The sequence below is a fragment of the Miscanthus floridulus genome, chromosome 1 (assembly GCF_019320115.1).
Source record: "Miscanthus floridulus cultivar M001 chromosome 1, ASM1932011v1, whole genome shotgun sequence".
NCBI classification, from domain to species: domain Eukaryota; kingdom Viridiplantae; phylum Streptophyta; class Magnoliopsida; order Poales; family Poaceae; genus Miscanthus; species Miscanthus floridulus.
In genome coordinates, this window is record NC_089580.1 from 185,622,433 (window position 1) to 185,692,334 (window position 69,902).

A 69,902-nucleotide genomic window follows, 5' to 3' on the forward strand; every position below is an offset into this window, starting at 1 on the left:
TTTAGGACAAATAGATATAACTTGTTAATTTGGTCCAAATTGCTTCTGGCTTATCTTATTTCATTCTCACCATTCCTTAATTGTTTAAGAAGGCTTTGTGTGGTGGAGTAGTAATCTTATTATGCCCTATATAAAAATAATTGTGGTTATGTACATTATAAGCTTTGATGTTTTTGTTCGTAAGAACGATTCATGCATCATGATTAATTCACTTGTTACTTCCTTCACCCTGAGTCTAGGTTTGGTAGTGAGTCTAGGTTGAGTTATGTAATCCATCCTGGTTGCTCTTTAGATTTTGATCAGATTGTCTTAATTGGATTAATCTTGCTTCCTACAGTATGGCTCGCACCAATGTAACGCCCCGTAAGTCCGTTGGACCTAAAGGAGTTCCTCATCACCAACTTGCCCCTAGAAATGATGGTGCTAGCAGTAGCAGCTCTAGGCCTAATCCCCAGGTAGAGATACAGAGGCTTTTAGTAGAGTTAGCATGGGCTACTAGAGATAGGGCCTTGGATGCCATCCGGGTGGGCAAGTTAAAGGATCAATTGAAGTGTCGCACCACCGCTCATAAGAACTACGAGCGTATGTTAGTTCGTACGGTGGAAGGGAGAAATAAGGCTTGGCATAGGGAAGATGTAGCTAGAGCTAGAACGCATGAGCTAGAATTTTATATAGAAGATTTAGAAGAACATAATACTACTTTGCATGAAGAAATCCATAGGCTGAGCAACCTCCTGGATCCAAATCATGAACCTCGAGCTGATGCAATGGACCCTGGTGTCGTCATTGCTGATGATGATGAAATTGAAGGGGAAGAAGAAGAAGATCTAGAAGAATTAGTGATGGTTGATGAAAGTGATAATGAAGGCAGAAATGTTTCCAAAATGGATACCGATCACAAGGTTTGATGTGATCGAGGAGAAGAGTAGAGTTGTAAAATAGGAGATCTAGTTAAGTTAAGTAGTCTTGTTTAGGTGCGGGCTTGTGCTTAAATAAATAAACCTAATGTAACGTGTTTGCAGTAAGCTCTTTTAATATCTCAATAAAAGCTTGTGAGTAAAGTTTGGTCTGTTATGAACAGATGCCTCGTACTCGTGCTTCAGATATTCCTGGTCCTTCGCATCACGAGGGTGGTGTTCCTGATCCACCACCAGTTTCGCCAACTTTAGCTGATGCTATAGCAGCACTGGTCCATGTGACCGTAGAAAATGCTCGATTGCTTCAAGAGATAGCTCAGAGTAATCAGAATATGGTGCAAGGAAATCGTGGCCGCAATCATAACAAGCAGGAGGCTACGTATGTTGATTTTATAGATACAAGACCACCAGTGTTCACCAAGGCCGATGAACCACTAGAGGCTGATGATTGGCTTCGGACCATGGAGCAGAAATTTGATCTTATACCATGCACGGAGATGCAGAAACCTATGTTTGCCGCTCGGCAACTTAGAGATGCAGTAGGTGCCTAGTGGGCAAATCTAGTGGCTATGCAACCAGCTGGCATTCCAATAACTTGGGCTGAGTTCCGTACTGCCTTCAGAGCTCATTATATTCCAGAAGGAGTGATGGCCATGAAGCTGGATGAGTTCCTTGCTTTGAAGCAAGGGGATCAAACAGTTATGCAATATGTGGGTAGATTCAATCACCTGTCACAGTATTCATCTGAATATGTCAATACAGATGCCAAGAAAAAGAAAGGGTTCATGAGAGGTCCAAATACCAAATTACAGACAATGATGACTGCATGTGCCAATGTTACTTATCATGAGGCAGTGAATATTGCAATTGCTTCTGAGGAAAAGTATCGGCAGCATAAGGAGATCAAGAAAAAAGAAGAGTGTGCCGTCTGGATCTTTTGGTGGAAATCAAAAGAGGCAAAAGATAATCTATCATCCAGTCAACCATTATCGTCCTCCTTATCGTCCGCCGTAGTTCCAAGCCAAGCAACAGTCAAATATCCATCCTGCTATAACCTACCTGAATTCATAACAGACAAATGCTCCTGGTGGCAATGCTCCAACATCCCAGGGTCACAATTATCCATGTTATAATTGTGGAAGGTCCGGTCATTTTTCCAAGGAATGTCTGTATCCCAAGTAGTCTAATCAAAATTATTAGAAGGCCCCTGCCAATCCACAACATGGTCAAGCACAGAACAAGAACCACAATCAGAATGTTCAGAAGGGCAAAGATGAAAGGAAGACAGGACGGGTGTACTATATTCAAGCTGGGAAAATTCCGAAAGGGGAGCCAGTGATGATGGGTATGTTTCCTGTCGCCGATCATCCTGCTGTTATGCTTTTTGATTCTGGTGCATCTCATTCATTCATCAATAGAACCTTTATCGTAAAGCATGCAATTCCAATTGGGGAAACAAAGGAAAATTTCTTTATACAGTCGCCCGGGAGACGTCTGTGTACTAAGGAAATGGTATACCAGGTACCCATAAACCTGGGTGGGCATATTTTTCCCACTACCATGATTATTCTCAAGGATCAAGATATAGATGTGATCTTGGGAATGAATTGGATGTATCAGCATAAGGCTGTTATAGATGCTTTGAATAGGACATTAAGGGTGAATTTGCCTGATAGTAATTCTCGGCTTCTTATCCAACTTCCTACCTTAAGAAGATCAGTGGAAAGAGTTTGTGCAACTTTTGTCAAGGAGATTAGAGATATCCCAATAGTTTGTGAATTCTCTGATATTTTTCTTGAGGATTTACCCAGTCTACCACCAGATAGAGATGTTCAGTTTAACATAGAGTTAAAGCCTGGAATAGCTCTGATCTCTCGAAGAGCTTATAGGATGTCTCCCAAGGAATTAGCCGAGTTAAAGACTCAGTTGCAAGAATTGATTGAGAAAGGATTTATTCAACCTAGTTCATCACCTTGGGGATGCCCTGCAATTTTTGTGAAAAAAAAAGATGAGACCCTGAGGTTATGTGTTGACTATCGTCCGTTGAATGAAGTGACCATTAAGAATAAGTATCCCTTACCTTGGATAGACTTGCTTTTTGATCAACTGGCTGGAGCCAAAGTTTTCTCCAAGATTGATTTAAGGTCAGGCTATCACCAAATCAAAATTAAGCCTGAAGATATTCCCAAAACGGCATTTACCACAAGATATGGGTTATATGAATACTTGGTAATGTCTTTTGGTTTGACAAATGCCCCAGCTCATTTCATGTATCTAATGAATTCAGTGTTCATGCCTGAGCTAGACAAGTTTGTAGTGGTGTTTATTGACGATATCCTAGTTTATTCCAAGAACAAGAAGGAACACGCGGAACATCTCAGAATTGTCCTGACCTGTTTAAGAGAACATCAATTATATGCCAAATATAGTAAGTGTGACTTCTAGCTTAAGGAAGGACAGTTTCTTGGACATGTCTTATCAGCTAAAAGAGTTGCTATTGATCCGAGCAAAGTTAAGGATGTGCTTGATTGGAAACCGCCAACCACTGTTCATCAGGTTTGGAGTTTTCTAGGAATGGCAGGGTATTACCGTCATTTTATTCCAGATTTCTCTAGAGTATCCAAGTCCATTGCTGGGTTGTTGAAGAACCAAGCCAAGTTTGTCTGGTCATCTGAGTGTGAAGAAGCTTTCCAGACTTTAAAGAGATTGTTAACCACTGCACCAGTATTAGCACAACCAGATATCGAGAAGTCATTTGACGTTTATTGTGATACTTCTGGTATTGGTATTGGATGTGTATTGATGCAAGAAGGTCGAGTCATTGCCTATGCTTCCAGACAACTTAAGCAACATGAAGAGCACTATCCCACTCATGATTTAGAGTTAGCAGTAGTTGTCCATGCTCTAAAGATTTGGCGGCATTACCTGCTTGGTAATACGTGCCATATTTATACAGACCACAAGAGTTTAAAGCATATCTTTACTCAATCAGATTTGAACATGCGACAGAGAAGATGGTTAGAATTGATTAAAGATTATGACTTGGAAGTATATTACCATCCTGGTAAGGCAAATGTAGTTGCAGATGCCCTCAGTCGAAAGAGCCATTACAATTGTTTGACAGTAAGAACAATGGGTTTGACTTTATGTCAAGAGATGGAAAAGTTGAGTATAGAGGTAATTCAACAAGGTAGTTTGACCAATATAACTGTTGAAGCCACTATTCGAGACCAGATTATTGCTGCTCAGAAAGAAAACAAGGGTATAGCCCATATCAAAGAAAGAATCAAGAATGGGAAAGCGGAATGCTTCAAAGTAGATGATGAAGGTGTGTTATGGTTCAAGAATCGCTTAGTGGTACCAAAGGTTCTGGAGTTGCGACGGTCAATTCTTGAAGAAGCACATGCTACTAGGTTATCTATTCATCTAGGAAGTAATAAGATGTACTATAACTTGAAACAGAGGTTTTGGTGGACCAAAATGAAGATAGAAATTGCCCGGTATATAGCAAAATATGATACTTGCAAAAGGTGAAAGCTATACATTTAAGGTCTGCGGGAGAGTTACAGCCATTACCTATTCCAGCTTGGAAGTGGGAGGATATTAGTATGGACTTTATTGTTGGTCTACCCAAGACATCAAAAGGTTTTGATTCAATATGGGTCATTGTAGATCGACTAACTAAGTCAGCACATTTTCTTCGAGTCAAGAGTATATATCCTACTATCCAGTATGCCAAGATGTATTTAGCCAGAATCATGAGTCTACATAGAGTGCCAAAGACCATTGTGTCAGATAGGGGTACACAGTTTGTCTCTAGCTTTTGGAAACAATTGCATTCTTCATTGGGTACCAAACTACTATATAGTACAACTTATCATCCACAAACCGATGGTCAGACTAAAAGGGTCAATCAAGTACTTGAAGATATGTTAAGGTGTGTCCTTAACTATTCCAAGAAGTGGGATGAATATTTGCCTTTGGCTGAATTCTCATACAATAATAGTTATCAAGAGAGCATTAGAATGGCTCTGTTTGAAGCCCTTTATGGTCGTAGATGCAGAATATCACTGAGTTGGTCTGAACCCGGGGAAAGAAGATTCTTTGGAGTTAACCTCGTGAAAGAAACAGAAGACAAGGTTAGGCAAATACAAAGTAATTTGAAGATAGCTTAGTCTAGGCAAAAGAGTTATGCAGATAAACGACATAGGCCTTTAGTGTTTAACAAGGGAGATTTTGTATATCTAAAGGTATCACCAAAGAAGGAAGTTACCCGTTTTGGTATTAAAGGCAAGTTGGCACCTCGATATTTTGGGCCATTTCAAATTTTAGAGAGGTATGGAAAAGTGGCATATCACTTGAAGCTACCCAACATCTTTTAGCTATGCATGATGTGTTCTATGTTTCTCAATTAAATAAGTGTCTCCAAGTGCCTGAGCAGAATATTGAGGTTGAAGGAGTGGAACTTGAACATGATTTGACCTATTCCGAATATCCTATCCGAGTTCTGGATCAGAAAGATAGTGTCACACGAAGGAGGACAATCAAGTTCTACAAGATACAATGGAATCAACATTCCGAAGAAGAAGCTACTTGGGAATCCGAAGATTACTTGTTAGAAAAATTTCCAGAGTTTCTTGTGTCAATATAGAATAATATTAGTCTGCTTTATTGCTAAGAATCATGTTTGTAAAGGGACCTTAGCTGTTTTATGGACAGATTTTGTATGTGTTCGTGCGACACATTTCTTTTTCCATTACCTACCCTATGGCTTTGAATCTCGGGACAAGATTTCTTTTAGGGGGAAGGATTGTAACACCTCGGGTGTTTAATACTAAAATATGCCATGTCATCATATGCCGAATTTTTTACTTTTTAGCCCTTTTTCGAAAGTTTCTCACAAATAGACCCCTGGCGGAAAGAATTCAAAAATGGACCCTAGCTCGGCGCCACCGATGCTGGCGCCGAGCTCGGCGCCAGCGTCCCTGGTGCCGAGCCCCTGGGCTAGGGCAAACTTACATGGAAGGAAGCTCGGCGCCAGTCACTCTGGCGCCGAACTCGGCGCCGTTGACGCTGGCGCCAAGCATGCCAAAATGGATATATAAAATTTTACCCTAGTTTTATCGTGAGATGGATATATAGAATTTTGGCTAAGTCCCTAAATTTATCATGAGATGGACATGCTGAATTTTGTTAAGCCTGAATTTTTACCATGACTTAGAGACTAGAATTACCATGGATATGTAATTTGAATTTTATTGTGACTTGGATATGTTACAATCTGTCTAAATCTGTGATTTTACCATGAGATGGACATATGTATATTTACCACGAGATGGTCTGATTTTTTACCGTGGTTAAGTCCAAACTTGACGAGACTTATTTTGTTGTCATATCCTCAGAGAGTACTCAAACTCGTAGTAAGGTATTAAATTGAGTTGCTATACAAATTTAGAAGATAAAATATCGCAAACATGTCAATTCACTGCTACAAAATAGCACTGTATTCAAACTTGTGGTCACTATTTGGCCATGTTAAAAACTAATTTAGGTTTAGGTCCAAAAATAAAGTTTGTTGTACTCAACTCAAACTACAACTTCTATTAAAGGTCAAACTTTATATTAAAAAAACTATAGTTTTACTGTGGTCAAAACTGCATCATGAAAAAGGGTGTTAACTATTGATCCAACACTTAGAAACAATTTTAGGCTCGTTCATCAACATGAACCCTAGATCATTTTTTATCCTAAGTATTTCTATGTTGTTTTAAGTGCTCAAATATCAAGTCAGTGTAAAACTCTAGAGTTAGCCACATTTCTCAATATCCATTTTTGCATATGTCTGTCCCATAAATTTCAGCATGTCCATCTCATGGTAAATTTAAAGACTAGGGTACGAATTTCAGCATGTCCATCTCATGGTAAATTTCAGCATGTCCCACAAATTTCAGCATGTCCACAAATTTCCGAGCTCGGCGCCAACATCTACGGCGCCGAGCTCGGCGCTAGAGTGACTGGCGCCGAGCTTCCTTCCATGTAAGTTTGCCCCAGCCCAGGGGCTCGGCGCCAGGGACGCTGGCGCCGAGCTCGGCGCCAGCATCGGTGGCGTCGAGCTAGGGTCCATTTTCTGAATTCTTTCCGCCAGGGGTCTATTTGTGAGAAACTTTCGAAAAAAGGGCTAAAAAGTAAAAAATTCGGTATGTGTTGAATTGTATTGTTTGAATCAAGTTCAAAATTTTGTGAAAATTTTGATATGCATACACTAAAACAAGTTTACCTTTATGTGGTATGTGTTGAATTGTATTGTTTGAATCAAGTTCAAAATTTTGTTTGGATTTGAATTTTCAAGAAAAACCCTGATTTTCAGTATTTAAATCCTACCCTAAAAACTCATTTCAAAATCTAAGCATATTTTGGGGTTAAGCCTAAAAGCAAAAGTGTAGAGCTTGTCAAGTTATACAAAGTTTGTTTTTGGAGTTTTCAAAGTTGTTATGAAAAATTTGAAGTAATTTGAAAAGGCGAAGTTCTTTAAATGTCCCCTATTTGAATTCAAATTTGCATTTCAAAATGTAGACTGAATTAGGGGGTGGTTATAAAAGCAAAGTTGTAGAACTTTGAGTTTTGAGCAACTTTTATTTTTGGAGATTTTTGAGTTGTTATACAAATTTGGGAGTAATTTGGCTTTGAAAACGAATGGCAATTTTGTAAATAAGTGGAACAGTGCCATGGCGATCGCCCCACCATCGGCGTGCTTCTCCTGGCTTCCAGTCGCGCATGTGGCCGCCCTTGGCTTTGTGCTGGCGCGGAGAAGGCCACGATGTGTCTTCCTCTTGCTTCTTTGGCCGCCCTATAAAGCTCAGACGTCGTCGCCGTTCTTCCTTCCTCTTTCTCTGTTTTCCCGATGCCACCGCCGCTGCTCTGTCGTGCGTTTACCATTGCCGTAGTGCCTCACCATCACAGCCAAACCTATCCTAGCTTCGTATTCTCCTTGTGAACCCAGTCCTCTAGCCGTTGTCACCTAATTCCGTTGGGAACCCGCTGCGCACGCTTTTCTTCCTCGCGGCCGGCAGCATCACTGGTGATCTCGTTTCACCGCGGCCAGCGCTCTTCGGTGAGTCTTGGCTCTTGCTCAGTGTACCTACAGCTTCATCTTGGTGCCATGGTGCTTAATACCTCATTGCTTGGTCAATTTGTCCATCACAGTCACCGGTTGACCGCCGTCGTCGTTGTTTGCGCCGCCGTGATCACCGTGGACGTCGACCAACATCTCCGTTGATCCTCCGACCTCGCTCTTTGCTCCATCGCGTTCGAGGTGAGCTGCTGGACATTCCTGTGCCATTTATTTAATCGCTACCGGGCTCCTATCGCTGGTGTAGTGTCGCCGAGCCACCGCATCCGCCATGGCCGGAGTCAGGCTTGTATCGTGTTGTAATTAATCTCCGTAGTGCCATAAATCGATGCGCCTAGTCATGGTGAACGTGTTGGTATCTTCGCCGTCGCTGTTGGTCTCACCGTCAGCGAGGAAGCGTCGGTCAGCGCCATCGTCGCCGTAGTCAAACGCGAGAGGATGAAGATGACATGTGGGGTCACCTTGTCAGTGACTCAGTGGTTTGAAAATGGATTTTTCTATTTTACAGATTTGAATGAATAGTAATGTGATTTGTTATTTTTGTGTAGATTTATTTAGAGCTCCAAAAATTATGAAAATTTTTGTGTGACCTCTCTGTGATGTATATTATTTAAGAAAAATATGAAATGTTGATTTGAAGTAATTTTTAAATATGATAAAAATTGCTCAATTAATTAATAAGTGAGTTTCCATTATTTTTCTAGCCTTAATTAATTATCAAAAAATTATGAAAATTATTTTTCCACTTAGTTATCATGTAATGAACATTTTAGAAAAATTTTGAGCTCAATTAGAATAAGTTGATTTATTTCATAATTTTGAATTAAATAATTAATTCATAAAAGCAAATAGTAACCTTTAATGATTTAGGTTTTGTTTGAAATTTTGGATTTAGTGATGACCTTGGATCATTAGTTGGTAATGATCCTTGGCAATTGATGTATGTGTTACGAAAAAGGTTTAGTTCGTTTGACTTGCAACTGTACCGCGAAGGAAAGTTATATTCGAATTGTTAATTTTGCATCCATCATCAAGCATCATGTTTCGTATCCCGCATCATATTAAACATGGCATTGTTACTATGTGTAGTGAACAAAGGTGAACACGTGGTAGTTAATCAAGTTGCAGAGGAGGTTAATCCGTCTGTTGAGGTCGGATCTGATAATTGTGGAACGTCGCAGGAACCTAACTTTTCCGTCAACGAAGGCAAGCCCCGGATGCATTTAAACCTACCTTGTGTTTTACAAGTTTTTATCGCTTTTTCTTTTATATACTGCATTAAGTGATTAGGAGTCAAGTGGAAACCTAATTGGTGCATTACCAACCTTGTTTTTCCATATCTACCTTGTTACTAGTTTTACTTCGTAAATGCCTAGTTATGCTTAGCCATGCTTAGATAGATAAAAGTCGGGTGATTACCTGTCACCCACGAGTTTTAAATGAATCTTTGGTTACGTTCGGTTACTTATGTTATCATGAGATATGAGCATGTGGAGTAATAAATCTAGACCGGGTGGACTCGGTGTGTGAGAGCCACAAGACGTGGAGGTCTTGTGAGCGGCTTCTTTCCGCCTATGTCGATTAAGGTTCATCCGTTGTTGAATTGCATGAGGTGAGACTTTGTAGTACTAACCACATACTCCGGTAAGCCTTAACTAGGCTATTCTATTACGAGAATGGCTACTCGCGCACTGGGAGTGGAGAGATGGCGGGAATAGCGTGTACCTACGTGGCAATGGGCTGGATTGGTGGAGTACTATATTCTCGGGTGGCGCGGACCCGTTCTTGTTTTAGAGGATCTGAGGACAGGTTGGTATATATAGGTCAGGGACCTGCATACGTCGTGTGGTCTGGAATTCCCAGCTGGGTTTATAATCGGTTCGAATCGTCGTTGCTCCTCGGTTATGGAGACTCAACTCACTGTTCATCATCGTAGTTAATAACTGAAACTTGAGTAAGGTTTGAGAAAGAGTTTGATATGAAGTTCATGATCTCATTATAGATCATGGCAGATTCATATGTGGTTCTTATAAAGTTTTATATGTTGAAGTAAAGAATTTTGTTAAAGAGCTTTTACGCAAAAGAACTTTGATTATTGCTAAAGCCATACCTTGAATCCCTGAGCCTACATTCCTGAGTCTTCTCAGTTTTTATTCCGGTTAAGTATTGTTGAGTACTTTTGTACTCAGGGTTCATTGACCCTTGTTGTAGGTGAGCCTCATGAGCAGGTCTATTTTGGACCTTGTTGCATGACTGTTGTTCAGGTCGATGACGATAAATGAATGTGTGATCCTTGGACAGGATGCTTATTTTGTGTGTTATGTTTATGTTAATTATGCCACTCCACTACTTCTATGGTTTGTAATAATTATCGAACTTAGTTTGTAAGGTTTGAAACAACTGGTTTGTAAATTAAGTTATCGTAAGACTTCCGCTATTTTACTCTGATGTGTATATTTGAATAAATGTTGTAATACTGCAATGACTCTGTAATGTGATCCTGCTCGAAAATCGTGGATGATTCGAGGTTCCCCGAGGACACCTGACAGACTTCTTAAGTTACCAGGAACATATGTATAGTTGTCAAAGGTTGTTGGACAGTGACAAGTGCATGTGGGTCCTATAATTTAGGAGGTTCTACCACATGTGCGTGGCCCAAGAGTGGCGGCAACAGACCAGCCCAGCAGGGCATGTGGTAACGGCGCGGGCGGCCCAGGCGCAGCGAGCGTGGCCCAACGCGGGGGCGAGGCGCGAGCGGCCTAGCAACCGGAAGCGGCCGGTCGACGCGTGGCCCAACGCGGATGAGCCCAAGCGCGATGGCAGTTTTGCACAAATGTCCCCACGCTTTCTATCTAATTAGTATGCTACTGTTCATATGAGTCATGAGATTTACGTTGGGAGCCCTGGAAAAGCTTCTATTCCTTTCCTCCGTCCTTCACTCGGTCCAGAGCAGAGGAACGCATGTAGGGGCCTCACCGACGGATGGGTCCGACAGGGGAGGGCACCACTGCGATGATGGGCTGGCCGGCTCCTAGTGTGGGTTCCTCTATGACCCCAAAGGTGTCGCAGTACGGTCAGAGGTGGTGCTAGGCGTCGGGACCACACACAGCGGTGATCGTAGTGCAGAGCAGAGGAGCATCGGGGCAAAGTCGATTCCGGTGGGGTAGCCACCGATGGCGTCGGCCTCACTCGTACCTGACCCCGGCCCAGCAGCGGTGGCTTGTGGCGGCTCGGTGGTGGTGGGCCCAGCGGCGAACAACGGTGAGGAGTGCGGCAAAGGGCGGCTCCTCGGCACCGGCAGACATGGCGTGCCCGCGGCTAGGGTGGTGTTGTGGAGGCAGAGCCCTGTGGCGGCATCGGCAGTAGGGCGGGCTAGCGCGGACGACGACGGGGTTAGCGGTGGACTAGTGTGGCGGTGGTCGAGGCATCATCGTGGTGCAGTAGGCCCAGCGTGGGCTGAGGGGCTCGCGCGCGCATCGCTCCCTTGCGAGGGTGATCGGCGACGGCGGACGGTGGCGGCCGTAGCCCAGTGATGCAGGGCTACAGCACCAGCGTGGCCTGAGGAACTCGCGCGCAGCGCGCACACGTGATGGGGTAGGGCAACGGTGGGCGCGGCCACGGGCGTGTGCTGCAGGGCAGCGACAGCCACAAACAGCAGCAGCAGCCGAACAAGAGGGGACACCGACTAGGGCTTGGTGGGGAATGGCACAACTGAGGGGCTGGGGAGCGGCTGTAGGAAGGGAGGTGCGGTAGCAACACTTCTCCCACTGACTCGGTCACGGCGACGCAGAGGACGAGAGCACGAGAGAGACCAAGAGGATTGAAGGAAAGAGAGCAAGTGAGAGATGGGGAGGAAAAGTGGGAAGGAGACAGCAGCGGCTCTGTCATCTGCTTCATAAACACGGCATGGGCAGGATGGCCTGGCACAACATGGCCGGTAGGGCCAGGCCAGGCAGCGACGCATCCCATCGTCACTACGTCTGGGGCCACGGTTACGTACAGCGCCATTCAAGACGGTGTGACGATGCTGGCCAGAGCAGGCAGTAGCGGCAGGGCCAGCAGCGGTGCAGCAGGCCTCGGCCGCCCGCAGCAGCAAGGCAACGAATGGAGCAGTGCAGTGCATGGCCAGGGCAGTACGTAGCGGCGTCGGTAGCGCGGCCGCAGAGGTGAGAATGGCAACGAGGCCAGCACACAGCAAGACAGCGACGAGGCTAGGTGTGCACACAGGCGTCCATGAGTGCGTTGTGTATGTGGTGTGTTTTACCAAAATATATAAATAATTATGTAATTACAAATATATCATTATGTCTTTATCACTAATATCCATACACACATGCATATATTACTGTATGTTTAAACGTATACTTATCTATAGAGATACACTCGGGAAGAAATAAGTTTGTACACTACTTTAATTAATGGGGAATTTTGCTGCAGGACATCGCTAAAAAGCCTAATATGCTGACGGACACCGCTAAGAGCGAAATTTGCCCAGTACCATTACAAAATCGCGTCCATTTGCTGAAACACACCGCACCGAATATTTTATTCATTTATCAGATTTGCGGAGAGAGAAGGTGGGGAAAATGACTCTTCTGTCCTCATCTTCAACCTTGGGCTGCCCACGGCTTCAAACCTGGGCTCCTTGGCCTGGAACTTCTGCTTGGCATACACGTCCATGTAGTCGCCGAACACGTACTTCGGGTACGCCTCCCCACCGCTGGCCACCGCCACCGGCGAGATGGTGGCCTCGTTGGCCGGGTTGTAGAAGGAGGCGATGGAGCGGCGGTTGCCATCGCGCATGGGCAGCACGTGGTGCCACGCGCTGCGGTAGCGGCCGTTACTGAGCACCTCGATCTGGTCGCCGGTGTTGACGACGATGGCGCCCGTGAGCGGCTGCACGTCGGTCCACTGGCCGTCCTTGAGCACCTCTAGGCCGCCGACCTTGTCGTCCTGGAATAGCAGGATGACGCCGCCGGCGTCGGTGTGCGCGCGCAGGCCCGTGATGAGGTCCGGGCGCGGGCACGGCGGGTAGTGGCTGACCTTGGTGCCGAAGAAGGGCTCATGCCGGCAGTCGTCGGAGAAGGCAGCCTTGATGCTGCCCCTGCCGAGGCCGAGGTTCTCGTCCATGGCCTCCATGACGCGCTCGGCGAGCTTCCGCAGCTCGGTGCGGTACTCGCGCATGGTCTCCTTGAACGCCGGCGGGTCGGACGGCCACTGGCAGCCATCGTGGATGTAGAAGATGTCCTCCCAGTCCAGGTCGTCCACGGGCGCCACCTCCTCGCCGCGCCGCTCCGCGTCGACGAGCGCCTCCAGCGTGCGCCCAAGGTTGAAGACGAGGGCAGAAGAGTCATTTTCCCCACCTTCTCTCTCCGTAAATCTGATAAATGAATAAAATATTCGGTGCAGTGTGTTTCAGCAAATGAACGCGATTTTGTAATGGTACTGGGCAAATTTCGCTCTTGGCGGTGTCCGTCAGTATATTAGGCTTTTTAGCGATGTCCTGCAGCAAAATTCCCCTTAATTAATATAGCAACATACTTATCAAAACATAATACATGAGTGTATATATACCTATATATATCTCTAGCGGTTTACTACTTAGACACTTAGCAACACCTAAGCACAAGAAAAATTTCAACAAAGCTCGAATTTAATTTAGATTCAAAAGCTATATATATAACGTTTTATTTAATAATGTATTTTATTTCATTCTATTTTTAAGTTCTCTTCTACTCTAATCTTGCTCTAATTTATTATTAACAAGTTAAAAATTACACGTTTAGTGCTAAAGGGCTCATGTAACACTGGAGGTGTTACAGGCTCCGCCTCGCCCGACCTCGAGGCCGCGATCTCCGCCTCGCCCGACCTCTGGGGGCGGGCTCCGCCTCACCTGACCCTAAGGCCGCGGGCTCTGCCTCGCCCGACCCTTGGGTTTGTGCTCCGCCTCGCCCGACCCCAAGACCACGGGCTCCGCCACGCCAGACCCCTTGGGTGCGGGCTCCGTCTCACCCAACGGGGACCCATATCGCCATCAACCACTCTAGGTCCAAGCGTATGGGCCTGTGTCAAAACTCTAACACCAAGGAAGAAACCGGCACGCCCCGATGTAACCCGCGGCCACGATGGGCCATACCTGAGGATTCACATCAAGAACAGTGTCGGGCGTACCGGTGCTGTTCTGCCTAACCCTCGTACGAACACTGACAGGCGCGTCAGTTCACCACGACGTCCGCCAGAACGGAATGGAGCGCCATGACTGGTGGATGACGGCTGCGCATGGCGCTAGTGACGGATAGGACCGCGACGTGGAGCCGTCCCTGTTGACATCTACAGGGTTGGCGGGACTCGCATGAAGGAGAAGAAGAACCCGGCGAGCCTGAAGGCCTTCATCTCTCTCGCTCTTCTCCTTTTCCTCCGCTATAACCCGCGCTTTCCCTTAGCCTATAAAGGAAAAGCAGGGCGGCCCATGAAGGGGAGCCCGAACCGATCGACCCATCATGATCCGATACAGATCCACACAAGAGCACGACACGAACGCACAGCTGAGCAGCGATCGAGCTCTCAGCACCCACTCACTCCTTTCACCAGAGACTTGGGATCATTTCCCTCTCTCACCCGTTTGTAACCCCTACTACAAACTTTCGGTGCTAGTAACACGAGCAATAACGTCGAACTGGACGTATGGACTTTCTGTCCGAACCAGTATAAACCTCGTATCCTCTAACACACCATCCGAGCCAGACGCGTAATAATACAAATTTACTCGTCGGTGGTAACTCGAAACACCGACACGGTGTAAGGGGACGGGGAATGGGACATGGTTTGAATCGGTGTAAGGGGACGGGGGAATTGGGGGAAGGGACCTAGCATGAAATGCGAGTTTCAATCGGTGTAAAGGGGACGGGTAAATGGACAGGTGAATAAGTTTTAATCGGTGTAAAGGCGAGTCTCAATCGGTGTAAAGGGGACAGGTGAATAGACAGGTGAATAAGTTTTAATCGGTGTAAAGGGGACAGGTGAATAAGTTTTAATCGGTGTAAAGGGGACAGGTGAATAAGAATTGGGGGAAGGTGTAAAGGGTATGGGTGAATTGGGGAAAGGAATCGAGCGTCGCTGACGTGACGTGACGCTCACGCACAGAGGAGAAAAGGAGAAGGACCGGAAGACTAAGCGTGAGTGATATTAGAATCTGAATGTTTTTTTAGTCTGATGAGGAAATGCATAGGAACCCATGAAAAATGCACGCAATAATATAAAAGCCAAAATTCGGAACTGGAAATAGATAAAAAAAATGCAGGCAGTGCTGTTAAGGCCAAAATTTGACACCGTAAAGATACAGTTATAGAGCAATCTTATCCCATATAAATATGCCAGACCCAGCGGAATCCGCAAGGGCATGCTACAAACGTTAACACATGAAGGGAAAACTGGCCAGATGAAGCAAATCTGGATTTTAGGCACGTTACACATCTTGTCCAAAAACAAAATTTACATAAGCTAGGGTCAACACAATAAAGATTGAAGTCACCTTTCTGCACCATCTCTCACGCCCTCTATTCTGTAGTCTAGTGCTTAGGCTTTACTAACGCTAAGCAGCATGAAGCTAAAGCATCAGATGCATCAAGAATTGGTGGCAGCGTGAACGGGGGCAGAACACCGCCTTTCTCATGCACGTCCGTCACGGCAGTCCCGCCAAGTGTGCGAGCCATTGCAGCCTGCTGCTTATTGAGTCCCTCCATGATGCATGAGAATGCTGCAAAGGTGGCACAGCTTTGAAGCAACGCTTGTGGTGCTCCTGATAAAAGAAAAACAAACATGTAAGAGAATTATTATAAGACAAAATCCCCAAGAACTGAATGAGTTTTAGAATAATGGGACTCCAAATAGTATTTCAAGGCAGTACATGGACAAATACCCACTTCCTCCGGAACTTGAAACAATTGGCCACATACTAACGGTTGAGCGCTAAAATGTAATGCAGTTATAGCCATTGATAATCACTATGCATGGCTAGTGCCAGAAAGCAATGAAACATGCAACTATCAAGCAAAACACATAAAAATGTTTCTAGTGTATCACTAGCCAAGTGCTGGTCGCGATCCCCATCAAACTATGATTTATCAAAACATTTGTTTTCTTTGTAAAAGAAGGGTATCGTTTCTCTCAAAGAAGGTGCTGATGGCAATTTATGAAATTGAGTACCATGTGCAACTGAGCATGTTTATAAACCACTAGTCCAATTCACAATTCATTAGCAAAAATGAATTATCTGATAAAACTTGGGCTAACCACTAGTCAGCGCAAAATAATGCAAGAAAGATTTAGTTTCGCTGACTGTAAAAATAATGCGGGATGAACTCATGAGGCAAGGTTCATGGAAACTTTTTCATTTCATCCTCAGTGTCTAACCCATGAAAAATGCATAGAATCTGAAAACGGTACGGATATTTTCCGACCGTATTCGAAACCGAATCCGTTTAGAGGGGTTGAGATCTGTCCGTATCCGAGTCCGGATATCCAACATCCGATACCGTATCCGTATCCGAATACTCAAATCGCATATTTATGATGTCGATATCCAATCGTATCCTATCCGACATAGTTGACACTATCCGTATTCGAATCCGAATCCGGACAGAAATATGAAAACAAATGTAATATCGGTGATATCCGTCCGTATCCGATCCGTTTTCATCCCTAATGTACACCCAAAATGGAACATTTAAGATTCATCCTCCAAACGGTAGAATTCTAACCAAACATGACACTAGCTATCTCAATTCAAGCAGTTCATATAACACATGAATCCACCCTCACAAAAATTCTATGAATAACTGCTATTCCATCCAAGATGAACACATAAATATATTGACGAGGAGAGTTACACAGTACACGCAGCAACAAGATTACCAGTTACCACACGACCAAGACTGCAAATACTCATCCAAGAGAAATGAGAACAACAGTAAGCAAGAAAGTAAAAGAAAAGCTTCAGTGTAAATACCTGGAAAGCTCAAAGCAACACCAGTACAACAACCAGCTATACCAGCATTGACAACTGCCAACAGAGCATGTCAGTTCATATCCAAGTTCAGATATGTTAACAAATATATGGCCGGCTAACAAGGTATATACATACTGTCATCTTTCCCACGTAGCCTTCGCACCAAACACACGACCAAACTCTGAACTCCAGAGAGAACTGCAAAAGTCTAATCCAAGATATTTTGTGTTATATGAACAGCTGTCCAGAAACTCAGAAAGGCACATCACAATTTCTTCATCAAAGAAATATGTTTGAACAAAAACTATGATAAACGAACCTTGGCAGAGGACCCTGCATTGCTGAATGAGCCCTTAAAACCCTTCTTAGAGAGCAAGCCTTGTCCTAAGGAAGGAATCCAAGGAATTTTATATCAAGGGAACGAGCCACAAGTGTAAAACTTAAAAAAATTAAACCATGTTGATTGCACTCTTCGCAACTAGAGCAATAAGGGGCTCACTGTGCAAATAAAACAATGATCTAAATTTCAAATTAAGTCGTCATGTGATTCGTGTGAGATGCAGCGACAACCGGGAACAGTACTACCGAGGAGGGCTAACATACTAATTTGCTATGCCATGATTTGGGCAAATACTACTATATACTAGTAGGGGAGAAGGGCTTTTCTATCCTTTACGTGCCCTAAGAACCAAAATTCCACAAAGCAGAAAATATCCAGACGGCTCCTGATAATCGAAAAGAGCAGCAGGGCACAAGGTAATCGAAAATCACGGGAGTACCATATCCGAAGACGGATCCGATGAAGGCGCCGCCAGCGAAGTCCCCAGCAGAGCGGAGGACGCATACGACAGGGGTTGCGGCTAGGGGCGGCGGAGTCGCGCCACCACCGACGGGGTTGGAGCCCTCGCCGCCGAGCTCTTCGCCGTCCAACTCGGTGTCGCGCCTCGCCGCCATCTTCTCTGTTTCCTTACCGTGGCTCCCTGCTCCACCCCCCCTGCTGCCTCGTTATCTTGTCCCGTTTCGTTTCGTTCCCATAGCCCCTAGGCGGGCGGCGGCCAGGCCAAGGGTTTGTACCCAAGTTGGGAATTGGGAGTGCTAATGGGGAGGACCGATTCTGACGCGTGGGTCCGGTATGCCCATCCCTCATTAGCTGGGCTTGGTTGGGCTGCTTGACAACTATGAGCCCAAGTGCCAAACCAAACATGTCTGGTGTTTTTTCAGGCTAATATAGGAAAATCGTAGCTCACACCCTAAAAAAACCGTAGCTCGTATAGTAAAAAAAATTATTGTAGCTGAGGATAAAATGTGCACAAACGCTAGTGGCAGTAGCTAGCATTACAAATCGTATCATCATTCATGAATGAGCAACATAATGATATATCCAGTTTGATTTCAACACCATATACTGCCTGCAGATTACTGCAACTTGTTCCATGTTGCCGTAATGCAACTGAATACAACTGTGCAACTGTTTTATTCGATTTTTCATACACCATCAGCCCAAGTAAATTTTGGTCAGATAGTACAGACAAACAGCATCAGCCTCTTGTGCCGTCCGCATGGAATTAGCTTGGGGCATGTCAGACGTCACCAGTCTCCAATGGTTAGAGGAAATCTCAACGGGAGTGAGTCAGCAGGTGCCTCCAGAGTCACCTGAAAGGAATATATGAGTTTTTACTAATTGATGTCTTTTAGATGGATTTAAAGTGACTGTTGGTATTTCGACGGACAAATACTATTGTTTTTTACTTGCTATAAGAATGAGGGCACATCAATGTTGATGAACTGTGACATAATTTAGCAGAAGCTATTCTTTGTAATCTCACAGATTCTTTGTGAAAGTGAGATTAAGTATCGAGTCAAGTCCATACCTCCTTAAACACCGCACTGTATGAAGCATCCTTGAAGCCCTGTGTCCAAACCAAAGAAATATAATTCTGATCAAGCAAACTAGCGACCAAACGAGAATATGACAAAAGAGGGTGCTCACCAACTTTCTGAAGAGCTTAAGGGATGCCGTATTTGATTCACTAATTTTTGCCCTGAATGTGTGAATTCCATATTTCTCTACAGCAAACGCCATCATCAGCAAGATTGCTTCTTGACCAATTCCCTTCCCACGGCTGCAACAAGAAAAAGTAAAAGTTTTAGTTAGCACGATCAGACAGTACCTCCTTCTCATGGCAAAACATCCCCTTTTTATCCTTAGTTCAGCATCTACTTTACTTTCATGTGACATGTAATTATTGCTTCAACTACTTTGTCACTAGATAAAAACAAGATCCTGACAGAAAAAAGGGACCATGAGCCAAGGAGCAAATGGGTAGAGAACAGATTCATGCGATAAGTAGATTTTGTCTGTCTTGCAGTACAGCAGTACACAATCAGTTGCCAAGAGATAGCATAATCGCACTGGATTATCACGTAGTTGAAGGTTAATAAACTATGCTATGCTACTGATGTGGTTAGTGAAGCAACTGACAATGGAAAGTTAAAAGGACTAATAAATTAGCTGCAACAATTTGTTTGATCTCTCAACAAAAATATTCAGGTAACAAATATCCAAGTAAGATGTCCACATTGGATTATTAAAGGGCGTACCCAGTGCAGAGAGCTCCCGCTCTGTGCGGGGTCTGGGGAAGGGTGTTAGTGGCAAGCTTTACCCTCGCCTGTGCAATGCGAGGAGACCGCGACTCGAACCCGGGACCTTCCGGTCACAGGCGGTAAGACTCTACCGCTTGCACCAGGCCCGCCCTTCTCCACATTGGATTATTAAAGCCAAATAAAAATGTGTGCAAACAATGCAAATGCAGAGAAGATGTCAAAGATGATAAAAACAGTGACATGATTAGTTTTTTTTTTTTTTGATAGGACATGATTAGTAATTTAGTATTATAGGGAAGGTACCTCTTATGTTCAGCTATCATGATCTCTATCTCCGCGATCTGCATATCATCAGAGTCATTCATATATATGTTCACATCACCAACCATAGCTGCAATGGATAAGGTAGATATCAATGTTAGCACAAAAACGCAAGTGGCAATCAATGAATCAAAACTAGAGTACTAAATACAAATAAGATTTAGCTGTTGAAATGGGAACTTAACAAACCAAAGCTACAAGAAACTTCGATTTCCAATTGTCATTCTACTAGATTCAGAGTACCCTACTTGGATTGTGTATGTAAGACATAATCTATTGCTGACCTCTTACTCTTTGTTTGCTGCACAACAGATTTGGCAATAGGTCATTCTCTGCTGTCTTAGTTGTGAACACGGGAGGCCTCAAGCATCAAGATGAGCCACCACTCTGCCTCCTCTGAAGGTTATTGTCTATGTCTGCTACTCTGCTGTTGTGTGTTGCCTGTTGCCACCAATTTGTGACACATTTGTGTGGCTGTGCCACTCTGCAGAGGATGCTCGACGGCGTGCGGTTGTTGAGGTAATTCTACCTGAGAATGAAGCTGTCTCAGGAGGGGTTGCCTCAGCGTCGTCAGCTGCTCCAACTGGAGCATCTCTGATAGTTCAAGCGTTAGCTAAATTGCCGCCAGATCTTGCTGCCATGGCTGAAGATAAGAAGAGGAAGGCAAAATCATCAGATCCTGGATGGAAATATGGGTTTTGGCCAGACATAGGGAAGAAAGAGTTCACCCAATGTATTTTCTACAATAAGGTTGTCCCTGCAGGCATTAAAAGGTTCAAGCAACACCTTGCTGGGGGCTATTCTGATGCAGTGAAATGTGGTGAAACACCTGAACTAGTTAGGCGTGAGATGAATGGTTACTTGGTCACAAGGTCAAGGACTCAGGTTCAGGTACCTGCGGACACAGGGGTGGAGAAAGAAACAGAAGAAGAAACATATCAAGGTGGAGGTGGTGCTTCTGCTGCTGCTGAAAATGAACCAAATGCTGGGACAAAGTCAAAGCAAGTTCCAAGTTCTGGGACAAAATCAAAGCAAGCGAAAAAGATAGCTCAAGCATCAATCACGAACTTTGTGGTTTCTGCTCCACCAAAACCTCAAACACAGAAGCATTCCAAGTCAGTGAGTTCTTTGCTTTGCAAGAGTCCAGAAGAAAAGATGTCACAGCCCACTCTTGAGTACTCCACAAAGAGCAAGGAAGCAAAGCAAATTGTAGATGACCATGTGGCTGATTTTTTTTATGAGAATGGAATATCATTGAATGCTATTAACTCAAGAAGCTGGGAGATTATGCTTGAGTTCATTGGGCAATATGGTCCTGGGTATCGCCCACCTTCATACCATGAGATTAGGAATCCACTACTTGATAGGGCAGTGAACAAGACAGAGGAGCTAAGAAAGAAGCATGAGGACGCTTGGAAGGAATATGGCTGCACAATTGTGTCAGATGGATGGACTGACACTAGCCACCGTCATCTCATCAACTTTCTTGCGAATAGCCCAGCTGGAACATTCTTCTTAGGTTCAGTTGACGCTTCAAGTGAGATAGCCAATGCTTCTATGTTAGCAGACTTGTTAGAGAAACAAATTGACAAGGTTGAGAAGGAGTATGTGGTGCAAATTGTCACAGATAATGGATCAAACTACAAGGCTGCTGAAAGAATTCTTATGGAGAGGATCCCAACTTTGTTTTGGACACCATGTGCTGCCCACTGTTTGGATTTGATGATGGAGGACATTGGGAAGATACCTGAGTTCAGCTCTTACATTAATTCGGCTAAGAAGGTGTGTAGGTTTCTCTACAAGCATGGGAGGATTCTGGATCTTATGCGAGAGAAGATTGGTGGTGATCTTGTTCTACTTCCTATCTCACATTAGCAAGCATGCATAAGAACAAATAGGGGCTGAGGAGTTTGTTTGTGAGTGAGGAATGGCATTCCAACAGCTTGTCAAAAAGTGCTAAAGGGCGGCAGGCTGAGAACACAATCCTTTCCATACCATTTTGGACAAAAGTGGAGTACTGTATAAAAGCAACACAACCCCTTCTCATTGCTATGAGGATAGCAGATGGTGATGAAACACCAGCAGCTCCTGAGATAATGGCAGCAATGGATGTTGCAAAGAAGACCATCAAGGAAACTTTGCGAGACAAATCATCATTACTGAATGATGTAATGGAATGCTATGACAAGAGATGGGAGAACCAGATGGAGCAAAAACTATATGGAGCAGCCCTCTTCTTGAATCCTGGAAAGTACTTTGCCATAAAGGAAAAGGATAGGAGACAAGCTACAAAGCTAAGGTGCATGTTTAATGACATTATATGGAAGATGGTGCCTGATGAGAGTGAAGCGAGGAAAATAAGCAAGCAAGCTGATGATTATGACAGGACTGAGGGTGAATGTTTCTCAAAGAGATTAGCAATAGTAGAGAGAAATAGCAAAAATCCTAGTAAGTAATGAGCAGTTCAGCAGTCAACACTTTCTTTTAATTAAGCTATAATTCTCTATGTGATGAGCTACTGATTATATTATTGTTTTGCTTGTAATCTACAACTACAGTTCTATGGTGGGATGCTTTTGGTGGCCCTGCATTCAAGCTACAGAGTTTAGCAAAACGAATTGTAAGCCTCTGCTGTTCAGCGTCCGGTTGTGAGCGCAACTAGAGCGCTTTTGCTCATGTAAGTGCAATTTCTATGGCTGCAGGTGCATACTAATGCATTCTTATATGCTGCAGCCATCTAATGAATTTGCTCCTATTTTCTATGGTTGCAGGTGCATACTAAACCTTAGATAGGAGTGCTTGGAAAACAGTTATTCACGTGCCTGAACCTTGATTACTTCTGCTGGGTTTCAACTCTAGCCTACCCCAACTTGTTTGTGACTTAAAGGCTTTGTTGTTGTTGTTGTTGTTGCAGGTGCATACTAAAAAGAGGAACCGTTTGGAGCACATTAGGTTGAATAAGTTGGTATTTGTTAGCTACAACCGTAAGATGGCATTCAGGTTTCAAAAAATTTGTGAGCTCGGTTCCAAAGGCAAGAAATCCAACCCATTGCTGCTAGAAGAGTTTCAATGGGAAAATGAGTGGGTAGACATCAACTGTGACCCAGTTCATGCTTTGAAAACATTGGTAAGACATCAGATATATATATGCATAGCTATCTTGTTCCACCCGTGACTGTTGTGCTAACTTTTAGATGTACAGTCTAGGTAATGAATCTTATGAGAATTTTTTTCTAATCCCCTGATGTGGAGTTGTACCATTGTTTTTAATATACTGAAAGTAGTAGTCTCAGTGTGAAGTTTGGACTTGGGATGACAGCTCTGGTCTTTGAAACGATTAAACGATCATCTCTAGATACAAAACCACAAATTAATAGATGTACTGGTCTGTCAGCTGTAGCCGACACTTCCTATGGATAAGCTGCAGACACCAATGCAGCAGCCAACGGCTCTGCATAGGTGCAGATCAATGTAGGAGCTCTAATCTTGCTCCATTTTTTCCTACAAGAAGGAATTCTTAATCATTCTGGAAGGAAAAGAAATAAATTTCAAATTAATGGGTGCTGATTCTTGTTGTGCTTCATATGAGACCAGTGGTTAAATTGTGTTTAACTTTTTTGTAATATTTAAAAATATATATGTTATCTTTCATATTCATACTTTTCAACTAACTAATGGTTACCGTATGACTCCTGGATAACTAAATACTCCAAAAGGTACACTACAGGCCATTGTGGGTTAATTCAATAGAAAATAGTGGCTCTCCTGCAGCATTGGGTGACAAGACAAACACTACTAATGGAGGTAAACAAAATAAATCATCCTTTTACTATACACATTTCTAGCAGAACTCTCTACATATTAGACCCTCATCCTTTACCTGATGAATTCAAGATTCAACCACTAAGAAAATGTACAGCCATAATTCAACGGGTTTCTACTGTCCTAAATAAAGTCATGGAAGTATCATGCCCTTGGTGGAAAGATGATTTAATCCACTTTGACCATAGAGTTGCAGATGCTGGCCAATTTGACTTAAAGTGGTAACTACTTTTGCAATGGAACCTCCTCCTTTTATATTTTACTATATATATACAATAGTAACAATTTAATGCTTTCTTAGGAAGTCATCTGGTTATAATGTTCTACTTGCCATGTGTGGGTGGAATGGCAAAAGGATAGGAACACCCATTTCCACTGTGAGTATTCTTCTTTGTACATAATTTCCTTTTTTATCACCTACTTACATTTTAACTAGATATGTGTATAAAAATCTGGTAGGATGCATATGAAGTGAGCAAGCACATCTTGCTACAATTGCTCACATACACGGGGAACCAAAACCAGGCCAACATACCTGAAGGTGTACGAGATTATCTTCGACGTTATATTAGTCTCACAAACAAAAAACAATGAATTGTCGCTTACTTTTCCTCTGTCTTGGTGAAGTCAATAACATTGTACTGGTTTTCTTTATTTCAAATAAATTAGTTTGAATTATTTGTTTTAATGTTAATTATTTGTGATGGAATGAGATTTTACATATATTTTATTTGTGTAGTTGTATGTCATGAGATGTTTTGTAAACCCGTAGCAACATGAATTTAGTTTAATATAATAGTCATTTTGTGCACTTTGAATAGATGATGGACATGAATTTAGTTTAATATAATAGTCATTTTGTGTATTTTCATTGGTCAAACAAGTTCAAATATATATGGATTGAGCAATGTTTATCTGACATATTTGATTGCTTCATTTAGTTTGTAACATCGGAGACTTCTTGCCGATATAAAACATTATTTTAGCCATATCACGGAAAGGTCTATATAGTAGAGTTTGTGAGCCTGCGGTGCCGTGCTCTTAGTGACTGTTAATTTCATAAACTTTGCTTTTTGGATTAAATGTCAGTTTAATGTCTTACAGTATTGTTATCTTATCATACGATCCGTGTATTTTTAGTACAAAAATTTAGTTGTCCCGTAGCAACGCACGGGCACGCTACCTAGTTAGGGGAAGAATTGTAAGACATAATCTGCTGCTGACCTCTCACTCTTTGTTTGCTGCACAACAGATTTGGCAATAGGTCATTCTCTGCTGTCCTAGTTGCTGTAGCAGTAGGGCAATAGGCCACCACTGGTACATTAGTTGGTAGCTAATACATCAGCCATGTCTTGGTAGTGGGCTAAGGTAGGAATTGTACTGCTAGTACTAGGAGTAGTTGGGGCTGTACTCAGCCATGCTCATGTGTACCTTATAGTTGGTATATGAGTTGTATATACTCTACCTCTATGCAATGAAAACAGGCAATTCAGTTGCCACAAACCAAAAGAACAGAGCTCTGGCCAACGCTGGTGCTTGTGCTTGTGCTCACCCCTTCTTTTACCTCTAGCCATAGTGAGTGAGTGAGTGTGCTGATAAGCTTACTGCTTGACTGTGCACGGCAGCGAGGGATCAACAGTGTACCGATATCCATGTCACATGCCATATTGTTGTCGTTGGGATCAAAAGAAATAAAGACTGTCATGTCCATGATAAATAAAAAAAAGGCAGGATCACTAGCATATTGTGTTCGAAAGATTTCAATCTACAGATGAACAATCATCCTAGCAAAATCATATATCAAAACATGCATACATTTTTAGTGAAAAACTCTGTAAATTCATTAGGGTTATGCTCTCTGCCGATTACAGAAGAACAAATGTATATAAGTCAGCACGAATTTAGGTTATATATTACCAAGGCATGATTTTCGTGATCCCTTACAAAATTGACAAAAGTCACAATCAACAGATAGCTAATGGGCAGAACAGAGAAATGAACCTTCAGCATGCGGGTTGCCTGGCACGAACTCTCCCTCTATCAACTCCTTGTCCAAGACTATGAAAGTGTGCTCTGCAAACAAACAAGCAAGCAAAAAGGAATTCGACTGAATCAATCACAACAGCTCAGAACTAAATCGAGGCAAACCGGAAGGATGGGGTGCGGTGCGGAACTTAGGGGGTCGAGGGTCCATGAGCGGTGAACCTCGAACTCCTGCGAGAGGGAGAGGGGCTCCGACGCGGTGGCCTCCAGCAGCGCCGGGTCCTGCATCCAGTCGTGGTACCGCGGCACGTGCTCCCGCATGTACGGCACCATCAGCGCACGCTCCCCAAGCACGTACCAGCTGCCCTTCCCGCCGCTCACATCCTCTGCTTCCATGATGGCGGCCGCCGCCGACGGTGCTGCCTCGGACGCCTCCATTGAATCAGGGATCCAATTCGGCAGTCGACACCTGGAGTGTGAGATATGAGGCGGTTAAAGCCGGCTCAATCCCACACTCGGAGAGAGACGAAGACGGAGAGTCCCCGTGCGGGCGGACGTCGACGGGGCCGCGGCTCCCACGCGGGCAGACGTGACGGGGTCGCGGCTCTTGCGCGGCGGCCGGCGGCTGAGGGAGCGGCGGGGGTGGGCGCCTGGGCAGCCCTGGGAGCAGAGGAGCGGCGTCGGCGAGCGGCGGCCTAGTGCCGAGCGGTAGCGCTGAAGCGGAATAGATGCGTCGGCCCGTCGGGCCTTGTGTTGTTCTCAGTTCTCACCTGAGGTCTTTCGGCCTCCAGGGCCTGTCTCGCCAACTGGAATGTAAATGAGAAATGTCCCGCCCTTCCCTAAAAAAAAAATGAGAAATGTCCCGCCCAATTTGGGTCGCATCTATCCCTGGCCTTTTGGGGAGCCAATCCACCCGCACCATCCTTCCAAACCTAAAGCCCTAAACACACAGACCCCCAAATCTCCCACCCAACTTCTCATCTCTCCGGCCAATCTGCCTGCCCGCCGGCGGTTCCCCGGCAGGCCATCCCAATCCACTGCGGCGAGAAATGCGAGCCTCCAACGGCCGCCGCCTGCACGATCCGAAGCCCCCTTCATTACTTCCCCTCCCCTTAGCCCCGCGCACCACAACGCCGCCCCCCTCCTCGCCGCCGCACGCCATCCCGCCGCTCAACTTCCGCTACCTCAGCACCTGTCCGCGCTGGTCTGCCTGGGTCGCCGGCGCACTCCGCAACTCCGTGTTCACGCCCATCCTCGCCTCGTCCGCCATCTCCGGCGCCGTCGCCGCCTCCACCGCCGCCGTCTCCCCCGACCGCGCGGCCCTCTCCACTCTGCTCTCGCTCTGGGACCCGGGTACCCACGCATTCCGTCTCCCAGCGGACCCCGCCACCTTCACGCCCGAGGATGCGCTCGTCCTTGCTGGTCTGCCCCCCGCCGGCGCGCCGCTGGACCGGCCCCTCACGCCAGAGGAGGATGACCTCCGCGTCCGCCTCGTCGTCGAGAGGGAGAAGATCAAGGAGCTCCACCCCGTCGCCCGTGCCACGCGCCGCGTGTCGGCGGAGGTATGGCTCGAGTGGTTCGACGGCGGTGGCATACGCCCGGGCGAGGACGATGAGCTGCGGCGGCTTGGGTTCCTCGCCTACTGGCTCGCCTTTTTTGTCACGCCAAGGCTGCGGTCGAGGGGTGGCGAGCTGCCGGAGCGCGCCTTGGCACTTGCTGCGAGGCTTAGTCTTGGTGAGCGCATTGCCCTTGGCCAGTCGATGGTGGCAAATCTATATGCGGAAATGGATAAGATTGTTACTTGCGCTGTGGCCAATGGGGTGTCTGGCCGTCTAGATATCTGTGTGCCGCTCTGGATGCTGTAGGTGTGGATGTGGGAGCGCTACAAGAGGCTGTGCCCGCCGGAGCTGAAGGCGCCGCAGTTCCCCGTTTCCAATGTCAGGGTATTGTATTGGAGCCGGAGGAAGAAGACGAGCACATCCGAGGAGGCTCTAAAGATTTTGTGGGACGAAGTATGCTTTGAGTGGAGGCCCTATAGGTACAACTCCCTGAACTGGATGGATCCCAAGTGGTTCAATATGCACACCATTTTAGTGACCTGTCATGGTAAAGATAAGCCAGAGTGGTTGCTGGATTACATTGCTGTTATCAGTCAAACAATGTTGACTGGGTTTCATAGTGATGACACGGACAATTCAGTACTGTACAATCCACAGCTTGTTGCCAGACAGTTTGGTTATGATCAGGCTGCTCCTGTGTCTATTGCCAGGGAAATTGACTTTGTGGAAACTGAGTTGTGGATACCAAGTATCAGTAGATATGGAATGCCTGGTGAAGATTATGTTGCATGGTGCAGCAGTGGGCGGTTCTACAAGCATCAAGATGATGATCAATATGGTTGCTCGGTGTTACGAGATCGTGAAAATGGGGCTACTTCGTCGCAACTGAATGTAAGTGAGAAATGTGATGCAGTGCCAGCACTTGATCAATTTCTTACACAAGTCACTACGAGAGACCAGAGCAATTACATTGTAGAAGAGCAGCTGGGGAAAATGGATAATGGAAGTCATGAGAATGAAACAAAGGTGATTGTCTGTGGCCTTGCTGCTTGTGTTAAGGACAGCAGAACTACTTCAATGAAACGGAAGGAGAAGAAACACAGAGATAAATTTGCTGAAGATGGAGGTAATAATTAGAAGAAAAGCAAAGTAGAAAGTAACACGGAAAGGAGTCCATTGCAATTGGAAGGTCAGAAGTATTCTTCGCTGCAAGAAGATCTAAATTCTGATTCTAATAAATGTGACGAGTTGGCACAAGTTGACAGCGATGATGAATGTATTGTTCTCGAACAGCCCAAGAATAAATGTGAAGTAATAAACCTGGATGATGAGGAGGAACAGAGTGCCCCTAATCCAGAACATCATAACATGCAACTTGTCCTAGAACTGGAAGAGTATGTTCACTCCGGGCTTCTCTCGCAATGGGAGGAAAGCTCGGATGAAGATGATGTAAGTGGAAGCAAGCGAGAAACCCTGAAGAAAAGCAACAATGACCCCTATGCTGAAGCAGCCATGAGGGAGTACCCTCTGTTCTTTGAGTTCATTCCTCAAAAACCACATTACAGAGGCTTCGTGAACTATGATGAAACTTTAGGAGATCTACCTTACAGTGGATTATGGTTTTTGCTAATTGGCTTGGCTAAGGAGGTGCTCAAGACGTCATGTGATACCACTGTTCGCCTAAACGGTTGTTTAGCCCGTTTAAACACCGTGTAAACGCTACACGGTGGTGCGCCGTTTCCGTTTAATCACCCGTTTACCCCGTTTAATTGGCCGTTTAGCCCGTTTAATGGGACGTTTTGCCCGAATAATGGCTAAACGGTTGGTGGCCGACTGTTTACCGTTTAGCGTTTAGGAAAACACTGTGTGATACAGATGCTTCTGAAATTACATATCTGATGAAGAAAGCCCAGCATTTAGAGCAACTGGGTTTCAACATGAATCATCTCATTGCCCGCTTAAAGGAGCCACAAATCAGGCTGAGGAAGCTTCAAGATTCTAGAGCAAGGCTTGAGCATGCTCGTGAGAAAGAGGAGGGCAACGTAGTTGAATCTCTTTCAAGTCATCTGAATAAACTGAAAGGCAACATAAAAACGATGGAGAGGCATCTGGATGGAAAGAAGCAAGCTTTCATTTCAAATGTACATGATAAATTGAATGAAGGAATTAATCTTGTCAGTTTGGAAAAGGAAGTAGAAACTGCTGAAAAATATTGTCAGACAATGAAGGATGAAGTAGCTGCAATGAGAATGAGGTACTCAGATTCTGGAGTTTAGATTGTTCCAGTGTCGACTATCTTCATTTAAGAAGTTACTTTCTTCCTGAGATAGAGCTTGCTTGATATCTGTCTGTATCATCAAGCAGGCTGATCGATAGAATATAACCATCTTACTTTCCAGAGAAGTGTGATACAGTTACTAATCACATTTCGAAAGCTTATATCCCAGTTATATTTGTCTGGTATGTTCTTGTCACTTTAAAACAAACATAGGTGATGAACAGGTAACTACCAGTTGCTAAAAGGTATTAATAAATATAGCACTCAAACAACTCTTTAACAGAAAAATAATCCATTTTGTCCACATCAGATCAGAATCCAAATACTCCCTCTGATTCCAAATTTGGGTCGTTTTAGGATTCTGTCTGCTCAAAATATTTTAACTTGGACTACCAATATATGGAAATTACTTCACAATGCATCGTTGATGTTACCATATTCAATATTCATCATGGAAAAATATTTTCGTGGTATATATTTTCACTATTCAGAATGGTATATTTTAACAAAAAAAACAAGCCAAAGTGTTAATTGGAGATCGTGTCAATGTCTTAACTCCTAAATGACCTACACTGTGAATCAGAGGTAGTATAATCTGTATATACTACAAAACATAGTGGCTCCACTCTCCGGGATCTATTGTCTGTTCCACTCGCCCCCGCGCCCTCCCTCACCTGTTCCTCCTTTCCATCCCAAGATTTGCTCAATTCCACCTGCAAATCCCAGCGCCTGTGACCCTTCTTTCCTCCCTTCCCTCTCTAGATCGCTTCTTTTTTTCCCCTCTCACAGCCACACGCGCGTAACGGTGGCCTCCTCCATCCATGCAGCTGTCGGGACCGTGTTGCCCGTTGCCCACCTGTCCTACCGGCGTCCTCTGTTCAGACGCCACCAGGTACGCCCCCCTGATCCCCATCCTCACCTTCATGCCGTCAGTTTTTTCATGTCCTTACACTAACTGCGGCCTCATGTAGGCTTTCTGCGTGCTCCTGGATAAGCAATTGCAGTTTGGAAGGATAAGGGGATGTCCTACCAAAAAGGAAAAACGCACAGGCAAGGACACTTGTTCAGGCTGAGATCACAAAACTTCAGAAACTTCTCAGGATACTTGTTCAGGCATGCAGAACGTAATTTGCATTCTTCTGTGCAAATATGAAGCATGAACTTGGTACATCTACTGCAAGCAATACTGCAATAGCTCATTTGAACAGCAGACGCAGAGAACAAATGCGGCCCAAAAAGAAACAGAAAGAAAGACAGCACACTGATTTTTGGGTAATGCTAATTGAATCAATATTTTTTAAAAATGTAATCTTGGTGTAACTTTGTTATTAGTTTTGTAAAGTAATTGCAGCAGTTGGTGCTCCATTTTGGTATATCTATCCAATGTACTTGAGTAGAGTGGCTGAGATATGCCTTTGCACTAACCTCTATTTTCCTTTCTTAGTAATTTGACCGTCAGTTTGCAAATCTTTCTCTAAACAGAGTTTGCTGCGTCTGAAATAAACATATGTGCTCTGTTGCAGGAAGGAGGATAAACTTGTTGATTCAGTTTTGTAGCCGGTAATGAATGAGTCAAAAAGCAAATGTACATCCTCCTGATATAGTCATTATCAGGTACCAGTCCCTCCTGGTAAGGCTTGCAATCTTTCGTGGATTATGAACCAAGATCTCCTTTGATGATATCTACTTCCAATTGTTCATACTCTACGTTGTGTGCGTGTTGAATTTCTGATTTTTAATACTTCATATATATATATATATATATATATATGAAGTTTCTTCGTTTCCCTTGCGAAATGATAGAACCTGTTGTATGGTGGATTCATTGCTTCTCACTATATTCTCACAGTATTGCATATCAAAATTTCTTTAAATATGTGCAGGAGTAAATGTCGTATTGTAGCTTTATAATTATATTTGAGCAATCACTTTCAAATGCGAAGGAGAATGCCATATTGTAGCTTTATAAACATATTTGAGCAACCCTTTGTTAAGTTTGTGCTGGTCACTGTTATACCTTTCAATGTAGCTCTGGAGTTGTGCTAGCTTCCCTTCATGGATTAAAATTAAAAATTGAAGTATGTTGATACATTGATCAATGGATTGGCACTTATTAAGTGAACTGTTCAGGAATGCATTGATACATTCAGAATTATCATTTTAAGGTGCTTGGAGTTTGCAACGAATGAATTCTCAAAAAAAAAAGTTTGCAACGAATGACTATGCAGGAAAAAAAAATGTACATCCTCCTATCAAATGAAAATGTATACCCTCGCCGTGTTGTGTAGACTGTCATTCTTCCATCTGCTCCCAGTTATTATCAGGCAACTGGTCCCTCCTGGCAAGGCCGGCAATCTTTCGTGAACCAAGATCTCCTTTGATGATATCTACTTCCAATTGTTAATTGCATTGCATGTTACCGGTTTTCTAATATCTGAAGCTAATTTCTTCTTGGCGAAAGGGCGTTGCCGTTTCCCTTGTGAAATGAATGATAGAACCTGTTGTATGGTGGAATCATTGCTTCTCACTGTATTCATTAACGTTCTCACATTGCATAGGATATGGCCTTCATAAACATAGAACATGTGGCACCTGCGTATCTACTGGTAGTCTATATAAAATACAAACGCTTTTTTCCTGAAAACTTGTACCGAATTTTATACTCCATGCACCCATGTTACTTTCTTCACGAATTCAGCACTTTCCCAACCGAAATCCCACGATCTCCTAGCCGTGCCTTTGAAGCCAACCTTTGAAGCCAACAATTACGAGGACCATCATAGCCACGCATGAACACGAGTCTCAAGCTGGAAACAAAATATTCTCCGAATCCATCGCATCACATCTCATCACCCTCACCACTCCGCTGCGGCCACCAAACCTTCCATTTAACAAGTGCATGCACGCAATCATTGCCGAGTTCTCCACAGCTGATCACTACTACACCCAAATTAAAGGTGTGTCAAGCATCATGTATATATTAATTAAACTGTATATCGATGACTAGCAGCATTGTGCCATTGTCACTGTTCAGATAACCACTACTTCAATTTGCAACAACTATTCATCAGCCTGTTCGTTTGGTCGTATTTGACTTATAAGTCATGGCTTATCAGCCAACGAATAATATTTTTCTCTCACATCAAATTAGCCAACATTACTTTCAGCCATGACTTATAAGTCAAACAAGCTCAAACGACCTCTTTGCCCAGGATGGAGCCAAGCTGGGGTCGGCACCACACATCACAGGACGCGCGCTTGTAGTGTACTATAGCCTTCTTTTTGGAGCCTTTCGTTCCTTGCCTTCAAAGCGAAGAAGCCATCGAAACAAAAGGCGACCAACGGACGCACATCTCACAGCCATCATCACACTCACACCCCGGAACTCCCCACTAAAACCCCACTTACGCGCGCAAACAAAACCACACTAAGCACACACCACTCACCTCACGGCACACTAGCTCGTGCCGTCGTGGGTGTGGTCGTGTGGCCAAGCCTGCTCGCGCCACTCGAGTACTCGACACAGCTGCGCAGCAATGTGGCAGACGCGCTGCTTGCTGCTCGTCGCGGTGGTCGCCGCCGCCGCCCTCCCCGACGGAGCGTGGGCCGCCGCTGCGGGGCGGTGCACAACGTCCACGCCCATCAAGACGTACGACAAGTGCATCGCCCTGCCGACGCAGGGCGCCACGCTGGCGTGGACCTACGACGCGCGGAACGCGACGCTGGACGCGGCGTTCACGAGCTCCTTCATCTCGCCGTCGGGCTGGGTGGCCTGGGGCGTGAACGCGGACGCGCCGGCGATGACGGGGGCGCGCGTGCTCGCCGCCTTCTCCGACCCGTCCACGGGCGCGCTCCTGGCGCTGCCGTTCCTCCTCTCCCCCGACGTGAAGCTGCAGGCGTCGCCACTCGTGTCCCGGCCGCTGGACATCCCGCTGCTGGCGTCCTCCGCGTCGCTCGTCTCACCCGCGCGCACCGTCCGCGACGGCGCCAGGGTGACCGTGGCGGCCACCATCCGGCTGTCGCCGAACCGCACCAGGGTGCACTTCGTGTGGAACCGGGGCCTGTACGTGCAGGGCTACTCCCCGACCATCCACCCCATGGACGCCTCCGACCTGGCGTCGCACGCCACCGTGGACATCCTCACCACGGCCACCGAGGCATCGCCCATCGCCTCCACCGCGCTGCAGTGGCTGCACGGCTCCCTGAACGCGCTCTCGTGGGGGCTCCTCCTCCCCGTCGGCGCGGCGGTGGCGCGGTACCTGCGGCCGTGCGCGTCCACGGGGCCCGCGTGGTTCTACGCGCACGCGGCAATGCAGGCGACGGGGTACACCCTGGGCGCCGCCGGCTTCGCGCTGGGCCTGGTCATGGGCTCCGCGTCGCCCGGCGTCACGTACAAGCTGCACCGCGGGCTGGGCATCGCGGCGGCCACGGCGGGGAGCCTGCAGACGCTGGCCATGTTCTTCCGGCCCAAGACCACCAACCGGTACCGCAAGTACTGGAAGTCGTACCACCACCTGGTCGGGTACGGCTGCGTCGTCGTCGGGGTGGTCAACGTCTTCCAGGGCTTCGAGGTCATGGGGCTCGGCGCCTCCTACTGGAAGCTCGGCTACTGCCTGGCGCTCGCCACGCTGATGGGTGCCTGCGTCGCGCTGGAGGTGAACGCGTGGGTGGTCTTCTGCCGGAGGCAGCAGGAGGAGAAGCTCATGAGGAGGGAGGTGGAGGACGTCGTCGTCAAGGACAGGGCAGCTGCCTTCTAGTGCTTGCCTGGCATTATTGCTACCCTCAGGCGGTCCGACCTCCGCTCCGCTGCCAGGACATGCAGGAGGTTTTGGCCGACGGGGAGCCGGGGCCGGTGGGAGCGACGTCTCGAGGATGCGAGCACGCTCACAGCCACAGTGGGGGTGCATTTACTGGCAAGACAAAGTGGCACGGCGTGCTCTATTTTGAAGGATGATAAGAGTGTGATTTTTTCAGACCTTCTCAATATATATACAGTAGACAAGTAGCACGATTGGCTTCCACCAGTTTACCCAACGAAATATATATGCATGGTAAAGTTGTATGTTGGATTATAGCGCTTCCTGTAGAAAAAAACGTATTTGATCATTTGCGTGTAAACAAGAGGACTCTGCTTTTGCCGGTAATCCGATGATCTCAGAAGTTCCTAGTTCCACGAAGTCAACGTCTTGAATCAAAACGCCGGCCATGAGCCCATGACCACGAGGATGCCTGGTCTGCGTGAGCGCGCACATGATCGGTTAGCACCAGCGGGCCGCTTGCGAGTTCTGTGCACGGATTGGAAGGGTGCTCGAAGCGGCCTGCTCGAGCCACTCGCCCGCCCGGGTTGCCGCGGCGTACATACAGCGTTGAAGGGGGAGCGGGTCGTACGCATCGATGTCCTCATTTCGAGTTTCGGCGATTGATGAGCAAAAAGGTACGTGGCTAACTTTACTGTGCAGGATTCTTGATAACAAATAATTAGTTACATTGAAACCACGTGGTTATCTTGGATCCCCGGTGACACTACGCAACGGTCAGACAACTTGGATATGCTTATTACAACGCACAATATGATTCATGGCATTTTGGTGGGGGGTGGATCATATAGCATTATTATGCATCTGTCAATCAACTTGGACATGCTTAGGGCTCCTTTGGCTCACAGGGTGGGCAACCTAAGGAATGTTTTCTTTCCTAGCCTTTGGTTCATAGTAAAAGCAAAGAAAATGTTCCATAGGATTAGAGTCCTATAACTCCATTCCAGAGGAAACAAAACATGAGGTCAGACTTCATGGAAATTTTCCTGGCGGGAAAGAAAGCGCACGCCCACGCGTGGGTCACGATTTGTACGCGTTCTGTTTTTTGGTTCACGGCTTCTGGTGAGCCACGTGGGCTGTTTTGGGTCTTGCAGAGGCAAACAACAAAAGTCGAAATAAAAAGGGAAGGGTAGCCGAGGCGGTCCTCCGGTTCGCCACCGGGAGTGGCTTCGTCTCCGCCTCGGGCCATATATATAACTTATAGCGATCCTTTAATTGCCATCCAAAAATACCGCTTTCCTTCATTGCCATTCGTTTACGTTCCTGCTTCCCCTGGTTGCCATTCTGTCAAATTTCTGGATCACGGTGTCAAATTCCCTCTCCCCCACTCAATGACATGCGGGCCCACACGATCATCCCCTTCCTCCCACCATCTTCTCACCTTCCCCTCCTTGTGTGGTGGCTATGTGCCCGCCGCAGCGGAGGCTGAGCTCGCCCCGGCGCGCGGCCGTGGCGGCTCAAAGCAACCGGAGTGGAGCTCGTGCTGCGCTCCCTGCCGCGTTCACCGGCGAGGGCAGGGATGGCCCAGCCGGCCAGCCGCAGCCCAGAGCGTGATCTACGCGGGTGAAGGCCGGGCGGCACCGGCGGCGCTGGGAGCTCCTGTGGTCGACGGCGAGGCGCGGCCGCGGATCCGCCTCACCGACTCCTCTTCTCCCCCACGCCCAACACCAGGGAGCCGCCGCCGCTGGTGGGAGTCAGGCAAGTGGCCGGCGCAGGGCGGCGCGAGGCGCGAGGCCACGGGCCCGCGGCGGCCGGTGCGGCGGCTCACGTGGAGACGCGGAGGCGCGCGGAGCCCGGGGCCGCGGCGGCGGCGCACGATTCTTCGGCGCGGGTGGCTGCAGCAGGGCGTGCGGGGACAGCAGGAGTTGGCCACGCGGACGCGGGCTGCAGTCGCCGGATCGCGCGTACAGGCGCAAGATCGCGCAGGCTGGCGCGGAGGCGACGGGCCACGGTGGCCAGCGCGGCGGCACGCAAGGACGCGCAGAGGCGACGCTCGAGGGGAGGTACAAGCTGCAGAAAGGCGACGGCGGGCTCGGCCAGGACGGCACGAGGGGTGGCTGCGCGGTGCTCGCGGCCAGCAGAGGCGGCGCTGGGAGCTCCTGTGGTCGACGGCGAGGCGGCATGCATCTTCCCACGAGCGAGCGTCTACGGACCCACGATGAGGACGCAGACGGTGGTGGCCGCGGCGTCGACGGCGGCGGCCAAGTCCCCTGCAACCGCGGGGTGTCGGACGCGGGTGAGGACACGGGCGGCGGCGGCCGCAACGTCGCCGGCGGTGACTGTGGTGGCTCGGAGCCAGAGTACCTTTTGGCTTTCCACCGGGGAAAGTTCAAGAACCCCTCACAATCACCACGATCGGAGCCAGAGACAATCACCACCCTCCGCTCGACGATCCTCGCTGCTCCAAGCCGTCTAGGTGGCGGCAACTACCAAGAGTAACAAGCGAATCCCGCAGCGAAACATGGACACCAAGTGCCTCTAGATGCAAACACTCAAGCAATACACTTGGATTCTCTCCCAATCTCACAAAGATGATAAATCAATAATGGAGATGAGTGAGAGGGCTTTGACTAAGCTCACAAGGTTGCTATATCAATACAAATGGCCAAGAGAGTGAGCTTGAGTCGGCCATGGAGCTTAAATAGAAGCCCCCACGAAATAGAGTCGTTGTACCCCTTCACTAGGCACAACATGGGGTGACCGGACGCTCCGGTCATATTGACCAGACGCTGGACCTCAGTGTCCGGTCAGGCAATGCGTGCCACGTGTCTCCTCTCTTCAAATATTGATCATCCGATCTCAATGGTCAAGTGACGACCGGACGCAGCAGTTCAAAGTGACCGGACGCTGAACCCTAGCGTTCGGTCCGGTCGTTTCCAGTAAGCATCCAGAGACGACTTTTCACGATCGGACGCGTCCGGTCATACTCGATCGGACACACCCAGCGTCCGGTCACTCCGCGACTCCTCTGTCCACTGCCACATCAGCAGGATCGGATGCACCCTGTCAGCGTTTGGTCACTGAGTGACCCAGCGTCCGGTCAAAGACCGACGCTGCGCGCCCTCTGCTACCACTAACCGGACGCGTCGGTCCAACCGAGACCAGTGTCCGGTCACTTACAGTGACCTCTGTCTTTTCTGTCTAGGACACCAGTGGCACCATCGGACTGTCCACACTCTACGGGCGGACACTCCGCCGGTGAAGTTCCTAACCCTTGCTCAAATGTGCCAACCACCAAGTGTATCACCTTTTGCACATGTGTTAGCATATTTTCAAAAACATTTTCAAGGGTGTTAGCACTCCACTAGATCCTAAATGCATATGCAATGAGTTAGAGCATCTAGTGGCACTTTGATAACCGTATTCCGATACGAGTTTCACCTCTCTTAATAGTACAGCTATCGAACCTAAATGTGATCACACTCTCTAAGTGTCTTGATCACCAAAACAAAATAGCTCCTACTATTTATAACTTTGCCTCGAGCCTTTTGTTTTTCTCTTTCTTCTTTTCAAGTCCAAGCACTTGATCATCACCATGGCATCACCATCATCACATCATGATCTTCATTTGCTTCACCACTTGGAATGTGCTACCTATCTCATGATCACTTGATAAACTAGGTTAGCACTTAGGGTTTCATCAATTCATCAAAACCAAACTAGAGCTTTCAGGGTGTAGCGTGGTCAACTAAACACAGGGCTTGGGACATGACATCCACTCAGGCTTTTATAATCACTCCCAACTACCCGAGGCTAACTTTCTTTACTACTCTTCTTTTTCTTCCCTTCCTTGCCCACAATACGCACTAACCTTCGTATGAACTGAGATCGTAACGTACATGCTTCCTCCAAAACCACCTCCTCTTGTTCAACTTGCGAGAACACTATTTCACCAACCCGTTGTGGATTTCCCGTTTGAACACCTGAACATTTCAAGGAGAATATTTATAGCAAAAGTGGTATGACGGTGTAACTTGGCAATGGTACTTGGTTAACAACCTCGATACCAGCACGTGCCGAGCAGCATCACATGTGGTAGCTGTTCCACAGAGAGCCCTCGGTTTCGTCGTGGCACCATAAGCTATTAACCAGACAACTATTACCAATTTACATGCCATGAAGGCGGTGGCGTCATAGACCACAGAATAAGGGGAGTATTGCAAGGAAAGATTCAAACAACAAGGGTTCCCTTCACAACAAGGGGCAAGGAATGCAAATCCAACGACGGATTTGTTTTAAAGAGATTCAAGCGTTCTACTAGGACATCCACAATTAGTCGATACAACATCCAATGTTCTCCAATCACGACTGGTTTGCTGATATCTGAATGGCAACTTCTCTTGTATCCCGCTTAATATCGCCTTAAAAACTTTAAGCACGTCTAACAGGACTTAAAGTAGACGGACACAATAAACACAACGAAATAAATAAGATGCATGTTCCAACGGTCTTATACAGGTACATCGTATAGGCATTCAGGCTCCCATCCATGACACAGCATTCACCTATGGTCGAACGATCTCAACAACTATGGACGAAAAACAACGGCAAGAGTATAATACTGGAGGACAGCGACGAAAAGCACTACTACTGCATTTACAGCAATCCCAAGGCAACTAATCTACTCTAGACCACGCATCTTCACTCCTGGGCTTGGCGGATTCATCTACCGCCCTAGCTATGGATCTACATCTTCTTGTAGCAATGGCTGAGTGAGAGGAATCAAGGGTTCTACTTCTAACACTTCTGAGGATGGAGGTGCTGGTGGCACTGCAATACCGGTTATTCTTCTTTTCAGGCGGGTGGATAGGGATCCCTTCTAAGATCGGGGCATCCTGCCTTTCAGCAGCCAACGTCCTCTGCTTGGCCCTAGTGACAAGATAGGCCTCCCGTAGCTGATGGACATGCCAATCTTTAGCCTCCTTCAGGGCTTTTGACATGGCAGTCTCCTAGCTCTCAGCAGCTGCAACACTGGCATGCGCTTCGGCGAGCTGCACCTAGAGCATCCGGGTGAAGATCTCCGCTTCCTCGGCTCGATGGAGACAGATCTTTAGTTCCAAGGCTTGCTGGTCATACTGCTCATCCAGAGCGAGCATGTACATGGTCAAGTGCACCACAGTTGGACTGTCCTCTTGCGCATCTCGCCCTTGCAAAGCCTCCATGCGAGCCCTCCATGCCCGCCGATTCTTGTCCAAAGGTGGAAAGAACCTCATGGGGGTACGGGCGATGGGCTCCTCATAGATCTGACAGAAGTACCGCAAGGCTTTGCGGGCCACAACCTGGTAGGTGTCGACGAAGCTAAACCCGGTTGCGGTCACACTCCAGGCTTCAGTGAGGTCGGGGAACTCTTCACTCTTTCCGATGTAGACAGTAACCTCACACCGCTCGGTGCCATGCTCCTCATACTCACGACGCTCATACTCGGGACGATCTTTGACTCCGAGCTTTTTGTAGGATGGCATCAGAGTATAATATTTATTATTATTATAACAGCGGAATGCAATCATATTATCAGAGTTATAACCAATTTAATTAAACAGCGGAGTATAAACATGTGATCAAAATTACAACGGAAATAAATATCTAATCATGACATGATGAAATATGGATATATAAATTATGACAATAGATTATGAAACTTTCATTTATAAAAGCATTTGGTGAGAGTTATAAATAACAACTACGATCGCAGCATAAAGGAATCCTCGCTGAGCCCACCAGGAGGTATCCACACACAAGGGTCAGCTCTAGCATCCACCTATCACCTGCAATAGGGGAAATAAAACCCTGAGTACTCAATTGTACTCAGCAAGACTTACCCGACAGGAGAAAAGAAAAGACTCCAATGATATACAAGGCTATCTGGCTTGTGGGTTTATTGCATTTGCAGGAAGCATTACTAAGCGTGAGTCCTTATATTAGATTTTTATTAATAGCCGTATTGGTTCGTTAACTAACAATTCTATGTAAGCACATGTGCTACTTTCAAGCATATGGTAAGCAATTAGATTTCTTTTTTCCATCTTCCATCTTCAGTTCTTACTATGGTGCTAGACACGAAACAAGTCATACCGGATCGCCCGGCGATTCGTGAATCAATGCCCTCAGCTGGGTACCCGAAAACACACGCCCTGCTTATACCCAAGGCACAAAGCAGGACCAACCCATCACCCTCCTTTCTTGGGTTCCTAGGTCCCCGTCCAAACTAGGACTCTAAGCCCCCGCCCCTGAGTCCTGAACTCAGTGCGGTGCAATGACCTCCTCCACACAAAAAAACCCTGATAGTCGGTCCAGAAAGAGCCGGAACCCATGATAAGAGAGCAACAAGTCTTTCAAGCGCCCATACCCAAGTATGTGCTCGGGATAATAAGTCTGTGACTTGCCTCGAGTCTTATGCAACGACTGGTCCTTAACCGGCAAAGACAGGGAAAACAGTGTAACCAAGCCATGCCCCGCGTCCACGGCGACACAACCTCTTACACCCACTAATACCCAAATAATATCCCTGTCCGGACACTATTTTTCTTTCCACCAATTATATTTTCCAAGTGATAATAATACAGTAATATATTTCCTATCTCTCGTAAGTGACAACCATCACTTGACTTCTACTGGAGTCCTGTTGCATAGCAATCTACACGATCCTGTCATACTAGTAAGACTCATAGGATATATATATATATATGCAAGTGGGTTTCATTCAACTCCTTAAAACTTAATGCACAATTATAATTTAAACTGCAGAAAAGTAGGGGTTATGCACCGGGGCTTGTCTAGGTAAGATTTATATTAAAAAGTTAGTATCTGCATCTTTAAATCATCTACCATCAACTGAATAGAAAGCCCCTTATATTATCTCCTGGAGAGAATACCATTACACCATCTTTAGATTCTCAATCATCCTTCAATTGATCTGTTGATCCATCATTGTACCTATATAATATGCATTGATGCAAATGCATAAATGTAAATAATCAACGACAGCCGAAATGCTTAGAAACACGATCACGCCTCACAAGCTAACGAGCTCGCTCTAGCGACGTCCGTACTTAGGCTACATATCTACGTTGTCGAATAAGACGTTATTTTCCAATAATTATTTTAGTTATATAAACCAGGGTTGTTTCTTTATTTCATTCTATCGATTTAACCATTATTCGAAATAGGGCATCATTATCTACCTAGCAACCAATTATTATTGAACTACAAAAATTACAATGAGCACCTAATATTGCTAGAAATCTACTGTAGAAATTTTAGATTCAATACTATTACCAATTTATCACAACAATTTCTACAAGTTTATATTTTTACAATATTAAGTACCTCTAATTAATTATATAGCTTCCAAGAATATTATCAAATTATGTGAACAAAATACACTATTAGATAGATCATGATTATAGGAACTCAACAAAACTGATTTCACAATTTTGGGACAACTACAAAAATTTATATTGATTTTATAAATTTATTTACGAAACTAAATTAACAAATACTCTAGAAATTAAACAAGGCCAGTGGTCATCAAAATGGCCCAGTGGACGCGGGCCAGCGGAGACCGACGGCCCATGCGAGTGCGTGGCCCAGCGCGGCGCGGCAGTGGCCCAGCAGCCGAGAGCAGTTGGCCCACACGGACACGCGGGCCCAGCGCATAGCATGGCACCAGGCCTGCCCAAGCGGTGCGGTGAGCCCAGGCGGGGTGCGAGCGGCCCACCAGCCGGCCCACGCGGCCAAGGCAGCCCAGATGGCGACCACAGGTCGGCCCAGCGCGGGCAGGTGGCGCAGTACATTTGTGAAACGGCCCCTGAGCTTCTAACAAATCACACCGCAGTACATCAGCACTATTCATTTGGATCACGTAAGTAAGGACCCTGTATAAAATTCCACTTGGATTCTCACCCTTCTCCAGCCATGGGTGAAGCAGAGGAGCAGAGGCGGACTGCCCCCGGCCGATTTCCGTCGGAGGAACGATGGTCAGACGGCACAGGAGCCGCAACGAACCCGGCTATACCCGCGGGCGCCGGTGGCATGACCAAGGCGGCTCGAGGCACGCTGGCCACGCACGCCCGTGGCCAGCCGCATCGGCGGTGATGGCACGACCACGACGAGGTGCTGTGGGGCGGTGCTCTAGGCGCGGCGGCTGTGGGGCGCCGACGTGAGGAGAAGCGAGGCGGGGCCCTACGGCGACGTCAGGAGCAGGGCGGCTCGGCGTGGACGGACAATGGCATGGCGCGACGATGGATGGCCACAGCGCACCAGGGGAACAGGAGGAGCCACGGTGGAGCCCGGGCGGATGCGGGGCACGGCGGCCGGTGAGGCAAGCTCCGGCACCGGGCGGGCATGGCGTGCTCGCGCGTGGGTTGAGGGGCACGGCGCGCGCGAGGGAGGCAAGGTGACGGCGGGCGCGACCCAATGGGAGAGGGTCGTGCAGGCGCGGCGACTGCGGAAGACACTACGACTCGGCGCGCAAACAGACCGTCATGGACCGGGATGGGCATGGCGTCCACACACGGTCGCATCAAGGAAGGAAAGGGAGGGTGCGCCGATGCGGGGCACAATAGGAGCCACGGTGCGGGGAGAAGCGAGGCGAGGCCGAGCCGCGCGCGGACGCCGTTGAGCTGCGGCATGGTGCAATGGCCGACTCGGCAGCAGGAGCGAGCGGTCGCGACCGTGGAGTTACGGTGGAGCAGAGAGGGAAGCGTCGTGGCCTTGTGCGCGCGAAGAAGGGGAAAGGGACCGGCCACGGTGGCGGCGTGAGGGCATGCGACGCGGAGAGGAAGAGAGGGACGCCGGTGCTGCGGTAGGGAAGCGCGGCGCGGAACAACGCGGTCAGCAGCGGCTAGCGGGGAAAGGAGGGCGCGCGACGGGCGGGCGAGTGGCACAGCGACGGCGACCTCGGCCAAGGCGGGAGCTCGCGCGAGGCAAAGTAGAGGAGGGGCGGCACCGTGGAGCAGCAGGGGTGGCGTGGTAGTGGCAGCTTGACCTTTGGCTTAAGACGCACGAGGACAGCAGACAAGCGTAATCAAGAAGCAAAGGCAGGGCGAGCTGGGGATGACCCATCCACCACGACAGCTAAAAAAGGAGAGACGAGGAAGCAAGCGCACGTGGGTGGTCGGCCAAGGCGTGCGCAGGGCAGTGCCAGCGAGGGCAGCACGTCAAGGTCACTAATTTGACGAGACAACAGAGGCAGACAAGGATGAGATGGCGCAAGGTAGGCAAAGAGACAAGACAAGAAGCATTTGAAAAGCGGGCGCGTGAGATAGAGCGGGGAAAAGAAAAAGGACCTGCTGCATGCTTGAATGCTCGGTGCGACTGCCGTTCATATAAAAATTATCGGACGCGATAGCTCATACTCGTACCACGCCATGGAACAAATTTTTAAAGCGTTATGTAATTCTTTTGCGCAAAACAAATTGCCACAAACAACGTTTTAAAATATAAATTCCTGATTTTTACCGTTGACGTGAAAAGCTGGTTTTTAAAATTTTAAAATCCAAAAAAAATTGTTTCAAAATTTTTTTCTTAAGCCTAAATTACGGTGCTAAACAAGATCGTAACACCAGGGGTGTTACAGGACTGTCCCTGATGGTGCGGCCCATGTCCCTTACCGTGGGTACCTGGAGTTTTACCCCCATAGCTAGTCCCCGAACGCCTTGTGTCCACTGAGCAACGTCATCTTGATCATGTCCGAGTAGTTTAACTTGAAGCCAACCAATTTAACTAGTGATCTGACCAATTAAACTGGTAACCTGAACGGTGAAAATGGATGCCAACCAGTTTAACTGGTTGACTTACCAATGAAAATGGATTCCGACCAATTTAACTGGTTAGAAGATCTTGGACTTAGCCAAATAACACTTGCCAGAACGATGTAAGGGGCTTAAGATAAAATTCAAAAATTCTTTTCCTCAGGAGAAGTGTAGCCACTTAGACTCCGTTTGTGAGGTTGGGTGATTATCATCCATGACTTAGTCAATAAGGAGGATAAATCAGAAAAAAACACTACATTCACCGTCAGGTGAACTGTAGCCACTTAGTTCCCGAGCCTAGTGGTAGGTGAATAATTCACATAGTGGCAGGGTCAAAAAAGAGAAGACTCCAGATGCTAGCCGATCATAGCCAATCCTCAGCTTAGCTGAAAACCATTAACAAGAAAAACTAGTACATGCGCCGCAAGATGTAGTGTACACACTGTAGTCCCTGAGCCTGCTAGAAGATGAAAAAATAAATCTTGTAGCAAGGTCGAAGAATTTTAATAAAAGTTTGTCAACGTCATCTGCCATGTACTTATTAAGACCCCGGACGTGCTGCCCAAGATCAGTACCATGATCCGAACAGCATGGAGCAACGTGATAGTACACCGATGAAACGTCGCAAAATCCGACCACCAAGGGAGTCCCCAGCTTAGCTAGCGACACTTGCACGAAGAGTCCGAAGTCCAAGGCGTACCTAGCTTAGCTGACGACGCTTGCATGAAGAATCCGAATACTGAGGAGTACCCAGCTTAACTGGCGACACTTGCATGATGAATCCGAACGCCGAGGAGTCCAAACGGTCAGCGGCGAAGTGAGCACCGAGTAGAAGTGAGCGTCGAACTGTCCGTCCAGCTAGTCGGCGATGAAGTCCATGAGCCTAACGTTCTGACCAGCTGGTCGGCGGTGAAGTTCGACTGCCTGGTGGTGCGACCACCCGGACGATGATCTTCTTGTCCTTCACAACTGATCCAATCCTCGAGCGTAAAAATAAGCTCGTTGACTGAATCAGGCGCCTACAAAACAAATATATAGAAGGGGTTGTACATGATGTATCTTGCCGAGAAGTTGTAGATAAACATTATGTTTATTTTGAGTTTATTCATATTTTAAATATGAGTAATTTTTATTACAGTTGGTCCTTTATTGCATCACCAGCCCCGACTTGCCCATACCCTATAGCGTAGAGTGACCGGCACCCGTTTACGCGTAAGAGTACGAGCGTCGCCGAAGAGCCACTGCCGACCACCCAAAACGCAGAGGCTGTGTAGGTGTGAGATCGAGAACATGATCGCTTTTGGATAACACGAATGAGGACGTGGCTAGTCGATCAGTTGACGAGGAATATCTTTAAGATATTTTGTATGGAGAGTTTGGCGGAGAAAGAATGGAGTGTCTTAAAGACATTACGCATGGAGAATGATTGGAGAAAATCAATTGGAGAAACGCCGTGGCGAAAATTGTATTTAATGTAGATAAAAGAAAGGTATTTATCTTTATTCAGAATGTCTGGTCAGCGACATATGACGTTATCTAATCGGTGTCGATGAAATTACCCGGTCCTCGAGCTTTCCGGCCTATTGTCATGGTGGCGGCGGCGGTCGTCGTAGTGCTGTTCTTTGCGGCGATCATTATTGTGACGTGGCAGGGCTCGCTTTACGACTCGGACGGCTAGCTTTGCGGCTCATTTGACGACTCGCTTGATGGCTCGAGCAGCTCGCTTAGTGGCTCGATGCCGTCGGAGTGCTTAGTTCTCGAGGATGAATTTTGGTCGGACTTGAAAAGCTTGCTTCTTCCGTTCGTCTGCAATAGGGAGGTCACCCGCCGGCAACACGTAGCATGTTCGGCTGGTGCTGATACGATCGTATACGATCGTGGATTATTATTGTTGGCTGGTTTGGTATAAGAGAAAAATATTGTTCTGGCTCAAAATTTACGATCGTTTACTATCGAACCAACATGCTGCGATGCTGGCTTCGTTCTCTTGTATGGTTGTGCATAACTAGTACTTGACGTCATATCTTGCATGGAATTGTAGCTTGATACGCCTTGGTTTGTTTGCTTGCTTGGCCATGTGCATACCTAGTACTTGACGTCATATCTTGCATGGAATTGTAGCTTGATACGCCTTGGTTTGTTTGCTTGCTTGGCCATGTAGATCGTTCGTTCCTCATGCTATGCTTGCTGCATCACGGAGTTGCATGTTGAGAGTAGTCGGACTTCTACTTGAAGCAGCTGGGTAACGACGGAATTGATTTCGCCCTCGAAACCCATCTTAAGCCTGAAGCAAATACGTGCCGACGTGGCTTGGTATACACCGATTCACCGATAACTAGTGAATCAGCATATTTAATCTCCCTAATTTTTTACAATTTAATCTTTAAAAAAATTATGTTTAACTCCTAGAAGACTTAAATTCATCTTTGACCCTGGGATCGACGCCAGGACTCAGGACGTCGAGATAACACGTCTCGGCACCACAGATCTTGACGTCGAGGTGTCTGGCCGTACACAGTAATACATCCTAGGTGACGGTGACATAGTCGGTACCTCGACGTTAGCCCCAGATCTTGGCGCCGACATCAGAGCCATCTACTCTAGCGACCGGCATGCGTGGTGCAGCAGCTGACGGCGCGCGCGACGAGGCGGACAAGGCTGGTGAGGACGGCCGCAGTGACGTGGGTGGAGCAGGAGGACGTGCGTGATAAATGCTACCGCGTAGCTAGCTTGCTCCGCTGTGGGCGGCGTAGCTAGCTTGCTCTGTTGTATTTTCTAAGGCATTCAAAAAAGGCCCTTAATTAGCTAGAATCCATTTGTTTAGAAGAGGTGTTCGTGGGTCCTCTTTTTAGAGGGCAGGCTTTTTTATAATCTCGGAGAGAAGATCTTTAGTTATAGAAATTGTTTTTACATCATTTTTTCATCACCAAATAAATAAGATAAGGTTAGCAAACAAAAAGAAAAAAAAATATGTTGAATCGAAGTTTTAATGCTGCAATATAGCTCAATTATACATCTCCATGACACCTTTTTTTAATGTGATTATCAACTGGCCAAACACACACGCAGCCCAAAATATGAGGTTGTTTGAAATTTTATTTTGGGACTAAATGATTTTAAATAAAAACTTCTCAACTATTAAGTTACATATCACGTTGAGAGATAAATTTTTTATATAAAATTCGCTCTCGAGTATACGGCATAAAAATCTAAAGTAATAGTTATTTAGGGAGGGACAAAGTACTAGTACTGGAACCAGCTTGCATGCATGTATGACACATTTTTCTGGTTGCAGTACAAGGAGGCGCAAGAACACGTGTTAGGGATTGTTTAGATTCGACTACTAAAATTTAGAAGATATATCGAAAAGATGTTGTATAGGGTGTTCGGATACTAATTAAAAAAATAAATTACATAATCCGTCAGTACTCCACCACATGTTTTTTTTAAGTCCAATTAATCCATCATTAGCACATGTTTACTGTAGCAAAACATCGACAAATTATGGACTAATTAGGCTTAAAAGATTCGTTTCGCGCAAATTAGTCGCAAACTATGCAATTAGTTTCGTAATTAGTCTATATTTAATACTCCATACATGTGTCCAAATATTCGATGAAACAACGACTAAAATTTAAGAGAGGCAACCAAACACCCCATGGCAACTGAAAAGATTACTCCTAGAGGCTGTGGTCTAGGCCCTAGCTAGCTACCGTGGTTAGGAGTGTTCAATTTCTCTCTCTTAAACGCTACCCATCGGTCTAGGCCCTAGCTAGCTATCGCTGCAGCAAGACAGGCACGCCACCCACGCTCCGCCGCCTCAGCGCCATCGTCATCGTGAGCAAGCGACGCTCGCAAGCCGACACGCGCCTGCAGTGCCGCCATTGAAGCCCGAGCCGCTAGATGTATATTATGATAAGTCTTAGGAGTACGTAACTAGATGTATATTATGGATTATTATATTTTGAAATGGAGAGAGAACAAAAGTATATTTTAGCCTGTGATTCAATATGCAAGTGCTAAATAATACTCCCTCCATCTCAAATTATAAGTCATTCTAAGAATCTTGGAGAGTCAAACTTTTTCAAGTTTGACTAAAATTATAGAGAGAAACACAAAGATTGATGACATCAAATAGGTATAATATGAAAATATAACTAATGAAAAATCTAATGATACTTACTTAGTATGATAAATATTATTATTTTGTTATATAAATTTGATCAAACTTAAAAAAAACTTTGACTCTCCAAGATTTTTGAAATGACTTGATGGAGGAAGTATAATAAATCTTCGATTCAGCAATAATACCATTGAAGCCCGCCGGCTTCGTGGTGTCCGACATGAATAAAGAGCCCTGCGAGCCATCGCGTCCGCTGGGCTCGCCCAACGTCAAGTCCCATCGTACACAGCCGCACACAGGCGCGTGCCGGGTCGACGCTATATAGTGTAGCGTCGAAATATCGGTCAGGTCAACATTACCTAGGATGTTCTACTGTGCTCGGTCAGACACCTCAACGCTAAGATCTGTAGCGTCGAGACGTGTTACCTCGACGTCATAAGTCCTGACGTCGATCCTCAGGATCTAAAGATGAGTTTAAGTCTCTCAGAGCCTAAATATAAATTTTGTTCAAAAAAAAGGTCAGATTATAAAAAATTAGGTTTAATCTCGCCGTGTTGCCCGACTAGTAGAGGATTGATCCCATCGGGCTTGCTCGATGATCTCGGCAACACATGCCGCCGCGAGTTCTATCGATTTGGAGGTGCGAACCTGAACACAATCCAGCACGTGAACGTGGTGACGCTCTTGTGCTTTATCTCGGGATCGGACGACACGACGAGCCCGCTGTTGTAGGAGCTTCTTCCCAACGGCAGCCTGTAGTCGCCGAGAACGTGCTGTTGATCCTGCCCTACGCCGTCTGGTTCGCCATGAGATCAGTAGGTATACTTTCTATTTGGCATGCTACTGTTGATAAAATATGATTGACAGTTTACCGAGGGGTATGCCTACGGTAGTAGATGAATCGGTAGATGTGCGCGAGATACGAACTAGATAGTGACACAGGCACATAGACAGCGATTTAGACAGGTTTAGGCCATCAAGTCGACGTAATACCCGGCGTTATGTGTCTTTGGTAGATTGCATATTATGATGAGATCTCTGGGGGATATACCGACTAGGGGACTCCTGCCCCTCGTTATATACCCTGGAGGGGGATAAGTATTCTATTTGGATTACAATATCTATAGTATCCGATCAAATCTTCTAAGTGTCTTACGGTGTACGTCGAGTAGTATCGTGCACCGCAAGTTTTGATGCAGTGGGTTGAACCGTTCCTGATGGTGCGGCCCGTATCTTTTACCATGGGTACCTTATACCTCGTACAGCAACGATGCTCTGTTGTTAGACACAACAAATCCGCTGATAATTTTCTCAACGGCCTTTTTACAATAGCTAGGATCTCACCCTTGGGCCATATATATGTGTTCTACAGCTCTTTTGAGCTCCCTTCGAGCCCGCACAGTTTCATAGGTCAGTGAACTTAGTGTGCAACTTTGTACTCTTATCTTGTAGTCTGATAAATACTGGTTACTCTTGGAGTTTTTGAGCTCCTATATAAGTCCCGTTTGGGGACTAGGCGACCTTCCTGACGAAATTCTTGTTAGGAGACTCATAGTTTTGTGCTTGATTTTGAGACCCGCCAATCTAAAAAGGAAAATGGGTACTCCTAATGGATGTTGAGCCTTGGTGACTCAAGTGAGCTTAACTATTAGTGGGTGCTATAGGAGGTTATCCGGTTACAACATAATACTAGGCTTACCAATCTCATACTTGATGAGTGATATGTACAAGGGGTGTTCAAGACTCGCTACGGCAGATGAAACAATCCTTAGCTCACTAAGCGAGTTATGTCATCTGAGCCTATATCTCGCCATGATCCTCCCCCTTCCTGGGTCTTGCGTCAATAAGTTCATCAGGTGGCCACTTCCTTGGACGCTTGACGCTTCAACTTTATGTGAGTGCAATAGTGCAAGTAAGTAAACATGATGCTCATGGGTTGATATGCCACGTAAGAAGGATGCATGATCACATATAAGTAGCTTGGATTATATATAGACATCATAGAGTAACAATATCTTATGTTTTATGTGTATAGGCTATCGACTGGTTATTACAAATTGTCCGATAGGGACAGCAGAACTGTTTGTAATGACATGTCGGACTATCCCGTCATGTCTTGGCGGGCTATCCACCAAAGCAAAATAGGACTTACTTGTGCAAAAGGTTGTCGGCGTGTTCGGCTGTTAAGTTGTACCGTAGATTTTGGATAATTCAATAGCGGCTCATTTGACGACTCGCTTGATTCAATAGTGTCTCCACGGACTGTTCGATGGGCGGAGACGGATTGTCCATGAATGTGACAAGAAAACCTCCTCTCTAGATTAAAGTGCCACGGACAGTCCGTCATGGCTTGTCAGGCTGGTCCTAAATCAAGAAATTAAAATGGCTAAGTGTCATGCTGACGACTGTTCATGGGGCGTGGTGCGTCGACAAACTATCCGCTATGCCTATTCAGTGTTGATTTACACTCAAGTGGGTTTGGCTCTGACAAACAGTCATGTGCGAACGAACTGTCCGTCTATAAACATTAAGCACTACGAAAATCAAATTTGAAGAGGCTATATTACCACGTAATTATATGGATTGTCATATGTTACCACATATATAGGTATGCAGGTTAGTCCCCTTTATATCCAAACGTTAGTGGTGTGTCACGTGTGGCCGTAGTTTGTTAGCCCTATTCTTTTTTGAGATTACACGGTACAACGTAGACGCTTATAATGCATGCACAATCATCTTTTATAAACGCATGCACGTAAACCCTACATCTATGAACACCTTTAAAGACTGGGCCAGCAAATCCTCGAGATGAGATTGACAAAGTCGTCACAGGCGCCACTGAAAAGCATAAATGTGTTAAATCCTATAGTATTCTCTCCCACGAGGAGTCGAACCCAGGACCTCAGATTCTATTAAGACTATTGTAACCATTATGGCACTAGGCTAAAGGGATTTGGCACTTGTGATCGAGGTCGGAAGGGTTTTGGGCCTTTGTTTGCATTATCCACAAGATGATGCGCAACAACTCCATGGAGTTTTTGAAGTCAAAGCTCCCAAGCTAGGCCACGAAAATGTTCGGTGGCACGGGCTTTGGACTTGGGAACGTTCTTGCGAAGATGCTCTCCTGACTTCTGAGTTCGTTACACTAACAAGGAAGGGACATGTGAAGAGGAAAAATGCGCTAGGCAAATGGGGCAAAAAATAGGTAAAGATGTACCTTGTGAAAACACTAGGAGGACCTACCCTAAATTCACAATAATGTTTATATGTAAATATTCAGCACATGATTGTTTATATATCTTATAAAGCTAATTTTCGATCTCAATATGCAAGCCATAACATCATTTCTCACTAACTATCTGCATCATCACCTATATACTATTAGTCATGCTATCTTATTAACTTCCAACCTCTTAATTAAAAGCTATATTCACATCATCTCCACTTAATTTCATTCTATATTCTTCGCAATCTCTGTAGATACATAAATTTAAGAAAATTTGTTTACAAATCTATTGTTAGAGCTCTTCCAGCCACGAGTCCTTTTCTAGACGTGAATCCGCGCCAAGTTCTTAGGACTTGTTTATTTGCTGTCTACCATATCTTTGCTAACAAAATCCAACGTCTAGGGATCCTTGCCTAGACCACACAACCTTTTAGTCTTTCAACCAAACAACCCCCGATGGCGCCTAGGGCACCATCCAATTTTTCCCTCGTCAGCCGGCATCTGTGATTGAATCACGCAGTTCCCCGTCCGGACTTCAAAGTTTCAACGAGGAAACAACTTCAATCTGTGTGAAGTGTCAAGACCAACGCCAAGTCCGGGTGTGGTTTCATCTTTCATCCGGTTTCGGGTACGTTCCAAGCAGAAGACTAGAAGAGGGTGCAGACGTGCAGTTGAGGACCGGGGTAGCCTGTTTCCTGGTCAAATTGCAAGGCCAACTTGTGCCACGACGAGCGGCTGAAACTGTTTTTGTTGTGAGAGAAAAATACTATAAGTTCTAGTTGATAAACCGATTGATAAGTTCAAATGAACAGGTCTAAACAGTATATTTTCCGGAGCGTAACAGCAATTTTGACTGCCGAGTAACTTGCCTAAGATGCTGAACTTAATTACAGCCGCAGGAAGCATGGATGTGCGCACAAGAACAAAAAAAAAAACGGATACTAAGGAGATTCTTTGATCCAGGAAGCTCGTTTATTTCTTTGGGCCGGATAAAATTGTAGGGCCCGGCATATTACAGTATGTTGTCTAGATGATGGGGATGCTTTTGTCTGCTGACGTGTGCGCTTACTTTGGCTAATCTAGCAGCTAAGCTAAGACATCGAGATTATCCACACATTGGTCAGCAGCACTTGGACTGAAACCACTGACCCTGTTCACACGGTGAGTTGGACAGCAACAAAGGCGCTTTTTGCCCAACTTTTGTCAAAGCTTTTCTCACTGGAAAGAGAAAATAGTGAGTGAAATCCCTATTGTTGTGCCTTTTTTTTTGGTGTGTGCGAGTGGGTGGGTGGGTGGGTTGCGGGGGGGGGGGGGGGGGGGGTGCTTGTGAGCGAAGTAGTACTTGATGATTTTGGAATAAAAAAGAAAAGGAGAGTGAGAACCGGCAGTTGAGCAGTCACTGTACATAACTTTGTGGCACAGTGCGGATGATCTTATTGCACTTTAATCGGCACGACCGGAATCTAGAAATAACTTTGCCAAGATAAAATTGCTTTGGTGGCTGGTGGGAGTGTAGTGTACTAAAGTTGGTGCTGCTTTGTTGAAAACCTGAAATCAACTCGACGACTAAGCTTTGAATTCCTTCTGCTGTTTTGCAAGTGCATGCATAAAGAAGGCTAATAAAGGCATCTGAATAATTTTTGCTAGCATCCAGCATATTTTCACTAACGTCTGCCAGAATACGAAGAAAGTTTCCACGGATGCTCCTTCTAGAGGTCTTTGCGGTTAGCCGTTGACGACATTATCTCGCTGGATTGACGGCACTGACAACACACAAGCGTGGAGTGGTTTAGTTCTTTTTTTTTGTGACGAAATTGGAGTGGTTTAGTTCATGGCACCAGTTGAGGCAGTTAATTAATTGCACTGGTATGTCATTTGTGCTTGCACTTTCGCTGCAAAGCAGAAGGGAGAAGGCGCTAGTAGCAAATTAGCGATCAACTCTTTTGGTGTTCAATTCAACTCTGGTCGATTTTTTTATGTGAAATATTTTCACCAAGCATCCATCCCTGTCGTCGCTGTCGATGTAACTTTCTTGAATAACATACCAATTAAAAAAGTTTCAGACGTCAGAGACGAAAGCAATGAGCAGACGACCAAATGGGTCGAAAGATGCTTGGGGATAGCATTGGTCTGCAAAGTAAACATTACATGTACTTGCATTTTTTTAGAAGGCAATAGTGCCTCTCTTTTCTTTTCTTTTTTTAACGAGAAGAAGCCAATAGTTCTTCGAATTTGTGGCGAAGATATGCTAGTTCTCTACATACAAGGTATGTTGCAATTGCACTTCAAATTTAAAATTTTGGCAAGAAATGATGGGTTTGCAACGAATGGATTTGCCACTGCAGTGTCACGGCACGGTCGTAGTCTGGTGTCTCAGAGTCAGAGACTTCGCCGTTGGAGCTCTGCAGTAGAAGATCCCCGTCGTCCGGCTACTGCTAGTGTCGGTGTGCAGCCGCAGCTGACCCCGCGCCACTTTTCTACGCGGCTCTTTTTTCACTCCACTACCAATTGGCATTTTGCAAGAAACTTCTCAGATGCCATCAAATCGAATCCCTAGTGCTCTACTGATTACTGAAGTACAGTAGGAAGTACTAGTGAGTAAGTATATACATGTGTCTATCACATGGTTACAAAGTACTAGCTGTAGTTTGTGAAAAGAATAGTGGCCTTTCTGCAAAAGGCGGCGTTTCCTTTTTATATTTTGCCTTTCCCCTCCGGTTCCCGTCTAGCTATCGCATCAGCCAACAACACTTCCCCGCAGACTCCTTCCACGGCGCGTCACCTCACTTCACCCCGTTCATCCCCAGCGAAGAAGGTAATTACCGCCATTCTCCCCGTAATTTTGCATTATAAGTTCCTAATCACTCAGTCCGCCACTAGTATTCCGAGGCCAGACGATCCCTGCGTTAGTTACCCCCTGCTCGTTCTGATTTGGGGGGCTTTTCTCTTGGATCTCCTCCCGCTCGTTGGGGCAAATCCTCGAAATTTTCCGGCCAGAAAGATTTCTTTTCGCTACGGTTAGGGTATCTGATTAGTGAAAGGGGATAAGAATCTCAGTTCTTTGTTCACTGAATCGAGTTTGACATTATGATATGTGCCTATCTATCAGTACCTCGCATCGCTGCTCATGCTTTCTTTTGCGTTTGCACTTTGCTGTGATCGGTGATTTATGAGATAATCAGACCACAGCATGTCGTTCATTCCAGTATTTGGGCTGACAGTGGGTTCCAATTGGATGTACCAAATGTGCGTTCGCTGCAACTCACTCTCTGATTTCTGGGAGTCCTAAATCTAGGCTATCGGTAAATATGCAAATTGCCAAATCGTCCAGCCTCTTGCGTTTGCACACTGGATGCGGCTTTTGTTTGCGTCCCAACTCCCAAGTTTGTTAGTCCTCACTTGCTCTTTCTGCTTCTGAGCAAATTAGTACAGGTCACCTTTCTACCACTAGAATCTTTTGTTTTTGCTGCAGTTGTAGGAGATCTTTGAGCTAAAATTCCTTCAGATCTGAGCCGAATACCTAAGTATGTTTCCTGATTAGAGAGTAGCCAGAGCCCTGTGTCTGTTTCAGTTATCTCCTATACCTAAATAGGAAATCACCACAAACATATTTTCCTGCGGTTCTAGGAAGCCACGTCACCACCGGAGCACCACAGCGTTCGGCAGCTGCTTCGCGTCCATCAATTTCCACCGGAGCTCCTTCGCCTCCCTGATCCGTTACCACCGAGACACGAAGAGGCATGGGCACTTTAACGTGAAACTGATCTCTCCACTAAGCTGGCAGCAAATTTCCCCACTGATGAGCTGCCCCTTTAAACCTGAATGCTCTCTAGCAATTCTCGTCATTTCTCCTCCTCGCTGCTGCATCCACCGCAGAAGCAGGTGCCAGCGCCCTCCCCCAGTGCGACGACAACCAGCAGCACAGGCAGCACCATGACGACGCGCCGCTCGTGCCTCGCCTGCGCACGCCGCTGCGGCTGGCCAGGCTCGCTCAAGCGCCGCTTATGCACATGGCCGGGCTCGCCTCCACGCCGCCGCAGCTGGCCGAGTTTGTCCGCGCGCTGCTGTTTCTCCTCCTCGCCGTTGCATCTACCTGCCGAGCTCACCCGCATGCCGCTGCAGTAGGCCGAGGTCGCCCGCACCCCAGCGCAGCAGGTCGGGCTCGCTCGTGCTCTGTTGTTTCTCCTCCTCATTGCATCTGACGAAGCAACAGGTGCCGACGCCCCTCCCCCGGTGCGACGATAAGAAGCAGTAGGCGCAACACCACGATGACGCACACCACATGCCTCGCCCGGGCGCGTTGGTGCAGCTCGCTGGGCTCGCCCGCGCGCCGCCGCCGCCGCAAATAGCCGGGCTCACCCGTGCGTCGCTGATGCTCGCGGCCGGGCTCGTTTTGGAGGGGATGTCGTAGATCGATTGTGGAGGACATCCGTGACAGAGAGGCCAAGATCTCGGGAAAGGCATATTCTTTGGAGCTTTGGAGATCATATCGATCGTGGACTTTGTTCTACGCGATTTCGTCCGCCGGTATGGCAAGGACAGGGACGGCAATTTTTCTCCGCGCGAAGGAACTCGGAAGAGGTCCCCACGAAACAAAGGGGCTGGCCATTCAATCATTTCCTCTCTTTTCCTATTTTTTTTCAAATTTAATATTCAAAGTTGCTCTATTATCCTATATAATGCTGCAAAATTCACATGTTTATTCCCGCAGCAACGCGCGGGGTATTATCTAGTTTATTTAAAATCTAGAACTAGCAACTGCCTTGAAGGGCGGGCCTGGTGCAAGCGGTAGAGTCTTACCGCCTGTAACCGGAAGGTCTCGGGTTCGAGTCGCAGTCTCCTCGCATTGCACAGACGAGGGTAAGGCTTGCCAGCGACACCCTTCCCTAGACCCCGCACGGAGCGGGAGCTCTCTGCACTAGGTACGCCCTTTTTTTAGCAACTGCCTTACTTTTCAGTTTTACATGATTATGCTCTGAAAACTGTGAGCCCAAAGATGTAGATCCAATCGTTTTAGCTAAGTCTTGAAACAGATTTATGACTATCAGTTTGACTTAGGCTGAAATTTGCATTATTATTGTTTTCTTACAAGGCTACAAGCTGTGTTATTTGTTCAAACAACTTCTTTCTGATTTAGCATTGAACCTATTTCTTTTTGGTATGTAGCGCAGTACTTAGCACACCAGCAATGGCGGCTACTTATCAAACTGGCCTTGTGGCTGAGCCACAGTTGCTGAACACTGAAATTATCACTCAGAGGGCCACCAACTTTGTTGCTGACAATAACAGAAAAGACAAATGCATTGGCTACTTGGACGTCTTTGTACACCAGGCACGCGACATCCACAATGTTTGTATCTATCACAAGCAGGACGTGTATGCGAAGCTGTGCCTCACGAGCAGCCCTGATGTTTCATGCTCAACCAAGGTGATCAACAGTGCTGGGCGCAACCCGGTATTTGAGGAAGGCCTACGGCTTGATGTGCAAACTGTGGATGCTTCGCTCAAGTGCGAGATATGGATGTTAAGCAGAGTGAGGAACTACCTGGAAGATCAGCTCCTTGGCTTTGCCCTTGTTCCTCTGGCAGACATTGTAATGGGTGATGGAAAGCTGGTCCAGGAGTTCTCCTTGACATCCACTGACCTGTTCCACACACCAGCTGGATTTGTGCAGCTGACCTTGTCATATGCTGGTTGTTCCCCAGATGTTATCCTCGTCTCATCACCCAATAAGTCCCCGTCGGGAGTGGATGATTGTGGAAATGATCATGTCGTTCCTTCTCAGCTTGAAAATATTGTGTTCCCAGACCTAAATGTGGCGAAGGAAGACGAGATTATGGTGTCAAAGTATCTCGAGATGGGGTCTTTGGACTATGAAAACCCTATAAAAGTTGTGCATTCTGGAAATTATGATGATGATGTTCCTTCTAAACATGAAAAGATCGAGTTCAAAGATTCTGAGAACCCTGCAAAAGCTGAAAATGGCAAGTTGCCACGATTTGGTGGAGCTGTGCCTGGTACTGCAATATGTGCAGATAAGGTTGAGGAACACCGCGATGAAAGCCCTCTAAGTTGTGTCTCAACCACAGGCTCCTCCACTACCCTTTCTGCAACACAGCAATCAGTTTCTGAGCCAAATTCTGAACCTTCGGAGACCAGTATTGAGGCATCCCCAAGACAATGCCATAGGGAGAAAAGCCAAGATGTTACAGATGGTGAGGCTGATTCTTCTGAAACACCACCCAAGGATGAAGTTATCAAGCCTGTGATCAACATTAACCTTCAGCCAGAGCAGTCAGTTGTCCAACAGGACATAGTTGACATGTACATGAAGAGCATGCAACAGTTCACAGAATCTCTTTCAAAAATGAAACTTCCTTTGGACGTTGAGAGTAGTAGTCCCTCAAACGAAGAATCCTACTCCAGTACAATTGAGAAGACATCCCCATCCCCATCATCCGCATCAAAGGGTTCTAGGGTCTTTTATGGAAGCAGGGCCTTCTTTTAAGTTTCTGATGCAAAGTAGTGCACTAGCTCGTTATCTCATATATACATATACATGGTCCAGGTTTGTCAGATATCGGCTGTCATGTAATCACATACTTTCTGTCTCTATAATATGCGTCTAGGACTCACTCTTGGTATTGCTAATAGTGTTATGCTGTGTTAGAAGATAATAACTTCAGAATAATCTCATTTCATAGTTGTAGATTAATCCCATGTACTAATACATATCAATGAATATAATGTCATGAAATCAGTTCTGACTCAAGTATTGTGTTGTGTGTATCTGAAATCAATGAATATAATGTCATGAAATCAGTTCTGACTCAAGTATTGTGTTGTGTTTATCTGAAAGGCTGCGTGAGCATTCATTTGAAAAGGTTCTACGGATCGTCTGCTTATCCAAACCTCTTCTAGCTAATATGAGCTCTCAATCTGCTCTTGCCATTTCTATCTTGTCATGAGCTGTTGTCAAGGTGAATCATATTCTGCTTCTCAGAAATGGGTAGAGGCACGACCGTGACAGAGCACTAGAGCAGCAATGGCTGCTAGTTGAAACATTCTATTTTCATCATGAAAAGCTGGAAGTTGCGATCGTTTCCTTGTCATAATTACATTGCAACTTTAAAAAGATGGTGCTAACTGCTAAGTGATAACGTGGTATCACGGGCACTTGATTTTAGTGGCTCAAGTTCTCGTTTTGAAGTGGAAGTCGCATTTGAGGAACTTAATCATATACTTGTAGCTTGATGCAGTAGGGCAGTATCTTTTAGCTACATGGGCCAACAGCTGGAAACTGACAGACAATTTGTATCAGCTTATGACATGACTAATAACATTGTTTATTGTTTTATCTCTGTTTCCAAATGACAGTCCAATGTTTTACTCCCTCCTGACTCCGGTGACAACTAGGCGAGCTTGTTAATTTTCGCCCTGTTCGCTTGGCTTATAAGCCGTACTTTTTCAGCCAACGAACAGTATTTTTCTCTCATAACAAATCAGCCAACCGTACTTTCAGCCATGGCTTATCAGCCAAGCGAATTTAACTTTACCGCAAACAGGCGTACAAAGATATCGCCCAGCCCATTATGACGTGCCTGTATCAATCGCAGTTGCCGCCGGATCGAAATATTATTAGTATTAACTTTGTGAGAGAGAATCATCAGATGTTTTGGATCGATGTCGCTGGCTGGGCCTGGGCTCATGACAACGATCGCCATCGTCCATCGAAATGATTACGCTGCTCCCACTAGTGCATTTCATGTGAAACGTGCAGAACTATGGTCCCAGTGATGCGCAGCCGTAACATGAGCAAGCAGAACAGAGGCCTCAAGCCTCAGGGACTGTACATTTATTCCACAGGACATCACACGACCTGAATAAGCATCCAAAAACACACAGAAACACAGCACATGAACCGCAGACGGGGCAGGGAACCTGCTGCGTTGCGCTCGAAAAGGGAGGGGGAGAGGAAAGCATCGCTCCACAGGGCAAAGCTGTGGTGGTCCCCATCTCAGCAGCTTTATTCTCTCGTGACGAGCTGACCGGTTGGAGGAGCACGGCATCCGGCATGTGCACTCCTCGTCGTTCATTTAGCCTGCACAGTGGAACTTGTACAGTCAGTCCACCTGTTTTAGTTTGGTGCTGACACAACACAAAGCTGCACTGTTAGTCTGCTACTCTGTATAGTTTACCTCTGCAATTAGGTCGTCGTACTCGTACTTGCCACGGACCTTGTACTCCTCGTTCTTGAAGATGCGGTTGATGAGGATGTTTGCAGAGTCGATACCTGGAAACAACATGCAGCATAAGCATGTAGTGTATGCATTGGGCAGAATCACACTAGTACTAATTGAGATAGAGTCCAGCAAGAGGTGTGTGTGACCTGCAAGGTATGCTCCATGGACATAGCCGTTGTAGCGCTCGCTGGTGTGCTCACCGGTGAAGTAGACCCTCCCAACCGGAGCCTTTTTTTTTTAATATAATCATAAAGCAGGCGGTAACTGACGTTAATTTACTTGGGCGTCAATGAATGAATATATATTATTATAACCGGATGCGGTAGTTACATCACACACGTACCCTGAGCTGGTCGTACTCGTAGCGGCTGACGCCGATGGGCCAGTTGGAGTAGGAGCCCTTGAAGAAGCGGTTGGACCACCAGCGCGGCACGAAGATGTCGATCTCGTCGGGCGCCGGCACGTCGGCGTCGGGGAACATGTCGCGCAGCACCTCCGCCACCTCCGCCTTGGTGTGGTTGTCGCTCTGCTGCTCGATCCGCCGCGACTCGTCGTCGGTGACGGTGACCAAGAGCACGTTGGCGCCCGGGTACTCCCGCTCGAACGACTGCCACATCCCGTAGTACCCTCGACGGCTGCTGGCGTACACGAAGAACTGCTTCCCCTCGCCCACGGGCCAGAACTTGGTGGGAAACTTGAGGAAGATCTTGGTGTACGCGCCCATGTCGAACCGGTAGATCGCAGCGATCTTCCAGAACTGACGAGCAGCGCGATCGATGGTGATACTTGTTAGTATATATTATATATTATTTACTCGATCAGCTGTCATTTCATGGTATAATTAATTAATTAATTAAGCAGGTAGTAGATCGAGCACTGTAGAAGTGATGAACTACTGACCGGCAGCTGGGGCGTGAACTTTATGAGGTCGGTCTGCAGGACGCCCAAGCTGGTGGAGACGACCACGTAGTCCGCGCTGTACGACGAGCCGTCCTCTGTCTTCACGACCACCCCTTGTTTGTTGTACGCGATCTGCCGCACCACCTGCATATAGTATTTTTTATACAAAATGAAGCTTGCTTATATATTCAACAACATTCTGTTTATTATTAAGGGAGAAAGGACGTTAAACAACTTAATGGTCCGTGGCTTTCACTTTCATCCGTATCTATATGGATCCGAAATCACGGATATATACTCCGTATATACACAGGACACAGCCAACCAGCGTAAATGTACGTATATACAGAAATTGTCTCGACGTACGTGGACGATTCTTGGGTTTCTTTTTCAGTGTCGCTATTATATACCTGGGGCTGTAGTACCTGTGTCTCACGTGGACGGTTGAGTTTTCCTTTTCAGTGTCGCTATATACATGCATGGACAGGCATTTCCTTTTCACGTGGACGATTCTTTATTTATTTATTTTTTTCAGTGTGTATAATCGTTGACGTTGAAATTATTCAATATATATACTCTTGGGTTTTGATTCCAACTGCTGTTTGAGTGAAACAGGTTCAGAGTTATACTGAAATTGTGGTTTCCTTCTGTTTCGTCTTGTCGTTCCTCGGGCACACGCACTCAGGGATGAATCTGTAATAGTATACTTTATGCCCTAAATTTAGAGTCTAATCTGACGTTGACGTACGTGAATGTATGCTAGTATATTTGTTTTATGTGGAATTAATCATATATCTATTCTTTCTTTCATGGTGTGAATATGTGTGGTGTTAGTGGACCAACAAAGTGAGGTGTAAAAATATACGATCTAAAATCGACAAAAGAACAAATATTCATTCATTTTTTTGTATATATGCAAAAATCTTTTCGATATGTCCTGAATCTAATTCTACTTACATTTTTATAGTCTTTTTACAAACCATTGATTTCTCTTAAGGTCGAGTGGTTCGCTTTTTTCCTATCCTAATAATATAAGCGAACAAGACTCGCAATCATTAATTCCTAAAAAAAATCTAAATGTAGAAAACGAACGAGGAGCTCAGCATCATGAGCAAGGAGCACCTTGTTGAGCAGAATCCTGCGGTCTGAGAGCTTGCCGTTGCCGTCGGTGGAGAGGTAGGAGCTGCCGATGGAGTGTATGATGGACTCGAAGCCCCGCTGGTCCGCGACGAAGTAGTTGTCCTCGCCGAAGTCGGCGTTGGTGGGCGTCGGCTGCGTGTTCTGCAGGCTCGTCACGCGCGGCGGCTCCGCGAACTCGTAGTCGTAGATGAAGTAGTCCAGCGCCATGTCCACCGGCGTTGCCGGCCCGTTCGGCTGGCTGCAATGCAATCATGGGGACAAATTAATGAAAAAAAATATCGAGATTAATTAGCACATCATCAGCATCGGGACGCGCGTACTGGTTGAACAGCCGTTGCATGGCCAAGAGGGAGATGTCGTCCTGGCCACTGGGGCGCATCTGTTTGGTAAGGTTGGCACCCTGTTCTTGCACCTCGTAGGCACGGTCCATCTTCTTCTGCACGTACTCCTCGTCGTACAGGCCACCGCCGCTGGTGCGAGCACGAGGACGAAAACATAATTAAACAAAGGATTCAAAACATTGCGACAAATGACTACTTTTGTATTGAAACAAAGTAAATACAAATGTTTTCTCATTTCTTTATTATCAGTTAGTTCATTAATTCTCTGTTAATTCGGCGACGTACGTAAACATCAGGCGTCATTCTCTTTTCTTCCCTTTTTTTTTGTTTTTGCTGGCCATGAAACATGCATGGTTCAAAACGTCTTATAGTCACAGTGCCACACTCAGCATTTATTTAACACATGTTGTTCATCGTCATCGTGCATCTTTCAGGAAAACATCGATCGTCCAGTTCATCACCATACCAGCTCATGCATTATTGGCCAACGGCCGGCCGGTCATCATAAGTTTTCAGCTGTGATAATAAGAGTTCTGCCAGAGTGCCAGGACTATCATCATATTAATTCTTTCGTCCGAATGTCCGATTCGGAGAGTCAGACATGCTGACATGCACTCTCACTATCATTACTGTAGGTTCAATTCGGTGCTATGCCAGTTCCATTAATGACTTCTTTTTAAAAAACATCGTTATCATGTTCGTCGATCTCATACATGCGTGCACTGTCTGCATGCAAATAAAGCACAATAATGTTCTTAACACGTTTGCATGTTTTAACCACTCAGCAGATGTTTATTTATCATTTGCATTTTAATTAGTTTGGAGGTAGTTCTTTTTTTTTTTGCTGCACACGCACGCATGGATTGGGTGCATGTTTTAATCATCATCAAGTGCGTGCGTGCATGTGTGCGTTCGTGTATGTAGATATATTAATATGTACACGTACTTCTCCTTGTAGACGCAGCCGACGACGCTGTCGAAGTCGGAGAGGAAGGTCCTGAGGTTGAGCGTGTTGTTGACGATGGGCCAGATGGGGTTGAGGTTGTCGCCGCCGAGGCCCTCCACCCAGTTGGCCCCGATCTCCACGTTGAGGCCGCCGAAGTTGTGCTTGTGCATCCGCCCGCCCACGCGCTCCGTCGCCTCCAGGAACAGCAGATCCCGCACCCCCGACTCCCACAGCTGCTTCCCCGCCGAGATCCCTGCATCATCAGCGGCCGGCAATCAATCACGCACGCATTCTATATGCGATAGATCGAGGCAAGAACAACGTTATTTCATGGAAAAATGCTTGCATGCATCATCCATGAATGGAAGGAAGCAGCTAGAAACGCCGTCGTCTCGGGCGCATGGTTATATTAGTTACCGGACATGCCGGCGCCGACGATGATGACCCTGGGGCTGGAGCTGGAGGCGTCCGCGAGGGAGGCATACTGCGCTGCGAACAGCACTACCGCTGCTAGAGCAACGACGACTAAGGAGGAGGTCTTCATTAGTTTTCCCCGGCCCCCAACCTCTCTCTACTGATGAGACGAAGAAGAGAGATATGCTTGCTAGCTGCTCTCAGCCTTACCACTCAGCGTGCACTTATATATGCGGAGATGGTTGTACCATATAGAGACCTGCATGCAGCCTGTTGGATAATGCATTGTGTAGCTGGTAGCTAGGCACAGCAGCGTACTGGTTGTCGAGCGATCGGATATTTTCTCGAGAAATTTCCATACAATAAAATATAACATCCATTATATTTGGCCACAAACACATGTATGTATGTAGGGACTACATACTTATTAGCAAGCTATAAATTTGATCATATCCTAACACCAAATCATGATGATGGTTCTATGGAGAAAAAATCTCAACAACTGTGTTGACTGTTGAGCTCATTTTTTAGCTGAGCTTCTCTCGAATGATAGATATGTGGTGCACGGAATTTTTTTATTTTAATCCTATTTAATCAATATTTTATTACTAACCCCTCCTAAAAACAATTTTCATGAGACCTTTGGTCGCGCTTGTGCCGCTAGTGTGACAATATCGTTGTGTCATGCCACATGCACTGGCGTGACAGAGGGCGCCATGGTGGCGTACGTGGACCATAGACTTGTTCCCATGTGGGCCAAGATGGGGCCCACCCTGTCGCACATCTGACGCAGACACGATAGAGCTATCACACCACCTTGACGCAGACGCGATAGAGCTATCACACCACCTTGGCTGGCACGACAGGATCGTATAGAGGTCACGGGCCCAACCCATTTTCCTCTCTCATATCTCTCTCTTAGCTTTCTCTGTGTACACAGACGCGCTGCCACCGCAGTGATCCAGGCGGGGCATCTCCCTCTACTGCAGGCACCACCAGCCACCCCCTCAACGGCTCCCCTCATCTGGCGTAGCAGGTAGTACTCCTATCACCTCAATTTGTTGGTTGGTTCCTTCATGGATACTTGGCTAGCTAGGGTTAGGGACTTGGGATTTGTTGAATGTTTGTGTGCGTGCTTGGTAGGATTGGATGCGCCCATTAGATTTAGGGTCGTCTCTACGCCCGTGGATTCGATGTAAACTATGGGTTGCATGAACCTAGCAGTGAGTTGATTTATGAAGGTTTGTGATAGGTTTGTGTGTTGGCTTTGTTTTCATCATTGTTAAAGGTAGTAAATGCTAGTAAATGCATATGAATTGTTTGGATATATGTGGTATATTTTGTTCTCCATTGAAGGGCCCTTGTTAAGGTTGTGTTCATGACTTCGGTTGTTACTTGATATATGTGGTTAACGTTGGTCTTGATGTTTTGGATGAATTGTTGTAGATGGATGCATGCATGGTGGGAAAGTTAAAGGAAACGATGAGTTTGAAAGAATGACCGAAGATGTTTAGTTCTTTAGTACACCTCCAACTTTTGATGCTCTAGTTAGCTAATGTTGTGGGAAATTTGGGTGGCCATTAAGTTTGAAAGGTAGATTTGACTGTGGGACGAAAAGGACACACTATGTTGTAATAGCTTTGTCATGTGAGGAGGATTGGAGTAACTACAAACAAGTTGCAAAGAGTTGTAATGTCACTTGCTTGGAAGTTGTTGTGGACAGGGGTTCTCGTCCATTGGTGGTGTATGTCGATGATAATGTGGATATGGAGCCTATAGAGAACCTAACCCATGAAGATGAGGTGCAGACAATTATTGTTAGGGAAGTTGTTGATAGGTCATTTCAGATGGGTGCCTTGAACGATGATTTTGACGTAGACATGTTTGCGGAGGAGGATGCAATTGAAGATATGGAACCAATGACGATTGCAATAACATTCCCCAAGGATCTAAGGATGAGGAAGTAGAGGATGAATCAATGGAGGAAGATGAGGACTTCACCACTTCACTAGATTCGGATGATGAGTATACTTCTAGACCAAGTACTTGGGATGATGTAGTGGACGATGAGTACAGGTGTGGCCATAGTATCGAGGACGATAGTGGCTGAGGTAGTCGTGGAATCATTCGGAGGTTCAGGTGATTGGGCACTGAGATTGGAGTCCAATAATTTGGAATTGAGGCAATTGAAGGATGTCCATGTGGATGTGACATCAGTGGCGGACCCGCTATGACCTAGATCGAACGATCCAGCTCGCGCCTCGTGAGGTCCAATGGTTAGCGGGCTAACGGGCGATGTGGCCCTATTGGGCGCCGTGGTTTCGTACAGAATTCCTATTAAGAGATTACTCTGACTGACCAGGTAATATGTGATATCAGATTGACATTGTTGGTCGAAGCAGTACGAGCGAGTGAGGTGGTGGAGGTTAAGGAGGGAAATGGTTTTTGATAGCTTAGAGCACCTCCAGTATTTTCTGATGGATTATGCTGTTAGATTTCGTATGCCTTACTATGCGAACCACCCCGCTTGGCGTGGAAGCTCTATAGTGCTCGCGTCAGAGGCACGACAGGGTGGATCCTGCCTTGGTCCACGTAGGAACGAGTCTATGGTCTACGCCATCATGGCGTCCTCCGTCGCGCTAGTGCATGTGGTGATACTGTCGTGGCAGCGGAACATGCGCGACCAAAAGGGTTACATATGAAAATTGTTTTTAGAAGGGGTTAGTAATAAAATAATGATTAAAAGGATTAAAAATAAAACAAACTGGTGGTGCACAGGGAACCGCAACATGCAAACCTTAGTCTCCTTTTAAATGCAAAAGTATTTTTGAGATTGGGTTATAATAGCTTCGTGAAACAGTTTTGCAAAATACTTTGATTTGAAAAGGCTGTTGGGTATTTAGATTAAAAAAATGTGTAGTATCTAAAACCGTGGTTTTGATAAAAACCGTAGTTATTTGAAAGTTTTATAACCTTCACTCATGACTTTTTTTATGTATATTTGATTTATAAAGCCACAATTTTTTAAAAGTATATTATCGAAAAAGACCTCCGATCGCTGAACTAGCAGCATGGTTTTAGTTCGCCACACATTAGTGCCTTAGTGGTCGTGCTCCTCAAACCCGACAAGAGGGTGGAGATAATAGAGGGAGATCACCAAGACACAAATAGTAGAAAGAGAAATAATATCCAATAATCATCATTAGCTTTCTTTTCGTATACAAAGTTTACTAGTATTTATTATAGTGTTGCAAATTACAATTCAACCGACCCCCCATCCTACATTGACCATTTTGCTCCCTCCTACCGGCTACATCCCTGGTATATTCCATTTAGCTTGAGGGTAAAATGGTCTTTAATCATTATTACACATCTCCCATTTCAGCATTAGTCAAATTGGATTTGTCCTGCTCTTTACTCGGGAACCTTCACGGCTTCACAGTTCACACGATTCTTTGCACTTAGCTACACTTGTTCCACAACTAGTGAAGCGCAGACTTTGAGATTATTGTACTCACATTTATAGCTAATTAATTTTTGACAGGTGACATGCCGTCGATAATGAGATGTGCGCTTTGTGGCTTTAATCTTAAGATATTAGGCCCTATTTGGAATATAAGATTTTTTTTTCTGATCCTACGCGTTTCCCCTCTATAAATCCTGTGAAATTTCTGCATAAACAGACCCGTATTGTTTGTGTTTGTATTGTGCAGCAAAACAAAAACTGGCGAGCACTGTACGTTCCACGGCGTCATGCTAAACCACAATAGAGATTGTTACCTTAATGAGCAACCAGGCGTGCAGTCGTCGCATACTAAATTGCTGCTCCCTCAATACCTTTCAAATTATATTCCGTTTACCTTTGTTCTAAATTAAATTTCTCTAATCAATAGAATATCAATTTAGTTCTATTAGATTTTTCATAAAATGTGTTTTTTATATGTATGTATTTTAACTTAAATATACTTTTCTAAAATTTAATCACACTTAAATCTAATTTAAGATTAAAGTGAAGTATAGGGACTACCACCTATACTCTTTTCCATCGTATTCAATGTTCGTGGATAGTCAATTTTCCCTTTTCCCAGCTTGATCTCATATCTCGGTCCGGAAGAATAATTACGAGGCACACGCGCTGCATGATTTTAACCTACTTCGTCGATACGCTTGTCTGCATTGATTCTCCCTTAATAACACAATGATGCATACTCTCTGTCCGACACAAACAAATCATTAATTAAAACAACTCTCTGTGGACATGGTTAGCGGAGCTGCGGGTAAGGGAGATGATTGCGAAACGTGAAGAAGTTCAGTAAGCCATATGTGAATTGTGCGGCGCCACGTCGCCTCGTTCAAGATGTACTCCTTACCCACTTTGTTTGATCGTATCAGTTATGATATATTATTTCTCTCTCACAATAAAACAGCATCAGTCGGCTTATTATAAGCCACAGAAACGATCAAACGAACATAGTGCGAGGAGGTACAGTATGCATCATGCATGCTGTCGTGTTTCACGGCCCGGAGGTACAGTATGCATCATGCATGCTGTCGTGTTTCACGGCCCGGCGCTGTCAACTTTAACGCACTGCTGCTGACATGTCGATCAACTGCCGCCGTCCCCTACTGCATGTACACTTGTTGCCTTGTTGGGCCAGCGGAGCCTACACTGTTTGTTTGATCGTATCAGTTATGATATATTATTTTTCTCTTACAATAAAACAACATCAGCCGGCTTATAATATAAGCCACAGAAACGATCAATGCGAGGAGGTACAGTATGCATCATGCATGGTGTCGTGTTTCACGGCCCGGAGGTACAGTATGCATCATGCATGCTGTCGTGTTTCACGGCCCGGCGCTGTCAACTTTAACGCACTGCTGCTGACATGTCGATCAACTGCCGCCGTCCCCTACTGCATGTACACTTGTTGGGCCAGCGGAGCCTACACAGTGAGCAATGCGTAAATTGATTGGTTCGCACTGGGGCACACGGTGCATGCAAATTGCAAACGTTATCTCGTTCAAGAAGTTTTTCCTTCAAAAACAAAAAACAAAAAATCGTTCCAGACGACTCGAATAAAGGCACGTGCTCAAACTGAAACGTGTAATCTCATCCACCCATCCTATAAGATAAACCAAATTTTAGGATAAGATTTTGCCCCAAATAAATCCATTTCTAGCCAGCCAGAAGCATTTAGCTCCTTGCGCTACCCACTCGGTCCCATACTAAATATATCAACTTAGTTCTAGAGTTTTTCCTAGTATATTTTAATTTTAACCAACTGTATATGAAATAGTACTTAACATCCATGAAACCGATTAAGTACATTATGAAAATAAGTTCCATAGTACATCTAATGATATATTTTGTTGTCATGAATATTGGTATTTTCTTCTATAAATTTCATGGTTTTAAATAGCGGGCTATAGCGGCTTAGGCGCTTAGCTTCTAGAGAGAGACCACGCTAAGCTATTGTCATTTTTACTGCTATTTCAGCTAGGACCGCTATTAGCGCTGCTAAATTGCTTAGTTGCAGCTTTGAAATAGTGCTGCTATTTCAATTTTGGCTATAGCAGTGTCAGTCTAGTTATTATATACTTATATTTTGTTTCAAATTAAGTTGGTCTTTTAAAAACTTGAACAATTGAGTTTCATGAATCAAGTTGTAATATCATATTTAGTAAAGTTTTCTAGACTCCTAGAACCTTGGAGACATATTTTTGCTTAACAAATTTCATGATTGTCATGTTTTTGTGAATCAATTACTCATATCTTTCATGATTTTCTAACAAAACGCTATTTATCATAGCTCCTAAAAAAAGATGCTGCTATTTCTATAGCCCGCAATTTTAAACATTAAATTTAGTTAAATTTTATGATACTTAAGACAATTTTAGAAGTTGATTTATTTTGAGATAGCTAGTAATTATGTTGGGTGTGATTGGGTGGGCAGCTACTAATTGCACATGCATCGGTCTAGGGGGGGAAACAATTAACAACACCTTTGGCAACTAAGGTCTTGTTCGGCTTACCTCATATTTAGCTTGTTTGACTTTTTTTTTCAGCCGGAATAGTATTTTTCTCTCACAATAATTCAGTCGGAACAGTGTTTTTCAGCCAGTTTCAGCTAAGTTACAGACCAGCGAACGGAGCCTAAACAGTGTCACCACAAATAAGGTGGATTTGGAAAGACAATGTATGATGTGAAGGGCAATGCCATTTTTTACTCAATATGCTAGTGTTTGAAATTAGACTTCCTATATTCAATATGACATTTTTGGACGGAGGGGGTATGATTTTGTGAGAAGGTGAACGTCACAGAAAGTGATCTTTATATATTGGAATGATACAAACTAAGGTGGGTTCTAAGATTTTG

General features: G+C 45.9%; 6 protein-coding genes, 1 long non-coding RNA gene and 2 pseudogenes across 9 annotated transcripts; 5 read left to right on the plus strand and 4 right to left on the minus strand.

Annotated features, from left to right (window-relative positions):
- Positions 1-12,473: 12,473 nt before the first annotated feature.
- LOC136550970 (1-aminocyclopropane-1-carboxylate oxidase-like) lies at positions 12,474-13,457 on the minus strand. Its single transcript, XM_066542558.1, has one exon. The coding sequence runs from the start codon at positions 13,228-13,230 to the stop codon at positions 12,592-12,594; it is 639 nt and encodes a 212-aa protein (XP_066398655.1). The 5' UTR covers positions 13,231-13,457; the 3' UTR covers positions 12,474-12,591.
- Positions 13,458-15,388: 1,931 nt separating this feature from the next.
- LOC136550961 (mitochondrial import inner membrane translocase subunit TIM22-3-like) lies at positions 15,389-18,118 on the minus strand. The gene is made up of 5 exons (XM_066542547.1): positions 17,833-18,118; positions 17,373-17,437; positions 17,189-17,261; positions 17,054-17,107; positions 15,389-15,844 (listed from the first exon to the last, which is right to left on the minus strand). Exons 1-5 carry the CDS (start codon positions 18,005-18,007, stop codon positions 15,615-15,617), a joined length of 597 nt encoding a protein of 198 aa, XP_066398644.1. The 5' UTR covers positions 18,008-18,118; the 3' UTR covers positions 15,389-15,614.
- Positions 18,119-18,346: 228 nt separating this feature from the next.
- Positions 18,347-26,474, minus strand: LOC136550951 (GCN5-related N-acetyltransferase 9). Its single transcript, XM_066542536.1, has 6 exons — positions 25,975-26,474; positions 25,802-25,873; positions 19,961-20,048; positions 19,044-19,176; positions 18,925-18,963; positions 18,347-18,706 (listed from the first exon to the last, which is right to left on the minus strand). Exons 1-6 carry the CDS (start codon positions 26,219-26,221, stop codon positions 18,641-18,643), a joined length of 645 nt encoding a protein of 214 aa, XP_066398633.1. The 5' UTR covers positions 26,222-26,474; the 3' UTR covers positions 18,347-18,640.
- On the plus strand, positions 20,363-22,903 carry LOC136510818 (uncharacterized; annotated as a pseudogene).
- A 177-nt stretch (positions 26,475-26,651) lies between the features above and the next one.
- Positions 26,652-29,908, plus strand: LOC136550981 (uncharacterized; annotated as a pseudogene).
- A 552-nt stretch (positions 29,909-30,460) lies between these two features.
- Positions 30,461-31,261, plus strand: LOC136550987 (uncharacterized). The gene is made up of 3 exons (XR_010782415.1): positions 30,461-30,512; positions 30,592-30,892; positions 31,144-31,261. It is a non-coding gene; the product is annotated as an uncharacterized lncRNA (long non-coding RNA).
- Positions 31,262-32,996: 1,735 nt separating this feature from the next.
- Positions 32,997-34,685, plus strand: LOC136505258 (cytochrome b561 and DOMON domain-containing protein At2g04850). The gene has a single exon (XM_066500410.1). It carries the CDS (start codon positions 33,157-33,159, stop codon positions 34,375-34,377), a length of 1,221 nt encoding a protein of 406 aa, XP_066356507.1. The 5' UTR covers positions 32,997-33,156; the 3' UTR covers positions 34,378-34,685.
- Positions 34,686-54,269: 19,584 nt separating this feature from the next.
- On the plus strand, positions 54,270-58,305 carry LOC136550999 (uncharacterized). Of its 3 annotated transcripts, none has more exons than XM_066542597.1 (2): positions 54,270-54,353; positions 56,705-58,305. In XM_066542597.1, exon 2 carries the CDS (start codon positions 56,727-56,729, stop codon positions 58,044-58,046), a length of 1,320 nt encoding a protein of 439 aa, XP_066398694.1. In that variant the 5' UTR covers positions 54,270-54,353; positions 56,705-56,726; the 3' UTR covers positions 58,047-58,305. The 3 variants fall into 3 exon arrangements, with proteins under 3 accessions (XP_066398694.1, XP_066398702.1, XP_066398708.1); XM_066542605.1 differs by having other exon boundaries at positions 54,272-54,353; positions 56,710-58,305; XM_066542611.1 differs by lacking the exon at positions 54,270-54,353 and adding an exon at positions 54,376-56,460.
- Positions 58,306-59,350: 1,045 nt separating this feature from the next.
- On the minus strand, positions 59,351-63,729 carry LOC136550990 (polyamine oxidase 7-like). Its single transcript, XM_066542588.1, has 9 exons — positions 63,526-63,729; positions 63,109-63,361; positions 62,142-62,291; positions 61,804-62,059; positions 60,682-60,825; positions 60,125-60,538; positions 59,928-60,009; positions 59,737-59,831; positions 59,351-59,639 (listed from the first exon to the last, which is right to left on the minus strand). The coding sequence occupies exons 1-9, from the start codon at positions 63,650-63,652 to the stop codon at positions 59,631-59,633; spliced, it is 1,530 nt and encodes a 509-aa protein (XP_066398685.1). The 5' UTR covers positions 63,653-63,729; the 3' UTR covers positions 59,351-59,630.
- Positions 63,730-69,902: the final 6,173 nt, after the last annotated feature.

What these genes read in the sequence shown, in the direction of transcription:
- LOC136550961 (XM_066542547.1), bottom strand. Translation starts at nt 18,007, where the DNA reads ATGGCGGCGAGGCGCGACACCGAGTTGGACGGCGAAGAGCTCGGCGGC. An exon ending in CGGATCCGTCTTCGGATATG is followed by an intron (nt 17,438 to 17,832) that starts GTACTCCCGTGA and finishes TTCCTTCCTTAG; the next exon opens with GACAAGGCTTGCTCTCTAAG. An exon ending in TGTTGCTTTGAGCTTTCCAG is followed by an intron (nt 15,845 to 17,053) that starts GTATTTACACTG and finishes TTCTTTTATCAG; the next exon opens with GAGCACCACAAGCGTTGCTT.
- LOC136550999 (XM_066542597.1), top strand. Translation starts at nt 56,727, where the DNA reads ATGGCGGCTACTTATCAAACTGGCCTTGTGGCTGAGCCACAGTTGCTG.
- LOC136550951 (XM_066542536.1), bottom strand. Translation starts at nt 26,221, where the DNA reads ATGGAGGCGTCCGAGGCAGCACCGTCGGCGGCGGCCGCCATCATGGAA. An exon ending in ATGATAGCTGAACATAAGAG is followed by an intron (nt 19,177 to 19,960) that starts GTACCTTCCCTA and finishes TTCTTGTTGCAG; the next exon opens with CCGTGGGAAGGGAATTGGTC. An exon ending in TTAAGCTCTTCAGAAAGTTG is followed by an intron (nt 18,964 to 19,043) that starts GTGAGCACCCTC and finishes GTTTGGACACAG; the next exon opens with GGCTTCAAGGATGCTTCATA.
- LOC136550970 (XM_066542558.1), bottom strand. Translation starts at nt 13,230, where the DNA reads ATGCGCGAGTACCGCACCGAGCTGCGGAAGCTCGCCGAGCGCGTCATG.
- LOC136550990 (XM_066542588.1), bottom strand. Translation starts at nt 63,652, where the DNA reads ATGAAGACCTCCTCCTTAGTCGTCGTTGCTCTAGCAGCGGTAGTGCTG. An exon ending in GCAGGATTCTGCTCAACAAG is followed by an intron (nt 60,826 to 61,803) that starts GTGCTCCTTGCT and finishes TACTATATGCAG; the next exon opens with GTGGTGCGGCAGATCGCGTA. An exon ending in CCATGGAGCATACCTTGCAG is followed by an intron (nt 59,832 to 59,927) that starts GTCACACACACC and finishes TGTTGTTTCCAG; the next exon opens with GTATCGACTCTGCAAACATC.
- LOC136505258 (XM_066500410.1), top strand. Translation starts at nt 33,157, where the DNA reads ATGTGGCAGACGCGCTGCTTGCTGCTCGTCGCGGTGGTCGCCGCCGCC.